The 72,089-nt window shown below is 43.5% G+C and overlaps 1 long non-coding RNA gene across 2 annotated transcripts; it reads left to right on the forward strand.

The window, feature by feature from the left end:
- The first annotated feature begins 12,290 nt into the window (after window positions 1-12,290).
- Window positions 12,291-42,278, forward strand: LOC118851827. Of its 2 annotated transcripts, XR_005010509.1 has the most exons (3): window positions 12,291-12,484; window positions 15,527-15,613; window positions 41,509-42,278. It is a non-coding gene; the product is annotated as an uncharacterized LOC118851827 (long non-coding RNA). The 2 variants fall into 2 exon arrangements; XR_005010508.1 differs by lacking the exons at window positions 12,291-12,484; window positions 15,527-15,613 and adding an exon at window positions 23,074-23,207.
- Window positions 42,279-72,089: the final 29,811 nt, after the last annotated feature.

Here is a 72,089-nt window from a genome sequence, read left to right on the forward strand (position 1 = left end):
GTGGGAGGGCAGAACATTGGTCAGGACAGGTTCCTTGGACAATGTGAGTTTTTAGTGAAATATGAAACTAGGAAGAGACTGAGAAGGGGAAGGAAAGGAGAATTCAAGAAAGGCACAAAGACTTCAGAGAAAGGCACACCACATTAGCAAGATTAGACCTTATTAAGTCATTTCACTCCATTTTGTCTTCCAAAGTCCTATAGCTCTGAGAACATGAGGATGCCCTTCCTCCCTCCCTTCTCCCTGCCCCCCCCCCCGCCCTTCACCCAATGGCCATTTTCCAGTTTTTAAGCTTTTAATCATTTCCAGAAATTCTTCTTGCATTGACCTGGAGATTGAATGTTTCTTAATCCAATTGTGACATCTGAAGCATTTTAATTTCTCTAAATAATCCTCTCTCTCTCTCTCTCTCTCTCTCTCTCTCTCTCTGTCTCTGTCTCTCTGTCTCTGTCTCTCTCTCTCTGTCTCTCTCTGTCTCTCTGTCTCTCTCTGTCTCTCTCTGTCTCTCTCTATCTCTGTCTCTGTCTCTCTCTCTGTCTCTCTGTCTCTGTCTCTCTGTCTCTCTCTCTGTCTCTCTCTGTCTCTCTGTCTCTCTCTCTCTCTCTCTCTCTCTCTCTCTCTGTCTCTGTCTGTCTCTCTCTCATCCAAAAGTTTCCTCTTCCCCTTTTGGATTCCATCCTGTACTTGGTGTTTTAAAGGAGTTTCAAGTGGCATTGGGAAGGTTCTCCCAGAATCTAAACTCATATTGGCTGAGGTCCCCATGGGCTATGTGGCACAGGGTGAGGTCCTGGGGGATTTGCAGATTGATCAGGTATGGTTTCTGCCTTCAAGAAGCTGTGAATAAAAATGCAGGTGGGGAACCCAAGATGATTCTTCAGCTGCTGTTGGTGATCTTTGAAAAATCATGGAGGACCAAAGAGATGCCACAGGACTGGGGATGAGCAACTGTTGCCTCAATTTTCATAATGAGGAAAAGGGTGCACTCTTCAAACTGAGGAGCTCGACTTTGATTCTTGGCAAAAATATGCCCCAAACCTAAAAATGTGGCCTAGGGGCTTGAGGGCTGGCCTCCAAAGCAGGATGACCTCTGTTTAAGCTCCACCTCTACTTTCTTCTGACTCTAGGCCCAGCACTCTAGCCACTGTGCCTCTATAAAAGCACAGATCTCATGCCTTTTTAAACTGAAGAACAGTAGCTGATCACAAATTCTAAACTCCCCAATTCCTGCCACCCCCAAAAATGACTAAGGTATATTTTTGAGCACATAGAAAGGTAAGCACATGGATGAATTAAGAATGGGATAGACCCAAGAAACCCCATATTCTTTTCTGATAGGGTTACTAGACTGATGGACCAGGCGGAATCCCCCAAAGTATGCGTGGATTCTAGCCTTTGCTAGAATTTGACAAAGTCTCTCTTGTGGACAAGGAGGAGAAACATGAGCTAGAGCTTAGATGTTGCATGTGAGTGAATTAAGAATTGGTCTAGAACTAAAATAGAGTCTGGCATATAGGAGATGCTTAATAAATGCTTTAATTTAATTCAATTTAATTAATTTATGAATTATGCTTCTGATGCAAATTGGCTTTGTGACCCTGTGGAAATTGCTTGACCTCTCATTGCTCATTGGTGCCAAACTCAACTAGGAACAATCCCTGTGAGCTGCATATTGACTTACAAAACTGCAAATTAAAATTATCTATGCTGTGCTGTATTTTTATTTATTTCACTAAGCATTTCCCAATTATGGTCCCTATGGCATTATTCCAGGAGTTTTGTGGGCCCCATGCAGCCCATGGGCTGTGAGTTTAACACCTTTTCTGTAGTAAGCTCTTTAAGATAACATGTTGTGTATTGGTGGAGAGAGTTTCTTGACCCAGGAATTCCTCATACCAATGAAATCACAGGCCCAGTTCCTATCTCTAATTTGTGCCAACACGAAGGGATATTTCTATTGGAGTGCCCCAGGGATCTCTCCTTAGCCTGGTGTTATTCAACATTTTTGTCACTGACTTTGCTTAGTTGTTTTTCAGTTGGGTCAGACTCTTCATGACCCCATTTGGGGTTTTCTTGGCAGAGATACCAAGGTGGTTTGCTATTTTCTTCTTCAGATCATTTTACAGATGAAGAAATTGAGGAAAACAGGGTTACGTGACTTGTGCAGGGTCCCCCAGCTAGTGTCTGAGGCCAAATTTGAACTTAGGAAGATGAGTCTTCTGACTCTAGGCCCAGCACTCTAGCCATTGTGCCTCTATAAAAGCACAGATCTCATGCCTTTTAAATTTACAAATGAAATAAAACTGGGAGGGGTATCTAACAATTTGGTCAACTGAAGCTGCATGTCCAAAGACCTTAATAGGTCTCAGGTGTTAGGGACAGATGAAATTTAAAAGAGATTCATTGGAGTCCTATATTTAGTTTTAAAAAAAGCCCATAAAAAGTAGAGATAGGGAGGTATTGCTAGACTGAATAATTAATTTGAAAAAGACCTTAAGTTCTTAGTGGACTACAAGAATAATGTGAGTCAATGTGTGTAGCATTGCAAGAAAGAAGAGCTAAGGTTACCTTAATAAAACATAGAATATAGGATGAAGGAAATAGCCATTCAGTGCTAATCTGCTGTGATGAGAACACATAAGAGTATCACATTCAGTACTGGGCATCCCATATTAGGAAGGACATTGCTACATAGAATGGATTCTGATGAGGGCAACCAGGAGGGTGACTGAATTTGGACACTATGCCATTTGAGGATCACCTGAAGAAACTACCAAGATGGAGGCTAAAACCTGGAGAAGAGAATATTTAAGGAGCATATGCTAGCTATTTTCAAGTATTTGAAGGGCTTACGTGTGACGGAGGGATTCGCTCTATTCTGTTTGACTCCAGATGGAAGAACTAGCAACACTGGATAGAAATGTCAAAGAAGCAATTTACCTTCCTAAGAGATAGAACAGAGACAACTAACCATTTTTTGTGTCCTGGACTCCTATGATAGTCTGGTGAAGCCTATGGCACTTAAATAATTAAAGGAATGCTAAACTTCAGTTAGAGTTTAATGAAAATTAACATGTAACTTTTCCCCATCTAAGTTCACAGACTCACCCCTCTGAAAGCTATGTAAGGACTACTTGACAGTTTGTGAAACCCAGCTTAAAAACCCTTGAGTTAGAGCAATCCATTGGTCAAGTGTGAGCTATTTGGGGAGGGAGAGGGGCTACCCCAGGTGGGGATTTTCAAGTGTAGTGATAGGGCTGGACTTAACTAGCCTCTAAGTTCCCTTTCAGCTCTAAATCTATGATCTTATAAGCCTATGACCTTGTTTGGATAGGGCTAGGTCTCTTCTGAGGTTTCTCCCAACTCCAAGATTCTGTGATTCTGCAATAGAATTTCTAAGAGAGATATAAATGTGCCATGGAGGAAGGAATTGCAGAGAAAGAAGAAATAATGGGATAGAATTACCCAGAAAGATTTCATCGAACAAGTGACTTTGAAGAACAAATAAGATTTGGACAGGCAGAGATAAGAAGTGAAGACATTTCATTTATCATTTACTTGTCCATCCATCCCCTATCTGTCCATCCACCCATTTATACATCTATCTATCCATCCATCCTTCTGTTTATCCACCTACTCATCCCAGGCTCTTTGATTCCAAGGCTTGTGTTCTTTCCAGTATCCTTCTTGCTCTTGAGAAGTTATACTCTATTTATTTACCTATCCATCCAACCACTTAAATCCATCCATCCATCCATCCATATATCTATGTCTCTCTCTCTCTCTCTCTCTATCTTTCTATCTATCTATCTAATCTATCTATCTATCCCTCTTTCTATCCACCCAACCAGCCACCTGGAACTTCTTTTGCTCCTATTATGAACAAAACAACTGTGTTAAACACTGCTTGGAACTTTAAAAAGATGTTTAGCGGGATAAGCAAAAGCAGAGTCAGAAATGTGCAAGGGAACAGTGAGAACACCTGCCTGGCCTGATAGAAACACCAGGAATGTGTGATGATCACATGAGGAAAATAGTATGGGAAAAGCCTGGCTAGATCAGGGATGTGATGAACAAGCCCTAAATGCTAGATTATAGAATTTACATTTTATTTTGGGGGCAATTGATTTGAGCAGGCGCATGACCTGATAAAAATGGAGGTCAGAGAGATGTGTCAGCTCCAACTCACGCTTTGGTTTCCAAATACCACAGTGTCCAGAATATAAGCTGCCCTTTCCCTTCCAAAGATGCTTGTATCAAATCTGAATGGAGCACAACAATTTTTCTCTGAATGTGACAGATGCAACTAAGAGAATCCTTCGCTGGGCTCTCCCACTGCATCAGATACAGCAGCCACAGCTGCCCTGCTGTGGGGAAGGGCAACTGGGCCAGGTGTCCTTGCTGCTGCTTAGGGCTTAATAAGTGCTTGCTGAATGACTGATTGATCTGAATGTAGAAGGCTTGGTCAGCAGGCGATGACTAGATCAATGATTAGATGAGCTAGACATTGAAGACGTGAATAATGACTGTAATAATAAAAACTAGCATTTATACAGCTCTTTAAGGTTTGCGAAATACTTTACGATATTAATTCATTTCGTCCTCACAACCACCCTGAGAGGTAGGTGCTGTTATTATTCCCATTTATAGTTGGGGAAACTGAGGCAGACAGAAGTTAAGTGACTAGCCCAGGGTCACATAGCTAATAAGTAGCTGAGTCTGGATTTGAACTCAGGTCTTCCCGACTTTACTGAACCTGAGTCACTCCACCACCTAGCTACCTCCGTGAAGATAGAAGTGAAATTGTTCTTGCCCTCAGGGAGCTCACATTCTAGATAAAGGGGAGAATCACATGTGGACAAATAATATTGCATGTAAATAGATACCCAATAAATACAAGGCAGTTGCAAAGGAGGCCCTAGGAGCTGGGTGATCAACAAAGACTTCACTTAGGAGGTGAGGTTTGAACTGAGCATTGAAAGAAACAGGAGAAGGTGAGGAGGGAGGGCAATCCCAGCATGGTGGGGGGAAACGTGTACAAAAGCATGGAAGTGGGAGATTGTCGATTATAAGCGAGGGACAGCAAAGACTGTTTGGCTGGACTCTAGAACACATCAAAGAGAGGAAAGAGTAAAAAGCCCAGAAAGTGAGGCTGGAGCCAGATTGTGGAGGCTTTAAAATGCCAAAGAAAGCTCTTTGCATTTGCTCCTCCAGGTCCTGGGTAGCCGGCCCCTGGGGTATGCTGATCAGGGAGTGGTGACAAGTCAGAACTGACCATCACAAAATCACCCTGACAACTTGTTGGATGGGATTGGGTCCTCCCCCTGATTTGACAGGGATAATGGATCTATTCTTTGTCTCAGAAATGAATACAGCAAAGAGCATTAAAAAGTCACAGGACCTTAGAGAAGGGGACTTGAGCCAATGGAGTACATCTTTTATGATTCTTTGGGAGACAGTTCGCTGAGATTAAGGATATTAGTACAATTGCCTTCTTTCCAGCAGACGAGGTCATTTGAGCTTTTACAGCTTCCTGGAGGATATAAGATACAGAAGGGAAAAACCCACACATTTCCTCACGATAGCCATTTAATCATTGAAATTGGCCTCCATCATGTTGATCTTTCAGATGATTCAAAATCCATCCAATGGCTCGTATTTCTGACTAGTGTGCTCTCTTGGCATGTCTCAGTTCCCAAATCTGTTTTGGAATGCCAAATTTGCAACATGTCACCATTCTGCTATAAGATAGCCTCATTTTGACAGAGCCATTATCACCTTTTACAAAGACCATGCCTGCTTAGGAATCTTAGTTGTTACAGAAATACAAGTGTGGCCCCCTCTCTTCATTTGGCTGGTCATCTTTTTTTTGTTTTGGAGATGTCAGGATAGAGGGGAAAACACCCACGGAGACAGTAGATTCTTCCTTGTATGACTGACTTTAAGACCAGAGCAAAGCAAGGAAGGAAGAGGGGGAGGATGAATTTGCAAAAGGTGATGAGAAAGCACCTTTCTCATCTGTTTCTGAAGAATATCTATTCCCCAGAGTGAATGAAAGAAATGGAGCCCTTAATAGCAGGGATTTATATAGCTTTCCTTCCAAGGAGCTCAAAGCATTTTTGGGGTCCTCCAGGGAGAACTCCCCCTTCCCCCACCACACAATGCCTGTGAGTCATTTTGACGGGCAACATGGTTGGGAGACTAGAAGTGCTTCCCTGGGGCAAAAGCCAGAATTTTGAAAAGCAGACAGGCTTCTTAAATCAATCCATCAACCGAAAAGTTATGGAGCATTGGTTTCACAAGGCACTGTGCTAAGGACCAGGGATGATAGAGAGAGATCAAAGACATATAAGGCAGGAAGAAAGGCCAGCTTGGGACATGGAATGAGGAGGCCAAGAGTCAATAACGAAGGTGATTTTAAGAATTTCTTGGAAGAAGGTGCTTTTAAGAATCTCTTCAAAGTAACTTATCTCAAAAACATGGAATGCTACAATTCAAACTAGTAACAGTAAGCTGTAATAATGATGATAACTAGAGTCGTACCGAGGGTATGTTCTCTTGGAACCTACAGAAGATGGGTTTATGTTCCAATCCTTTTGTTGTCTAGTCATTTTCAGTCATATCCAACTCTTTGTGACCCCAATTGGGGTTTTCTTGGCAAAGATACTAGAGTGGTTTGCCATTTCCAGCTCATTTTACTGATGAGGAAACTGAGGCAAACAGGCTTAAGTGATATGCCTATGGTCATGTAGCTAGTATGTGTCTGAGGCCAGATTTGAACTCATGAAGATGAGTCTTCCCTCCTCCAAGCCCAGCACTCTATCTGCTATGGCGCCACCTAGCTGCCCCAACAGGTACATATTAGGTGCTTAATAAACGTTTTCTGATTGATTGATCTGAATGTAGAAGGCTTGTTCAGAAGACAATGACTATATATGCTGAACATTGAGGAAGGTAAAAAAAATAATATTAAAAACAGCATTTCTATATAGTGGTTTTAAGGTTTGCGGAGTGCTTTACAAATATCTCAGCTGATCCTTATGGCAATCATGGGTTGATGGGGAGTAGGTGCTTTTGTTATTCCAACTTTGTGGATAAGGAAACTGAAGCAGGCTGAGTTTAAGTGACTTACCCAGCTAGTAATAGTACATCTATGTAGACAGCCCAGAGTGAAGCACCTGCCTGCCACCACCTGATATTCCTAAGGACCTGCTGAGTCCAGGGTCATTTCAATCCCAGCCATTGCTGTTACTGAGAAGCACAGCCTGGGAAGTAGCATCCACGGCAGCTGAAGAAGAGGAAGAGGAGCCTTCTGGGTCTAGATATGTGATCCTATGATCTCTATCTCACACATGAGGACACTGAGGCTTGGGGTGGTTAAGTGATTTAGCCAGGGTCACACAACTAGTCAGTGTCTGAGGGAAAGAGGGAACAAACACCTACTATGTGCCAGGCACTGTGCTAAATGCTTTATAAAATCTCATCTGGGGCAGAACTTGAACCCAGCTCTTTCTTACTTCAAGTACTGGGCTATATCCACCAGGCAATATTGCCTCTATGATAATAATAATAATAATAACTAATAATAACAATTCACACTTGTAGCATGCTTTAAAGGGTTACACCACACTTTGAGAGTCTGTAGTAAAGCAGACATTCTAAATAATATCCAAGAAAAATGAAAATTCATCTTGGCTATTGCCTCATCTTTGTAAAAGGGCAGCAAGGGAGGTGGCCTCTGAGCCACGATGACCTGGGTTCAAGTCTCACCTTCATCATGTGTTGGCTAGGTGACCTTGGGAAATCGATTTATTCCTCAGTGCCCTCATCAACTCTCTGAGACTATGAGCAGAGGAGGGGCCAATGTGCATTGGGAGAGGGAGATTTCTCACTTGGGACTTCTTGATACCAATGAATTCCCAGGTCCAGTCCCCTTTCCCATCTTCATAAAAAGGCATCAATAAAAGTCACCCTCATATTGAGTTGACCAATGAATGAAATAGACATTGTGTTCTTTGCTTTAGTGGGGATAGCTTCCTGTGGGCTTGAGGAGTCAGGGAACACTTCATGGAGGAGATGAGTCTTGAAGGGGGCATTCAAAGATGGAGGAGAAATTACTATTTGATCACTGATAAGCCTATCAGAAACACCATAGAAATGTCCATGGAGTCAGTGTTCCTGAGAATTGGGTACATTTTAGAAGTCATACAGGATCACTCACACAGAGATCAAGGCTTGAAGGACCCTCAGAGGCCATGGAGTCTAACCCTTTAATTTTACAGATGAGGAAACTGAGGCCCATAATGGTTAAGGAATTTGCTTAAAGGTCACAAAGACTAGAATCCAGATTGTTTTATTCTGCATCCTGTGTATTTTCTCCTACCCCTTCTTCCCTTTAAGGACCCCACACTGTTCAAAACACAACATCGCCATCCCTGAGGAAAAGACCCAACAGACAATGTCTCTCATTCACAGAGGTCGGCAGAGAGGGAACGAGCAAGCTTAAGTGTGTACTCTGCAAAAATAACCAGACAGAAGACATGCCTTTCGCAAATAGTTCCTGGAAATTTCTCGTTTTATCAAGGAATTTGGTCTCTCCAGTTCAGTGCCTAGCAAAAATAGCTGTGGCTTAATCAGGCCCAGATGCGGACATATTCCCTCACCTTCCTTGACTGCATGGATGCATTTCATACTGAATTTCACCTAAGGAATTTTAGACTTTAAAGATAATAATCAAAAACACTTTAAGCTTCCCTTTGAGATCATGGCTGATTTGGAAGATCAAAGATGTCCCATCACTGTGATGAGTTTTGATGGAAAGCTGTGATTTTTTTTAAACATACTAACGGAAAGATGAAGCTGGTGGAGAGGAGGCCGTTGCAGCCCCCTGATCCCCTGCCCTGTTTCTCTCAGGTCTTCATCTTCACATATTTTTGCAATTTTTTTCTCCACCTTCCTTCTTGGTCCCATATTTTCAGCAGCCACGGCCTTATCCTAACAAAGTTAGGATTCTATTTCAAATACAAGAAAATGGGTGTCCTTGTTGGGTAATTCTTAGCATACCTTGTACATACTTCCTTCACATATATGGAAAGTGTGCAGTGTTTCAGTTTTAAACAATGAAGAGTTCCCATAGAGTTCCCAGCCATGGTGGCTGTTTCATGGGATGGGCATCTGGCCCAGTAAAAATTTGTCGTCCATGGTGGCCCCTTTTATTTGTCTGGAGCAGCCAGATTTGGTCTCACTCTGAGGGGCTGAGAAATACCATCACCCTTGACCTTGCTAGGAGTCATGTCTCCCAGGGACTCCATGCTCTTTGGACCCAGGAATAGAGACCAAGCTTCCTGCTTGGGGTCCTGGGCTCTCGTCAAAGGATGGGCTGTTTTTACTCCACATTCATTGGAATGCTTGGGATCACTGGCAGGTCACTAGGGATTCTGAAAACCAGAAGAATCTGGAATGGCAGAAATTGGGCCATTGGAATCTCCGCCATTCTTCAGCCTGTCTTCGAGTTGTCATTTTTTGTTTTTTGTCTTTTTAAAGAAATTAGCCCCTGGAGGAATCTTGAACTTGGAGGTACCATGGTACTGGGAAAAGTGCTGGAACTCTGCAGTCTGAGGCTGAGGGTTCAGATTCTGACCCTGCCACTTGTTTCTTGAGTACCTTGAAACCCTCCAGGCCCCTCACCTTCTTCACCAGTAAAATGAGGGTAGTTAGACTAGATCAGGGTTTTTTTTTTAATCTGGAGCCCATGAAAAATTTAAAATATATTTCGATAACTGTATGTCAGTGTAATTGGTTTCCCTTTGTAAGTCTACGTATTTAATTTCATGCATTTAAGAACTCTATTCTGAGGAAGAGTTCATAGGCTTCACCAGATTGCCAGAGGGAGCCATGATACAAAAAAGAGTGAAGAACCTTTGGACCAGACAATTTCTAAGGCTCCTTCCAGCTCCAGATCCAAGTGGTAGAAACATCCATCAGGGTAGCAGTGGGGCATTGGGTTTAGAGGGGTAGACACAGAGTCACCAAGACCTGGGCTCGAATTTCTCTGCAGACAATTACTATGCGATCCTGGGCAATTTTCTTAAGCTCTCTCAGACTCATCTGCAAAATGGGGATAATAGGAGTCCCTACCACCTAGGGTTATTCATAGGATCAGCTAAGAGGATTTATAGAAAGCACTTTGCAAACCTGAAGGGGTATGTTGTTTCACCAATCCAGCTAGCAGCTTCTGTGGGGGTGTGAGATCCACCCGCAGCCAGCACCTGGAAAGCTGCCAACAGCACAGGTTCTTTTGATCTGTTTAACTAAGGAAAGCAAGGTGAAGGGGTTGGCAAGCTTACTTTAATTCAGCACACAAATATCATTCACTTAGTTCAGGGGAAAAAGCCAGCACCCTGAACTTCAGAGCAAATTACAAACAAAGTACAAACATCAACAGACAGACCCAATACAGATTCATAGTTACCAACATCTAGGTTCAGCCTGGGAGCTCAGAGCAAGGGCTGGCCCAGAGTCACATGCGCCACCATGGCCGCGGGGAAGAGCTCCAAGGAAGAGGAGGCTCAGCCTTGGTTTTATATCTTTTTCAGCATCAGAGGTGACTCACCCGCGTGACCTAGAATCATCACCAAGAGGCGACTTAAACCCACGTGGTCTAAGAGCCTCTGCTGTCCCAGTCATGTAAACTAGGCCCTCCCTGGAGTTAGCCCCACCTTAGTGGCCAATCCACACCCACACAGGTTTTACGCCTAATAGGGTTTTGGGCCTGGGGCTTAGCACTTAGTAAGACTCAATGAAATGCACTGAATCACTCAAGGCAAACAAAAGCCAGACTCCACAAGGGCACTTGCTGAACTAAGCGCTAAGGAGCCCGTGTTGCTTACCAACACACATGCACAGGTCAGCGTCATTATTATTACTGTTGCTGGTGATAATTATCTCACGGGGGTGTGCCTGCTGTTCAGTCATTCCAGCCGTGTCCAGCTCTTTGTGACCCTTTTTAGGGTTTCCTTTGCAGAGATACTGGAATGTTTGCCATTTCCTTCTCCAGCTCATTTTACAGATGAGGAAACTGAGGCAGACAGGGTGAAGTGACTTGGCCAGGTTCACACAGCTAGTAAGTGTCAGAGGCTGGACTTGAACTCCTGAAAATGAATCTTCTTGACTCCAGTTCCAGTGCTCTGTGTACTGTGGCACCCCTAGCCGCCAGTCATTGAGATACGAGAAGTATTATTTCTCTAGGTAACGAAGTCATTACCCATTTGCTCCAAGACAGCGGCTTTTCCCATTATGAAACTACTGGTTTAAATTACTTTGCATACGTAATCAGAAAGCCTGGAAAGCTTGACCTAGTTAATACTAATAGTCAATGTTTATAGAGATTCATGGATTTAGGTGGCACGATAGATAGAGTGCCTGGAGTAAGGAAGACCTGAGTTCAAATCTGGCCCTAGACACTTACTAGCTGTGTGACCCTGGGCAAGTCACTTGACCCTGCTTGCCTCAGTTTCCTCATCTGTAAAATGGAGTAATAATAGCCCCTGCCTCCCCAGGTCTGATGAATCAAGTGAGATAATACTTAGAACGCACTCAGCCCAGGCCCTGGCACATGGCAAGTGTTACATAAATGTTAGCTATTATTGTTTTTTAGAGCTGAAAGTAGAGGTCATCGAGTCTAACCCTCTCATTTTACAGATGGAGAAACTGAGGCCCAGAGAGGTTATGTGGGTTTCCTGGGAGAGCATAGCCTGGAGTAAAATTCAGGTCTTCCTGACTCTATGCTCAGCATTCTGGCCAAGCTGTCTGCTTTACCTTGGGTCCCGAAGGGGTCAATGTTCTCCCCTCACCACTTCCTTGAAGTGATTTTGCATTTATTTCACATAGATGTTGTACTTACTCCTCTCTGTATGTGTCTCTTCCCACACCCCCATTAGAATGGAAGCTTTGGAAGGGCAATGATTGTTTCATTTTTGTCTCTGTGCCTAATAACGCTTGTTGAACTGAATTGGATTGAGCCTTTTGTGTAAAAAGGGCTTAGGGTTCATGACCCCTTGGGTCTCTTCCCATTAAAAATAATTTGAAGTTTCAGTGTCTATGTATATATTTAAAACAGATGCCCAAAGTCAGCGTGAGTTGGTTCAGCTGGTGGGGCTGCTGCAAACACATAAAGATCAGAAGGCCTTAAAAGGCTAAAAAATGCTGCCTGGCTCTGGGCTCTCCAGATAAAGGGTTAGAGGCCAGGCTCTTGTCTTCTGTAAGTAGCCTGCACTTAGCTGGTTACGGTGGAAGCTATGCTGTGCTGGGAGGTAGGGGACCTGGGTCTGGACTCCCTGCAATAATTCCTCAGTCATCGAAATCAATCAATCTATGCGCTAGACTGGAGTCTCAAAGAATTAACACAAAGATGACACAGTTCCTGCCCTCAAGGGGTTTTCATTCTACCGGAGAATACAACACATACACATATTAAGGACATAAAAAGGTATTTGGTTTTGTGGGGAGGGGTTGTGGAGGAGGGCAGTACTAGCAACTGGGGAGCTCAGGAAAGGCTGCAAATAGACAGTCTAACTTCAATGAAGTCTTCAAGACTCAAGGGATTCCCAGAGTTAGAGATGAGGGGTGAGAGCATTCTAGGCATAGGTGACAGCCCATGAGAAAAGAGAGCCAAAGACAGAGACATACAGACCAAGAAAACAGGAGAGAGACAGAGATAGAGAGACAGAGACAGAGAGACTGAGAAGATAGAGACAGAGGGCAAACAGGAGAGAGAGAGAGAGAGAGAAAGAGAGAGAGGGAGGGAGAGAGAAAGTATTGTATTTGAGAAACTTCAAGATGGACAATTGGGCTGGACGCTGGAGGGTGGGATGTATGATAACGCTGGAAGGCTAGGCTTGGGCTGGGTTATGAAGGACTCTGCAGTCTAGAAAAGAGCTTAACCTCAGTCCTAGAGGCCATAAGAGCCATTGAAGTTGACTGAGGAGGGGCCTGACGTAGTCATACCCACTTAACGCCTCTGTGGCCCCCTCCTGTGACCTTCCAAGGACTAATGGGAGGTGGGGAGCAGACACCGTTCGAGCATTTATTAAGTGCCTCCTGTGTACCAGATGCTTTGCTAAGGGCCTTACAAACTTCATCCCGTGTGATCCTCACGACAACCCTGTGCGGTAGGGGCTGCCATTACTCCCATTTTACAGCTAAGGAAACTGAGGCAAATGGAACTTAAAATGACTTACCCAGAGTCACACAGCTGGTAAGTACCTGAGGCTGGATTTGAACTCGGGTCTTACTCACTCCAGGCCCAGCGCTCTGTCCACTGTGGCACTACCGAGTTTCATCTCCCTGGGGGAGGGAGTTTAGGTTTGGGGAAGAGAAGGTAGGAAATATAGCAGCTGTGTGTACGTTGGGGATACTGAGAAACTCTAAGACCTGGGTTCCTGTCCTGCCATTGACACGTATTGTCTGTGGGACCCTGAGCCAATTACGTAACCTCTCCTGAGCATCAGACAATTCTCTGAGACTGTAAATGCCAGGGAAGGCGCCAATCTGTATTGATAAAAGATGTTTCCTCATATGGAAGTTCCTTATACCATTTCCCTAATCTCATCCCCAAATCCAGTATTTGCTTATCAGATCCTTGGACCAGGAGGCTGGAGACCGGGTTCAAGTCCTGCATCAGATGCTTGTTAGCTGTATGACCTTCACAAGTCACTTACCCTCTTGGTACCTCAGTTTCCTCATCTGTACAAAGAAGCTGTTGACTCGATGACTTCTAAGCTTCCTTCCCATCACTAAATCAATGATCCTGTATCTACCCAGAGGCCAGGGAAGGTCTCACTTTTGATTTTGTATCCCTAGAACCCAGCACAGTGCCTGGCATGCAGTAGGTATTTAACTAAGAATAATCACAGTTAGCATCTACATGGCACTTTAAGGTTTGCAAAGTGCTATATTATCTCATTTCATCCACAACAACCTGGGGCTCTCATTAACCTCATTTACAGATGAGGAAAAGTTAAGTGACTTGTCCAGGGACACACAGCTAGTAAATGTTTGATGTGGGATTTGAACTCACATCTTGCTGCCAAGTCCAGCACTCTACCCACCGTAGTAGCTAGTTTAAATGTTCATTGATTGATTTCAAAGGTTGATTCTCCCTCTCCTTATTCATTAGACTGGCAACCTCACGCACTCAGGGCTGACTTCCTTTGGCTGCTCAATCTCCTCAAGAGAGTGTTTTGATATTCCTAATACTCCAGAAGAATTAATGAACAGCTGGGAGGAGCTGGGTTGTACTTGGCTTCACAGCTGTTACTGGACCCCCACCCCCAGCCTTGTCAACATCAGGGTCTAATAACTGGGTGGTTGTAGAAAGGAAGTCAGAGGGATTAAGAAGTTTAACCTCCTTTTACATTAATCCCTGAAAATCCCTACAAATAGAGAATTAGAAATTCCCCAAATGGGAGGGTATAATAGGAGCTGGTTATGTCATGCCTTCATAATTTTGAAAGGCTCAGTACTACATTAGCCATTTGTTGCAACAATTTGGCTAACAGCTGCTGTAGGGGTGAAAGCCCAACAACAAGAATGCTGCCAGCATAGGTTCTTTTGATCTGCTTTACTAAGGAAAGTAAGGTTAGGGAGTTAATAATCTTACTTTAATCACACATATACATATAAACTCACTTAGTTCAGGAGGAAAAGCCAGCAACCTGAACTTCAGAGCAAATACAAACAAGTTACAACATACACAATATAAACAGACCAGATCACAATTCATAGTTACTGAGAAATCATCAACATCTGGGTTCGCAAGCCAGGGAGCTCTTTACAATGGCTGGCCTAGGGTCATGCAGCATTCCTCCTGTGGTTCAGAGTCCCAAGGGAGAACACCAGCTTCTGGGTTTACATATCTTGTTCAGGGTCAAAGGGGAGTCATACATGCGACTCACCCATGTGATTTAAAAGCTTCACGTAAATGCAACTTAAACCTACGTGGTCTAAAAGCCTCTGATGTCACAAACATGTCACTCAAAGGCATGTAAACTAGGCTTTCCCTTGAGGCAAGGAGGTCATCAAGGACTCCTAATTTAATCAAGGAAATAAAGGCCAAACTCTTTAGGGGCACTTGACTAAATAAGTGCTAAAAGAGAAAACAGTAAAAAAGTCCCGACTTAATACTACACCATTATGATAGCAGAGGGGGTAGACACCATACATGCTGTCTCCTCATTCTGTTTGCAGTTCTTTCTTTCTTAAAAAATATTGTGATCTTTGGAGGAATCTTTGAGTATGTATGAAATTAACATATAACTTCATATTCATACTTTTAAGGAATTAAAGTAATAACATAATTTCTTAAGGAAATGAATACACATTTTTTTTTGATGAGGTGTACTGTGTGTGAGGAACTATCAGTATGAAAAATTCTTCCATTGGTGCAGATAGACAACTGGTCAATAATTTACATCTTAAGAGCAGTATTTCTTAACTTTTTTTCTCTTTTTTTAACCATGGTCCCGTTCAGCAATTTCGTGAGATTATGGAAACCTTCTCAGACTCATGTTTGTTGCCCACATTCATAAGAGAAGGAAATGCTAAATTTCCATCCAAGGTTAGTAAAAATATAAATGTATTTTTCTCTATCCAAGGTCACAGATTTCTTGAAATCTCTTCAGGGTTGACCATAGGTTAAGAATCCGTGCTTTAGAGTGTTGTCTGGGATATTGTGAAGTCAAATCAGCTAGTTGGTCAATAGAAATTTATTAAGCACCTACTATGTGCCAGGTACTGTGCTAGCCACTGAAGATAGAAGGAAAGGTAGACGACAGTCCTTGCCCTCAAGGAGCTTACAGTCTAGTGAGGGAGGCAACATGAAACAACTAAGATCTCATTCATTAGACACTTATTATATGCTAGGAATACAAAGAAGAAAAAAAGTGAGCATTTATTCTACTGGGGGCGGCTAACAATGTCCTTAGATAAACAAATACCAGGCAATTTTGAGAGAGAGCATTAACCCCTGGGGAGATCTGAGAATGCTTCATAGAGCTCCTGAGCCCTGAGTGGAGCCCTAGAGGAGGCGGATTCTGAGGGGACGAGATGGGCAGAGAGGGCATTCCAGGCCCCGGGCAAGCGATAGCTGCTCATCTCGATGCCCCGGAGGAAGGCGGTGTAGCCGCAAGTTCAGGGGAAACCAGTCCTCTCTGGTCCGAGGATACAATGTGGGAAAGGGATTCATGGAAAGCAGTGTGCAGATAGGGACTGTTATCCCTATTGTTTCTAAGTAGTACAATTCAGTGGGAATGATAAGGATTCCATCGTAAACGAAAAACTCGCATTTTCATGGTGCTGGAAAGGTTTCCAAACTCTTTTCCTCAATACGGCCCTTCGGGTAAGTAGTACAGGTTTTATTGCCGCCGCCACCACTGCCACCACCGCCACCATCGCCACCATCGCCACCACCGTCACCACCGTCACCACCGCCACCGCCACCGCCACCATCGCCACCACCACCATCGCCACCGCCACCACCACCATCACCACCACCACCATCACCATCACCACCATCATCATCACCACCACCACCATCACCGCCGCCACCGCCGCCACCGCCGCCATCGCCAACGCCGCCACCGCCACCACCGCCACCACCGCCATCACCACCATCACCGCCACCATCGCCGCCACCGCCACCACCGCCACCACCACCGCCACCACCAGCACCACCATCACCACCATCGCCACCATCACCACCACCACCACCACCACCATCATCAGATTACTGTCAGTGAAGCACTTCATAAACAGTCACAGTTCCGGTCTAATTTCCCCAGCCTTCTGTTTCCTCCTTAAGCCTCATGTACATATGAGCTGCCTCCTTATACATACACACATGCTTGTATACATACACACAAACATATGTATGTGTACATATACACACATGTATGCACATGCAAATAGGCATGTATATACACATTTACATACATTTATACTGGCGTATATGTACATGTGTGTATTGTACATGTGTATATATACACATATATTTATGCACATAGGTATAGATATACACATATTTACAGTAGCATCTCCTCTGAATAAGTGAAAACTCCTTGAAGACAGAAAACATTTTCATTTTTGTCTGTAAATCTCCAATGCCTAGCAGCAGAGCAGGCGTTTAATCAAGCTTTGTTAATCGACTTATTGGAACCAGTGTGTAACTAGTGAAAACTAACTCAGACAGCCTGATGCTGCGCCATATTCCCAACATATTAACCCAAGTAATGGTGGCTTCTCCTGTCAGATGACTATCCATCGAGTCTGCACATTTCTCATTTGTGCTTACGTTGTCTCCCCCTTTAGAACCTAAGCTTCTTGAGGACAGGGACTGTATTTTTGCCTCTTTTTGTGTGGGGTACATATTAAGCCCTTTAAAAAATACCTGTTGACTGACTAGATTGTTCCGTTCCTTAAATCTCAACTCAAACCTCTTTGAGATTCAGTTTGCTCATCTGTATGATGAAGGCATTGGCTGAGATGCTTTCTAAGGTCTCTTTCAGCTTGAGATGCTCTGAGTGCAGAGGTCTTGAGAGGCAGCTTGGCAGGGTGGGTAGGGGCCTGAATCTGAGAGTCACTAAGGACTGGACCCCGGATACTTTCTGGGGCAAGTCACTTCTCTGTGGGCCTCTGCTTCCTCATCTGTAAAGTGAAGGGCTTAGACTAAATGGCCTTCAAGGTCCCTTCCATTGTCCTATGATCTATAAAATAAAATTCTGGGTTTGATCTGAAAAGGACAGTTAAGTAGTTTCTGGTCTGACTGTCCAGTGATTGTTTTAGTGCATGTATAATCCAGCTCCTAAGATATATGAGATCCCTTTTATTTTTCTTTTAAAGGAACATATCTTTTATCCTGGAGCAGGAAAGGATAAACACATCTGTACGGCATTGATTTTTTTTTCTCCTTTTCTTTCTGGGTTGGGTGGGGAGTAGTGGAAATGTGGGTGGGAGGGGGAACTAGTGAAATATTTGAAACACTTTACATTGAGGGGAGAGGGGAAATGGAAGGTGAAATGCCAAATTTAGTTTGGCCCTCCATCCTCTCTAGAGCTGTTTTCCCTTCTGTCAGACACGCACGGCAGTGTTATTCCCATCCAGGGCGAGGCAGGGGGTGGATAATATAACATTCCTACTTAGCACTTACATAGTACTGCTTGTCTTGCAAGTACAGTGTCAACATTGACAAAGGAATCCTCACAACACCCCTGGGTAGGGGGTTGGTCTGGAGTGTTGATTTTGGGGATGGCTCTTTGACCAGGCTCTTTGACCCACAATGGAACATTGAATTGGAAGCTTTGTCCAGTGGGCTAATGGTCTGTACTGGGAACCCAAAGGCCTTCAACTAGATAAGAGCAGGCATGAGGACTGGAACTGGAACTGACTTCATTGGTATGGGGGACTTGCCGGTAAGGAAATTCCTTCTTTCAATGCAGGTTGGTATCTTCTCTGCAACCTATGGAGTTGGAAGGTTGCTTAGAACACTGAGAGAATCATTATAAAATATGTAATCATATATAATATTATATTAATATAATTAATATAATATTAATGATTATATCCATTAATAATAATAGCTGCTAACATGTAGGCAACCTGGTGGCTCCTCATTCCCAGAAGGGCTCTCCATAGTAACACTGAACCTAGTGTAGACACTTAATTGACTTAGCCCATTGCAGCTTAGAGCTCCAGAACTCAAGCGCTCCTCCATCATCAATCCCACCCCCCCCCATAGAAGGATTGCAGGTATATATACTACCATGCCTTGTTAGAGGTGGTGTTTGAACACAAGTCTCCCTGATTTTAAGGCCCAGCTCTCTAACCATAATGCCATGCTTCCTTAGAAATAATGATACAATTAAAAAAAGCCAATAAGAATCATTTAGAGGGAGAATTTATCCATCAACAGGAATATGTATATGTGCCTACTATGTGCCATGCGCTTTGCTAGTTGCTGGGGCTGCAGAGACAAAAAGAAACACTACAGACCAATGTTAGACTGTGAATGTCTTCTCTGAAGACCAGCCTAGCTAGGCTGGCAGAAGCTCAGCACAAGGATGGCCACAAAGCGATTAATTTTTCACCCCTGGGAACTTTCTAAGATCATTTGCCAAAGTGTAGAGAGGCTGTACTCAGTGTCCAGTGAAAGGAAAACCGATACTGTGAAACTAGTGAGTGCCGAATATTCTTTCTTTTTCTTTTTATCTCTCTTCCTTTCCCCTCCCTCTCTCCATTCTTTCTTTCTTTTTCCTTCTTTCTTTCTTTTCTTTGTTTCTTTCTCTTTCTTTCTTCCTTCCTTCTTTTCCCTCCCTCCCTTTTTCTTTCTTTTTCTTCCTTCCTTCCTTCCCTCCCTCCCTTCTCTTTCTTCCTTCCTTCTTTCCTTCCTTCCTTCCTTTCTTTCTTTTTCTTTCTTTCTTCTCTCTCTCTTTTTCTCTCTCTCTCTCTCCCTCCCTCTCTGTCTCTCTCTCTGTCTCTTTCATTCTTTCCTTCCCTATCTCGCTAAGGGACTGAAAGTACAGTAGTCACACATGGACTTGACCTCACTACCAATCAGTTTAAGAACTTACACCTACTCTGTTTCTGATCGGTGCCTGTTTACCCCTCCTTAGGCAGCCTAGTGGTCCCCTGCTCCAGGGGCTCACCACATTGGCACCAGACAACACTTGTCCAATTGGTTTTAATCTACTGCAGCTCAGAATTCCCTGAACTTAAGTAATCCTCCAGCCTCAGCCTCCTCCTCAGCAGGGATACAGAGTGCACCACCATGCTGGTCTCAAGGATTAAACACCAAAATATTACAGTATTAGGGGAAAATCTGTTTGTCCATCTGGGAGTAGATTTCATTTCCTTGGCCTGCCCTAGTCCACTTTCCCCTCACCACAAATCACTCTAACATTTAATGTCCATCTAGGGGAAGATTTCATCTACTCAACTGCTGAATGGGTTTTATTGAATCTATTTAGTCAACTGTGTCCTGTCAGCTTTTATTTTGATGAGAACTGAGACCCACTCAAGCTCCCAGATGGTCTACCAGCCTTGGGCACCTAAAGTGTCAAATAATTCTTAAATGGATCATTGTTTCAATGAGTAATTGTAGATTGTCCGTTGTATGAAGACATGATATTGACCCACTGCCTGTGAAACATGTAGTCTGAGGGCATTTTTCTGGCAGTAGGTATGGCCTTGCATTGAACCATCCATACTCTCTGACCCTTTCAACAAATGACATATATTTACACGGTGCTTGGCCTTGTACAAGGGCAGATGGTCATAGCTAATGCCTTGCCCTCTAAAGCTTCCTTCCATCTACTCTGTATGCTTTATGTATATATTGGTATGCATAATATTTGATATAATATATACTAAGATATATAACATAACACAATGTAATGTAATAGAACAGAATAAATATATTGTCTCTTACATTAGAATTTACAATCCTTGAAAGCAGGGATTATTTCTGCATCTTCTTTGAATTCACAGAGCCATAGCACATAACACATACTTAATAGATGGCTTCTAAGGTCTCAGCATCTAAATCTCTCATCCTATGGTTCTATTTCCCAATCATAAAACTTAATAAAGATAAACTCAAAGTTTTCCATTTGGGTTTTTAGAAAATCAATATAAGTATGAGAGTAGGAAGGTGTGGCTCAGATCAGTTTGTATGAACAAAAAATCTAGGGGTTTTAAAGGGACCACCAACTCAATACAATGTAGCAGTTCAACATGGAAACCAAAAAATTAATAGGATACTGGATTGCAGATGAAGAAATTGAGGCACAGAGTGATTAAGTGAGTTGCCTGGGGGTCACATAGCTAGTAAGTGTGTGATGTGGGATTTGAACTTGGGTCTTCTTGACTCAAAGTCTATCGTTCTATCTAGCAAAGCTATGCAAGGACATCCTTGGCATTCCCTCTGGATAAACAGTAGCCAGGGATGGGTGAAACATTAAAGGGTTGAAGGAAGGTGGAGACCCCACCCTGTTGCAAATTCTACCTTTCTCAGCGAAGGAAGGACAGTCATCCTTTTGAAATATTTGCTTGGAAATCCAGGGACATTCGTGTAGCAACCCCTCTTGCTGTCTGTCTCTCTGAAGGGAACTCAGCCCTAACAGGCATGGGGTATCAAGAGAGGAAGCATGAATGAACCAGTATGTGACCTGGCAGCAAGAGAGAGCCTTCTCAGAAAAGGTCACTAGACTTACACAGAAGACATCTGACACGCCTCTTTGTAGCTAGAAACAGGAAATAAAGTTCTCAAGGTCAGATTCATGGGGATGGGGGGCAGAAGAGGTAAGCTGGCAATCAGAGGAAGGGAGAGGATATTTCCATGTCTGGCCTGCCTTTGCCCATGTGCCCCTCAACCTGACAAGCAATGAAGTACTCTTAGGAGAAGTGTTTAGAGGACCCTGAAAGAAAAAATAATCACTCAAAGGAGTTTCTGTTTCTCTCAAGTGTATCACAAAAATTCATATTATTATTGGACTTTCAAGTCCAAGATAAACATTCATTAATGAATGAATGAATGAAACCTAAACTCCTTAACATGCCATTCAAGGCTCTCTGAAATTTGACTTAAAGCTTAATGTCTGTCCCCAAATTTTCCCCAATTAAAATGTCCCACTCCCCTGCGTACATTCTCTCTACCAGGCCTTTGCTCATATCATTTCTGTCATCTGCGATGACAGATCTCCCTTGTATTCTCTGAATATTTGAATCCCTCTTGTCCTTCAAGGTCTAGCTTCAACCCCACCTCTTTCCTCTGCGATACTAGACCACTCCAGTCCACACTGGCCCCGCCCTTGCCATAAATCACCATAACGCTTAATGTCTACATCGTCCCTTTAGCACTTATCATGGGATCAGACAATTTAGAGCTGAAATACGCCTTAGTGACCATCTGGTTCTCATTTTACATGTGTGGAAACTGAGGTCCAAAGAATGTGTTTAGTCACTCTCTACTCTTCCCTTGTAACACCATATTTGGAGGACTGTGTTCCATTCTGGGTGCTACGGTTTAGAAAGTGCAGTGACAATTGGAGTGTGACCCAAGGAAGGATGGTAAAAGATCTTGAGTCCATCACAAATGGAGATGAGTTGAAAGAACTGTCATTGTTTAAACCAAAAAAGACGAAAGGAAGTGTGTGGGTGGGAGGGAATAACAACTTTGGGGGTTTATTTTTTGGAGGCAATTGGGATGAAGTGATGTGCCCAGGGTCACACAGCTAGTAAGTGTCTGAGGTTGGATTTGAACTCAGGTCCTCCTGACTCCAGGACCAGTGTTCTGTGCACTATGGCAGCACCTAGCTGCCCTGAGAATAACAACTTTTTTGCATGCTGTTTGCCTTTGTAAAATGTGGGCTCCTTGAGGACAGGGACCAAGTTTTTGCCTTTCTTAGTATCCCAGAGCTTAACACGATATTCAGCATACAGTAAGTCCTCAATAAATGTCTGTTGACTGGCTGATTGTCATATAGAAAAAGGGTTAGATTTGTTCCGCTAGGTCCCAGAGGGCAAAACCAGGAGCAATAGGGGAAACTGTAAAGAGGGAAATTTAGACATACTGTCTGGAAATATTTCCTAATAATGACTTTTCCAAAAGTTGAATAGGCTGCCTCCTCCTAACTGGAGACTGGCAGGCAGAGTCCAGCTGTCCACTCATTGGATTTTTTTCTGGGATGTTTTGAACCAGATGGCCATTGAAGACCCTTCCAACTCTAAAAATTCCATCATTTTGTGAAGTAGCTGTCCCAATGTCTTTCTATGCCCTGGAAGGGCATGAATTCTCTTCCTGGTACCTTTACTGATCTTCTTATTTTTGATGTTTTTTTCTCATTCTTACTCCTCAGGGCATTGTCTCCCAATGGCTCCCATTTTTAGGGTCTTTTCTGGAGACAAGGCTCTATGCTCTTTATTTAGTTGGAATCTCCCTACAACTTTGCAAGTCCAGTAGCAAAAGCATGACTGGTATCACTTCTCTTTTGCAGATGAGGAAACTGAGGCAAAGCTGGTTAAGTGCCTTACCTAGGATCACACAATTAGTAAGTATCTGAGGCAGGATTTGAACGCACAAAGATGAGTCTTCCTGATTTTAAACCCAACTCTCAATTCCCTTTACCACCTCGCATCTGATTCTCACAACAACCTTACTGGTGAGTACTATTGGTAGGTAGGTGGTATTATTATCCCCATTTTACTGATAAACTAAGATTGAGAGAGGTTAATTAAGGATCCGAAGTAGGATTTGAACTCAGGCACTTCTCACTCCAAGTCCAGAGTTAGTAGGGATCTCAGAAGCTATCTTGCTTATCTCATTTATTTTATAGATGAGGAAACTGAGACCCAAGGAGGTCACATGACAGCATAGTACATGGTACATGGTAGGTGCTTAATAAATGTTTATTGATTGACTGGCTTACCCCAGGTTACATTGGCTGGATTTGACCCCGGAACTTGATTACAGCCATCTTTTCTTCTAACTCCAGGAATGATGAGTATGATAGTAATGGTGGTGGTGGTGACGATGATAATGGTGATCGTGATGACGATAGGGAAGGTGACGATGACAATGGTGGTGATGATGGTGATGACAGGGAAGACAAATACTACTAATTTATTGACTTTGGGCTGACCCAATGCTGGTGACTTGAAGTGGAAAGGTTGTTTGGTGAAGACTATGTAAGTATCTGGTGAATGGAGGGGAATGAGGAAGAGAGAGCAGGACGAATATTGGTCCAGCTCGAGTAAAATGGAATACCATTCAGCTCACTCTTAATTCAAAACAGCTGTCGACTGGCCTCGGCTTCTGATATAGCAGGCAGAATTCTTGGACACTGAGTTATTCTTAGAAGTATGTGCACAGACACTGGCAAGGTTTGCGGTAGACTGGCTCTTGCCAATCCCCTGTCAGGCCCCCAGGCCAGAGGATCCAAGAGCTATTGTTCTAACTTATGAAAAATAACTCAGAATTTTTATTTTCGAATTATTAGCATGGCAGGGGAAGGGGGTGGCTGGTGGGGAAAGGACATAGAAACTGCGTCTGTTTGCCTCCTTTTCCAGTTAACGTAAGTTCAGCGATGGTAGATGATTGGCAAGCATCGAGTTTAATTGGTTTAGTTTGTGCATAGCTGTTTGCTTGTTATCTCCCAGTTAGGCTGTGAGTGCCTTGACAGCAGGAACTGTCTTTTTGCCTTTTTTTTAATCCCCAACACTTAGTGCACTTTCTGGCACTTAATAAATGCTTATTGACTGACTGACTCATTTTACAGAGAAGGAAACTAAGAGGGGTCACGAGAGAATGTATTTTCTTGAGGACAGGGACTGATTTGTTTTTGACTGTCTCCCCAGCACCCAGTACTACCTGGTACATAGTAAATCCTTAATAAAAGCTTATTAGGATAGATGCTTCATGAGGGCAGGCACTATTCAATTTTTGTCTTTATCTATCCAGTGCCTAGCACATAGCGGGTGCTTAATAAATGCTTGTTGGAAGAAGGAAGGAAGGAAGAAATTCTGGAAGAAGGAAGGAGGAGAGAAGGTAGGAAGGAAGGAAGGAAAAGAGGAAGGAAGGAAGGGAGGAAAGAGGAAGGAAGAAAAAAGAAAAGAAGGAAGGAGGAAAGAAGGAGGGACAAAGGAAGGAAGGAAGGAAGAAGGAAAGAAGGATGAAAAAGGAAGGATGGAAGTAGGAAGGAAGGAAAACTTCAATAGAATGTAAGCTTCTTGAGGGCAGGCACTATTTCATCTTTGTCTTTGTCCACTCAGTGCCTATCACAATGCCTGGCACATAGTAGGTGCTTAATAAATGCTTATTGGATGAATGAAGGAAAGAAGAAAGAAAGGAAGGAAGGAAAGAATGGTCACCTAAAGAGAACATAAGCTTCTTGAGGGCAGGTACTATTTCATTTTTATCTTTGTCTTCGTTGTTGTTGTTCAGTCATTTCAGTTGTGTCTGACTCTTCGTGACCCCATCTGGGGTTTTCTGGGCAAAGATATTTTGAGTGGTTTGCCATTTTCTTCTCCAGCTCATTTCACAGATGAAGAAACCGAGACAGACTTTGTCTACCCAGGACCTATCACAGTGTTTGGTACATAGCAGGCACTTAATAAATTCTTGATGCTCAAAGTCAGGCAGAATCTTGATTCGAACCCATATCCTGTCTCCAAATCCAATGTTCTTATACAAAAACATGATACCTCTGAGTGGTTGACAGAGAAGTATCTCTTCTAGTTGCTAAATGAGGGAATAAAAGAATCTCAGAGTTGGAAGGAACCATAGTAGCAAGTGGCCGTCAAGTCTGACTTATCTGGAATCTTCACTGCAACATATCTGATGAGAAGGTATCAAGCCAGTGCTTGAATTCATTCACTGACTGGCAAAACGAGGCAGCCCATTATACTTGGGGGCAACTCTTATCATTAGGGAATATTTATCACACCTTGACCCTAAATCTGTCTTCGAAGCTCATTAATCCTGATTCTGCCTTCTGGGACCAATCAGAATAAGTCACATCTCCCATTTATGTCACAGACACAGAGAACATGTTCCTCCCTTTAGTCTTCTGGATTTACTGGGGGACTGTCCCTGGGGGCAGCTCCTTATGACCAGACCAAAAAATGATAGATGTGAGACAACTTATTAATGATGAAGAAAGATGTTGCATCTTAGGTCTCATTCACAGAATCAAGGATATTAGTGCTGGAAGGGGCCTTAGAGATCCCCCTGACCATTCCCTTCATTTTACAAATGGAGAAAATAAAGCTGAGGGAGGTGAAAGATCACAAAGCTAATACATGATGGAGCCAGGTTTTCTGATTCTTAGTTGAGGCCTCTTTCCTCTTCTCTATCCTGAATACCACCCAGAGCCTCTATTGCCAAGTTGTGTTTATAAAATTTTATATTCAGCTGAAAAGGTCTCTCTCTTCTTCCTTTTCAAAGATCAACTCAATCACTGTTGCCAGTAAACACATAAGTGGAAGTCACATTTTGAGTAAGATGTGATAGAAAGCTCAAGCACCACAAAAACTTCAGTGTCTGCCCATGGACAAAAATCCAAATTCCTTAACTCATCATTTGAGGCCCTCTACGATTTGGCTCTGACCTGTCTTTCTAGACTTATCTCCTTGTGTATTCTGTACTCCAACTCCTTGTCCCTCAAATATGCTTCACCTTGGCATCCTTGACTCAAGCTATTGCCTGAGCCTGGATTGTCTTCCCATCTACCTTTGATTGTTAATATCCTACCCTTTCTGCAACAGTCTGGTTCATACGCTACCTCCTCATTCATTTCAGTTCAATTTAATTCAATCCAATCCAATTCAGTTCTACTAAATCCAAGAAGCATTTACTAAGCACCTACTGCATACAAAGCACTGGGGATACAAAGACATCCCCTTCCCTCCCCTCTGCCTCTTAAGATAGAAATGGTCTTAGGATCATAACTCTGGAGCTAGAAGGGACTCACTCGTTTGATAGCTGAGCAAATTAGACCCAGGGGCAGTTACAACATTGTAGATTAAAGAGTGAAAGGGACCTAAGTGACCATTTAGTCACAGGAGCATAGATTTAAAGATATAACAGATCTTAGAGGTCACCTCATCCAACCGCCTCATTTAGAAAGAAGAAATTGAAGTCCACAGAGGTTCATAAGGTCAATCAATCCATAAGCATTTATTAAACTCCTACTATGTGCCAGGTACTGGGCTGGCACCTCAGAGTTAGAGATGATAGGGGTTTTGAAGGTCATCTAGGCCAACCCCTTCATTATTTTATCCTCTCTCACCCTGGACTGCCAACAAGCCCTTGCCTGTGGTGTCTGGGGCAGCATGTGCTGGTGTACTGACGTCATGAGACGTGCTGAGGCCCAGGCTTCATGCTGACGGGCTGATACCACGGCGTTCAAGCAACCACACATTCTTAGACAGTTTATGTCATGGAAACAAAAGGGGGAGTGGACCAGTCAACTTTTCCTGAACATACCGCAAAGAAAGCAGCAAAGGGAATGTACAGTGAGGAGGGAACTGGAAGGTTGGAAAGGCTTATTTATCTATCTATCCATCCATTCATCTGTCTGTTCATTCTTTCAGTTGTTTATTTTTCTATCTATCCATTTGTTTGTTCATTCAATTATTTATTTATTCATCCATTTGTCTATTCATTTGTTTGTTTGTTTGTTTAGTCTGGAGTCCCTTCAAGTTCCAAGTTCCTTAGTGATTCCAGAAGTGCGGAATTTTGCAAATCCCTGCCACCCTCAAGTATCCACTAAATGATACTGTGCAAAGATTTCCCCCATGGGCGGGTACACAGGATAATGATAACTGATATCTCTCTCTCTCTCTCTCTCTCTCTCTCTCTCTCTCTCTCTCTCTCTCTCTCTCTCTCTCCCCCTCTCTTTTCTCTCTCTCCTTTCTTCCCCTTGTTCTGCTCTCCTTCCTTTTTTCTCCCTCTCCCTTCCATTCTTCCTTCCTTTGATTCTTTTATCTTCACTTCCTTCACCTCCCCCTTTCTTCTTTTGGTCAGTGGTGATTGATGGTATGGGGCAACTGTGGAGTGGAGAGGGGCTGAAGGGTTGGGACCAATGCTAAGCCACACAGCCACTGGTTCAGGAGAAGCTGGTACAGCTCTTTGTCCCTCTTACTTCTTTCCATTTTCTTTGGCTATAGACATGCATACACCAGCATCCCACTCCCACATTCTTTAATATTGGACTATTTCCAACCAGAAATGCTGGGGAAAATTCCCATTGTGCCAAGGCACTAGGTGGTCGGCATTGGGTAGAATAAGCTGGGCTGGCAGAGAGTTGAAGAAATCAGCTCAGAAAGTGAAGATTCAATTCAAGGACCCTTTTGGTCAGATAAGATTCAATTGGACTGAGTAGCCAATATATTCCAGTCATTATACCAGATGCTCGATAGAAAATGGTAAAAATGACCCAGTCCCTGCCCTCAAGAAATGCACATCCTACCGTAGGAAAGCCAAGCAGAGATAAAGAAGTCAAGAGAAAATGTACTCAAATGAGGCAAGATTTCATAGATTTCCATGTTTCCTCCAATGATAAAGACAGCAATCTATCTAAGTCTGCCTATCCTGTGTGACTCTTAAACATACTTTGATAAGTTTACCATAAGGGGTATGCTAAATGTGCTAAATGTTTCTCTCTCTCTCTCTCTCTCTCTGTGTGTGTGTGTGTGTGTCTGTGTCTCTCTGTCTCCTTCTCTCTCTCTCTCTCTCTCTCTCTGTGTCTCTGTGTCTCTCTGTCTCCTTCTCTCTCTCTCTCTCTCTCTCTCTCTCTCTCTGTGTGTGTCTCTGTGTCTCTCTGTCTCCTTCTCTGTCTCTCTCTCTCTCTCTCTCTTTTTTCTCTGTCTATCTCTTTCTTTTTCTCTGTCTCTGTCTCTTTTTCTCTGTCTCCATCTCTCTCTGTCTCTCCCCACCCCCCATCTCTCTCTGTGTCTGTCCCTGTCTAACTGTCTCTCTCTCACCAAAATATGGAGACAAGGCTGTATTTATGATTTAATTTGTATAGACAACTTCCATATGAGAGACCTCCCTCTACCAGTGCAGATTCATGCATTCTCTGAAACTTGTTGTCTTAGAGAGTTGCCTAAAGCGCTAAGAGCTGAAGTGACTTGTCCAGAGTCAAACAACCCACATGTATCTGAGGTAGGACTTGAACCCAGGTCTTTCTGATTCCAAGGCTGGCTCCCTATCCAATTTGCCCCTCTGCCCCTGCATCATCACTACTTGAGGTTCTTGGCTAAGTCAGGACTTCCCTAGGCTTTAGTTTCCCACGTGTAGGATGAAGGACTTCAACAACATAGAATCTGAGATCCTTTCCACCTCTGACATGCTGTGAGCTAGAAAAGCATTTTAGGAAGGAGAGCCAGCACTTGAACTTAGTGTTGAAGGCACTAGAAAGGCTCTAAGAGTTAGAACTGAGGAGGGAGAGCATTCCAGGTGCGGGAGAACAAAGGTGGGCGCAAAACAGGAGGTGGAATGTCACTTGTGGGGAACATAAGGAAGCTAGTTTGGCCTGACCTTAGACAGTGGTGTCCTAGTAAATGTTTGACAACTGGCTGACCAGGAAAAAATAGGGTGTGTGTGTGTGTGTGTGTGTGTATAAAACACTTTAAAATTTAATACACATTGTCAACATTTTCTCCATTACTTTTTAAAGTCTAGAAACAATCAAGAAAACAGTAAATGGCACCCTGATTTGTAGCATTTGCCAATTTCCAAGGTGTAAATGTTCACACTGAAATTTCACAATTGGCTCTCAAGAAGCCAGTTTGAGCAGGCTCCAGCACACCCCCATCTATAGCTGGAGTCACTCTCTATGAGCCTGGAAAGCTTGGCTGGGCCCCAGTTGGGACGGGCTTTCAGAGTCCAGCAGAGGACTGTGTATTTTATCTTAGAGGCATTAGGGAGCCACTTGACTTTCTTGATCGAGGGAGTGACCATTGGTCCTATGCTTTGTGAATATTAAGTTGATAATTGTGTGGAAAATTGATTGGAGATGAAGCAGAAAGACAAATTAGTAGAGACTGGACTAGGTGGTCTCTGAGGTTCCCGGTCTATACCCTGTGACTATTCAACAACTCCCTACTTCCACAAGTTGTTTCTTTAATCAATGATAGACACCATGAGGGTTCTTGGCTTAGGGAAAGAGAAATGTCCCAACTCCTTTGGTCAGCTGAATCACTGGGGACTGAGGCTACCATCAATGGTAGCCCCACTGGCAGGAGGTGTGTGTATGGGGAGTGGGGTGGTATTCTTCTCTCTTCAGTCATACATGACATTCTTTTGTTGCCTCATCCATCCCTAGGATTCTCCCCAACCCCTATCCCTCAGGAGACCATCTCATGACATCATCTTTCGGCCACCCCTCTAGCAAATGCCGGGCCCTCCATTATGCCCTTTTGATTAATGTCTTTGAAACCCCATCTGTTTTGTGAAGGAAGAACTATTGCAACAACGTTTATAGCATTTCATGAACCATTTTATAGGAAGGGAAAAACCCTACAGACATCTGTACCTCTGATATTCGTTTTCCTAACACAACTTTCCTTAAAAACGGCAGGAGAGGGTGGCTATTCCTCTATAATTCTCCTACAGCTGTGAGAATGGTGGATCACCAAGATCCTGGGGTTTAGAACTGGGAAGAACCTCAGAAGTTATCTAGGTGAACCTCAGGATCCAGAAGAGGAAACAGAGGCAAGAGAAGTTAAGTGACCTACTCAAGCTCACATAGTAATTAAATGTTTAAGGTGGGATTTGAACCCAAGTTCTCCCTGGCCCCAAGTCCTGTGACCTACCCACTATACTATACTACCAAGTTCTCTGATTCTCATAATAACTGACACATATAATGCTTTAAAGCTTACAGAACACTTTACATACCTTATCCAACAACTCTGTGAGATAAAGTTGTCTGTGTGTGTGTGTGTATGCATGCGCACACATGTATGTTTTAAAGCGTATCTATGATTTCACTGGCATTCAGTTAAACCAAAAGAAAAATGGCGACCACTGAAACCATACACAAGGATCCCTGTGGGCTGCATATTGATTCAGTTTTAAAATGTAATATTATCTAGTTTTATTATATCTTTACTTATTTTGTTAATATTTCCCACTTAGAGTTTAGTCTGTTTCCAGCAGCACTTGAGAATGTGGGTGTTATGGGTGACAGGGGTTGCAGGCTTCATGGTTGATACCTCTGGTGTGCGGCACTCCCTGAATAAAGAATCTTAACCAGAATCTTATTTGCTGCTTAAAGTCCAGGAAAGTTGAAATCTTCTCCATGGGGAACATAGAATCATGAGACTTTACAGCTGAAGGAGATTTCGGAGATGAGGGTGACTTCTTTCTGTGTATTCAGCTGGACCCCTTTGCAAGGGGAATGCTGGGGTGGGGCAGGGAGGATCAGCCAACACCTGCTTTGTAGATGAACCTTGCTGTGTGGAGCTGTTCTGGCATGGAGTTGTGATGTTCTGGGGAATTTGATTTCCTCAAGGCCAGCATCTCTCTGGATGTGATTCACACTAAGTTGGGTTAGAACAGGGTTCTATTGTGCCTGACTCCTCCTCACCTGTGATTTCCCTGCCAGAGTGCGTGCTGACTCCCTTGAAGACTTCTAGATGCTTGGTGAAAATGGGTGTAGAATGGTTCTTGGGTCTCAGCTGTAGAATGGTTCTTGGGTGAGGTCATCAGCCCCAAACCACAGCTGTGAATGTCTTGCTGATGGACCAGGTCCTATCCTTGCCTTTCCAAGGGAAAGGCACAGAGCGGCAGCCTTAGTTACTTATCAATCAACTCATACTTCAGTGCTCTGAGGAATACCCTACTGGCCTGGAAAAATTAAAGGAGATGTTCTTAGACAAAACAATCAGGGAAAATATCCACAGTCCCAAGGAACAGGGCAGAACTTTTTGCCAGCAGTGGGGTAATTGCTTCTCCCTCCCCATGGAAAGATGTATCTCTCCAAGCCACTGGGAAAATGCTCAATTTCCCTCTTGCAGTTCTATAACTCAACAAGAATTTCTTTTTATTTTTAAATAATTTTTTATTGTCATATCACTTATATTTTCATTCTTTTTGTTTCAGTCATGTCCAATTCTTCATGACCCCATCTGGGGTTTTCTTGGCAGAGATACTGGAGTGGTTTGCCATTCTCTTCTCCAGCTCATTTTATAAATGAGGAAACTGAGGCAAATAGGGTTAGGTACTTGCCCAGGGTCACCCAACTAGTAAGTGTCTGAGGCCAGATTTGAACTCATGAAGATGAGTCTTCCTGACTCCAGGCCTGGCACTCTATGCACTATGGTGCCACCTAGTCGCCCTTATCCTTTCCCGCTACCTCCTAACAAGCCTTCTCTTATAATAAATAATTTTTACAAAGAAAAAAAAAATAAAAGCCAACATGTTGACAAAGTTTAACATTGTGTACAGAGTTCCACACCCATATCTCCCACCTTTGCAAAGAAGTAGAGGGAGGAGCCTTTTCACATCTCGTCTCTGGGCAATGTCACAGCATTTAGTTTCATTTGTTTGACGGTGGTTGTTTCCAGTTACCCTGTACTAGTCATTGCGTATATTGTGAGTCATTGTGCATCAGTTCATAGAAATCTTCCTGTACTTCTCTGAATCATCATGCTCATCCTTTCTTATAGCCCAGTAACATTCCATTGTGTTCAGTCCTACAGCTTTTATAGCCTTTCTTCATCCGCTGTTCAAGAAGCATTTATTGAGTACCTATTGTGTATCAAGTCCTGCTCTAGGTACCATAAAGACAAAAATGAAACAGTCCCTACATTTTAGGAGAGTGGGGGTGGGGAGGGGATAATATGTACATAGAGAAGTCGATACACAGTAGAAGATGGGGACCAGACTTGTAATTTCATCAGTGTAGGGAGCTCCTAGATGAAGGAATTCCCTCTACCAAAGCAGGCCGGAACCTTCTTTGTACTTTACGGTCTTAGAGAGCTGCTTAAGGAGCTTAGAGTCGATGTGACTTGCCCAGGGACACCCAGACGGCATGTGTCAGAGGTGAGACTTGAACCCAGGTCTTCTTGGTCCTGTGGCCAGTTCTCTGCCCAATACTATATCTAAACAATAGCTATAAAGTAAATGCTGAGTGATTTAGGGGCAGGAAAGCCCTGATGACTGGGGTGGGGGATGGGGAAAGACCCCCTATGGGAGGTGACTTTGAAGAATGAACAGAATATCAATGGGCTTCTGCCATTGTATTGGGGTCATGCCTTCCAAGTACCAGAAATAGTACCATGCAAAAGCATGGTAACTGGAAAATGTTCAGGGAATGGCAAGTAAACCAGTTTCAGACAAAAATGTTTTTTGATCACTTCTAGTGATATGGATGACTGCTTCTCTTTGCGGGTGTAGACCCAGCCTTAGCTTGAGGGAGCAGGACACAGAAATGGGGCTGGCTAAGGTCAAAGGCAAATTTGGCCATGACTAAATGGATGTTTTGAAGCTTAGTTATCTTGGAAAACTATCTTTTAAAATAATTTTTATTGACATTTTTGGTTTTTGTTTCATGGGTGTTGCCCAGTTACCATGGCCTGGTGGGTTTTCCCACTCTATCCCAATTACCATGTCCCAGTGGGTCTTCCTGTGTAATTTTGAAAACTACTTAATGATTGAATGCTCTTAAGTGTAACTCTCCCAGAGTTATGCAGACTCAGCAGCCCTGAAATTAAACTCCAAGCACAGTTGGAGCTCAAATGTCTGCACAGACATGAAAGTCCAAGTCGCAAATTCTTAGAAGTCCAGAGTAGCCAGCTTCCTGGGTAGCTGATCTGGCTTCCTTACAAATGGGACAGATATTGCAGGCCAATGAAGGACCATGCTTCATGTGGCTCTATCGGCCTTTCAAAAGGCCCTTCCAATAAAGGGGAGAGAGAAGAAGGCATCAGAAGCACTCCTCTGAGGACAAGCCCCCTGATCTCTGGGAGAATTACCTTGACCTAGAGGCGACCCGATGAAATGGAATGATGAATCATTTCTTGTCATCTCAGCATCCCTCTGTTCCTCGTCATTATTCTCCAGGCTCCATCTCTGGAGCCCACCCTCTTCCCCCGACCACCAGAGCAGCCCAGGGTTGTCTGAACTCAGCAAAGGTGGGCTGGCCCCCAAAGCACACACAAAAAAAAACCACATGAAGGGATTCCTGGGCTGTGACAGGGGATGGATAAGGATCTGGGGCCCAGCAGGGAAGAACTATGTGAATCACGAAAGCTGTTAACCAGGGTTCCTGAAAAAAAAAGGTGGGGGAAGTGAATGGGCAATGATCCCTAATTCTGTGGTTAATGTAAGGAAGCTGGGACTTTCTGGCAGAGATCAGGGGAGCTCCATTCCCTCTGACCTAGAGATTGGAAGGCTAGGTTTCTACCCCAAGGAGGCCGATCACCAAAAGACAAGGCCCAGAGACATCAGAATATTTATGGCAGCCCTTTTAGTAAGAACAAAGAGCTGGAAACAAAGCAGATGTCCATTGACTGAGGAATGGTTAAGCAGACTGCGGTACCTAAATGCAATGGAATATTGTCGTCCTTTAAGAAACAAAGGGTATGATACATATGGAGGACCTTGGGAAAACATATGAACAGACTCACTCTCCTTCCTCAGTCTTCCTGGCTTCCTCCAAGACTGCTCAAATCCCACCTTCTGCAGGAGGCGTTTTCTAGTTCCTCAGCCTGCTGGTGCCTCCCCCAGCACCCCACCCCCCACCCCCAGATGACCTCTCATTTACACTGAATATAACTTAGATATAAATGTTGACTCTCACGTTAGAATTAATTAAACTCCTTGAGGACAGGGACCTTTTTTGCCTTTATATTTTCAGCATTTTGTAGTACCTGGTACCTAGTAGGAGCTTAATAAATGCTTGTTGACTGACTGGCTAAGCAGAACCAGGGATATAATATTTACAACAGTTCTGTAAATGGAGTGAACAGCAACCAAAAACTCAAAACCAAATGCCATGAAATTATAACAGCCAAACTTGGTCACAAAGAAGAGATAATAAGAAAACACCTCTCCCTGCTTCTTTGCAGAGAAGGGGGACTATGGGTGTGAAAACTGCATACCACCAGAGGTTTTTAATATGTTGATTGGTTTTGATTGGCTAGGTTTTTCCCCCTCCTCTATAATTCTTTTTGCTATAAGGGATTGCTCTCTGGGTGAAGAGAGAGGAGGGATAGATTGAGAAATGCAGGTATTCTAATGACAAAAACATTTAACAAAAATGGATTTTAATAAAAAGGGAGTGACTCAGTGTCTTGTGCCATGGTAGGTCATGAAATCCTAGATTTAGAGGTGGAAGGAAGCTCAGAAGCCAGCCTCAGACTCTTACTAGCTATGTGATCCTGGGCAAGTCACTTAACTTTTGTTTGCCTCAGTTTCCTCAAATGTAAAATAGAGATAATAATGGCATGTACCACCTAGGGTTGTTATGAAAATCCAATGAGATATTTGTAAAGTGCTTAGCACAATACCTAGTACACAGGAGGCACTTAATAAATGCTTGTTCTCTTCACAGGTGTGGGCAAAATGAAAACCAACCCAAGTGCTTCTCATTTGGACTTCTCCTCCTCCTCCTCCTCCTCTTCCTCCTCCTTCTCTTCCTCCTTCTTCTCCTCCTCCTCCTCCTCTCACCAAAACATTTTCAGAAATTCCTCTCTCCTCTGCATACTTCAATTCTTACCAGATGTATCTGTAATCTCACCAAGGGGAAGGTCCCATTCCCTCCAACAGTGTAGATTGTGACCCTTCCTACTCTTCACTCCTGTGTGATTATTGGCTGAGTTCTGCTTCTACCATCACACTGGGAGTTTCCCTATGTGCTCTGGATGCACATGGACTCGTTATTAGTTAGTTCTTACTCTCACTCCATGATGGGACCATCTCTATTTTTGGTCCTACATCTTTCAGATGAAATCCTATACCACGTTTTCCCTAGGAAATTATTCTTTTAAAACATGTTGCAGCCTATTTGCAATCTACAGGTGTCCTTCTGGAAATTTTTAAAAAGAAAAAATAAGAGAAATGTGTCTGTTCCTTGATTTTCTTATTACCTGTATAAGTTGTGGTTTTAATGGAAGACCTCTTAGATATGGGGTCAGAGAGTTTTGGTTGAAACTTCAACTTGGCTGTTTATGAGCTATGTGACCTTGGACAAGTCATCTCACTTTTCTGAGAATGTTCCCTCACCTGCAAAATGAGGATAATGCTACCTGTTGTACCAACCTCAAAGGGTTGGTGTGAGGACAAAATGAGATAATATGTGGAAAATGCTTTGTAAACTAAAAAGCCATATATAAATGTTAACTACTATTATTAACACCTTGCAATTTATTCCTTCCTCATCCATAGTTCCTTTGATCATCATTTTCCTCTCCTCAGAAGACTTTTCTCTTTCCCTCTTGCTGGATTTCGTTTTATCTCCATCAGCCCTCTTGCCTCTGAGAGTCTTCATTAACTCTTCCTTCCCTGGACTCTTTCTTAGACTTCTGGTCTCTCAGATTCTTCCCCAGGCAGTGCAGTTAGTAAGATCTGGACAAGAATCTTGCCTCCATCACTTACTAGCTGTCTGACCCTGGGCAAGTCCATGGGCCTCAGTTTCCTCATCTGTAAAATGCTGGACTTGCTAATTCTCAGGTCCCTTTCAGCTCTAAATCTATGATTCCCTTAGCCAGTTCCATTGCTTCCAATTTTTCTAGTTTAATTCTTCCTTGAAACTTTCCCTTCAGATCAGTTACATTTCCTTCCTCCTCAGTTAGCCAGATGTTTCCTAGTATCAGGAGGGCAGCGAGGAACCACTCCTTTCAAATCCCACTTCTGACACATATTGGCTGTGTTACCTTGGATAAGTAACTTGATCTTTCTAAGTTAATTCTCTAAGACAATAAATGGCAAAGAAAGTGAAAACATGCATTGGTAGGAATAAGGATAGTTAGCGTTTATATAATGCTTTAAAGTTTGCAAAGTTCTTTACGTGTTTGATCTCCATAAGAACCTTGTGAGGCAGATGGTAGCATCTAGATGATAGCCCCATTTTATAGATGAAGAAACTCTGAAAAGGCAACATGACTTACCCAGGGTCCTACCGCTTAGTAAATGTTCACAGCAGGATTTGAACTCAGGTTTTTCTGACTCTCAATTCAGCACTGTATCCACTCGACCATCTAGCTGACTCTCATGGTAGGAATTCCTCATCTGAAAGTTCCCCGTTTCTATGAAAGCACAGGGTCCAATCCCTGTTGCCATCTCTGCAACATCATAGTGTATGTATACCAGTTTGCCATATTTTCTAATCAATTTCACAAGCATTTAGTAGGAGCTTACTACAAGTCAGGCACTGTGCTAAAGGTTAGGGATTAAAAACTAACACACTCCCCTGCAACAGCCCTCATCTTCAAGAAGCTTACATTCTATTAGGTAGAAAGCTGCCCTGGAAGGAAAGACAAAGTGATCTCAGTAGGGAGGGAATGCTGACTGCTGGGCAGGTCAGGAAAGGCTTCACGGAGGAAATGGTATCTGAGCTGGGCTTAGAGGGAAGCCAGGAAGTCTACAAGATGGAGGTGAGGAGAGACTAAGGATGCTTTGAGATGTACATGATTCTAGACATGCAGCCAGCCTGCACAAAGGAAGGTTGATGGGGAGTAGAATGTCATGTGTGGAGAATAGAGAGGAGGCCAGTTGGCTTGGAACATAGAATATGTGCCTGGTACAAAGTCGTGCATACTAAATGCTTCTTGAATGAATGAATGATCTAATGACTGATTGAGCTGGGCCACACACTCAGATCTTTGGGTTTGTAGTCAAAAGATTACAAACCCTGGAAGTCATTATTCCATTCTCTCTCTCTTTCTCTCTCTCTCTCCCTCTCTCCCTCCCCCCCCCCTTTCTCTCTCTCTGTGTCTCTCCTTCCCTCCTCTCTATGTCTCTGTCTCTCTGCCTCTCTGCCTCCTTCTCCCTCCCTCTTTTCCCCTTTCTCCGTCTTTTCCTCTGTGGCACCAACAGTAGCATGAGGCATCAAATTTAGCTGCTGGTGAACACACTCCATCCTCTGTCCTATTTGTCATGCCCTAAATTGGACTCTGTCAGATTACCTGGATAAGGAATACAAAAATGGAGCAGGAAAGCAAAAGTCATTTGTCTCAAATCTGACCCAATGTCCTTGGCAGAGCTAGGAATTCGAGTCACCTGACTCTTTCCTATGCCCCTAATAGAAAAACTATGTGGGTGAAAGAAAGACCATGTGGGTTGGAGCAGATCATTTGGACCTATCCTTTTTCGGGCGTTATCTCCATTGGACACATTTCACTCATGCTCAGCTGTCTAAAGAGGTTATGCAGTTGCTTCTGAAGACATTTCAAAACCATCTTTGGTTTGGATTCTAGCTATCTGGTTATAGATATCCTTGAGATAATATCTCTTCTAGTTCGGTCATTGGAATTTGAGATCAGCCAGAGAGAACCTATGTGCCCTTGCCATGTGGGTTTCTGTGGATACTTTCACAACGTATATGCTTTCCACGTGTATTTCCAAGTCATGCATGTTCTCTACATGTGTGCCCTTCCCTACTTGCATTGGGGGAAAAGAATGCCCCATTTGTGAGTCTTTTTTGTCACTCAATTTGCTATGTTGTTTGATTAGTTGTCTTTCTTGTTGAACTAACGTTTTTTGGACTAATGAGGTTGAACACATTGGTGGGGGCTTATGAGCTATGCTTTTAAGAGGATATTGAACAAAGGACCTTGAACCTGGCATCTTCCTGGGGACCCACTTATGAGGGCAGCCTCAGGTGCTGTGTCATAGCCTGAACAATATATACCCCCCATCCACTTGGTTATCAATGCGTGCATTACTGAACCAGTCTCTTTCGAATGGTTATGGATCTCACTGAGGAAGCCCTGGAACAATTAGGAGCTCATTTCAATAAATATGATCCATAACTAGGAGTTTCTGGAGACCCTCATTATGTGTAGACAGTCCTTCTTCCATGTGGATTTCCTGCGGACCCTTCTTCATGACTGGTGAGCACAACCTTGCGCAGGAAATAAGAATGCTGAACTTGGAATTAGGAAGACCTGGGTTTAAGTCCTGCCTCTGACATTTACTAATTGCTTAAGTCATTTAACCACTTTGGGCCTCGGTTTCTTCATCTGTAAAATTAAGGGGTTGGGTTCAATGACTTCTAAAGTTTCCTCTGGTTCTAAATCTATTATAGGATCTCTTGGCAACCATAGATCTCTCCTCTTTAAGACCCTAATCACGATTTGGCCCAACTACTGGAATCTTCTCTGAATTGTTCTCCCTTCTTCCATCTCCCCTCTCCAGTCCCCTCCACACAGTTGCTAGTAATACTGATGAAGCACAACTCTGACTACATTACTCTCCTGCCCAAAATTTTCGAGTGGCTTCCTCATGCTTTAGGGATAAAGGAAGGAAAAACCCCCACTTATTAAGCACTCACTATGTGTCAGGCACCATATTAAGTGCTTTACAAATATTATCTCATTTGATCCTCACAACAACTCTGCGGGGTAGGTGCTATTATTATCCTCATTTTACAGAGGAGGAAACTGAGGCAAACACTGACTTACCTAGGGTCACATTGATATTAAGTGTCTGAGGCTGGATTTGAACTCAAGTTTTCCTGACTCCAGGCCCAGCACTCTATCCATTGTGCCACCTAGCTGTGTAAAAATGCCTCTGCTTGGCATTTAAAATCCTTTTCAATAGGGCTCCCATCTTCCTTTCCAGGCTTAACATGGATTTCTCCCATTCATGTACTCTGAGATCCAGCCAGAATGGCCTATGTCCTGTTCCCTGGACTCGGCATTCCATCTCCTACCTATCTTGGATGTGGCTGTTTCCCATGACTGGAATATCCTTCCTCCTGGGCTCCATCTTGCAGATTTCCTGTGTTCCCTTTCTAGACCAGTTCAAATATCACTCTTCCTGACCCCTCTCCCTTCAGGCTTCCAATGCTCCCTTTGAAATTATTTTGCATTTCCTTACATGTGTATATCTTGTTTTCCTTGATAGAATGTAAGCCCCTTGAGGACAGGAACTATTTCATCTGTGTTTTTGTGGTATCCCCAGCACCTAACAATGAGCCTGGAGTGTTAGTAAGTGTGGCTCTTAATAAATACTTGTTGATTGCTGGGTACTGGTACTCAGAATATCATTGAACAGAATTGTCTCTATAACAAGAAACATGTCAGTTTATATCTCCAGTTTCTCTCAAATCCCATGAAGCAAAATCATCTCTTTGATTTCTATAAGTAGGATCCAAACCAAAGATGGTTTTGAAATCAAATGATATCTTATATGGAGATATATGTAGATACATACATACAGATACATGCATATATATAAGCGTGTGTATGTGTATATATATTATAGAGAGAAAGAGGAAAGAGAGAGAGGAGAATGAGAGAGGAGAGAGAGAGAGACAGAGACAGAGACAGAGAGAGAAGAATGAGAGAGGGAAGAGAGAGAGAAGAAGAGGCAGACAGAGAGAGAGAATGAGAGACAGACAGAAAAGAGAGAGACAAATGGACAGACAGAAAGACAGACAGACAGAAAGACAGACAGACGGAAGAGAGAGAGACAGAGATAGAGAGAAGAGAGACAGAGAGAGACACACAGAGAGAAGAGAGACAGAGAGAGACACAGAGAGAGACAGGAGAATGAGAGACAGACAGACAGAGAGGGGAGGGGGGAGGGAGGAACGGGGAGAGAGAGAGAGAGAGAGAGAGAGAGAGAGAGAGAGAGAGAGAGAGAGAGAGAGAGAGAGAGAATAAGAAATCAAGCTGGAAAAAGATCTTAGAAGCCACCTTCATTTAAAATCAGATTAGGAAACTAAGACCTAGCAAGATTATATGATTTGCCCAAGGTCATGGAGGTAGTTTGAGGCACTTTGCTAAGGCTTTTCTAACCCTGACTTTTGCTGGACCATATCAAACACTTTCTTGTGAACGGTCAAGGAAACAGGACAGATCTCAGATCCTTGAGGCTTCTCAGTTCATTGTGTGACCGAAGATGAGGTCTGCTATAAAGGACATTCTCAAAATCTTGCCCTTTTCCTTCTTGACTCTTCATCATGAACACCTTTGATGCATACATGTTTCTGTCAGAAAAGATTTTATAGAGATGACACAGCTGGCATATGATATCTTTCTAGTCCACCTCATTGGGGCAGCCAGCTCATTAGCCTCTCCATTTTCTTGGAATTTCCCCTTTTGGGGTTCCCTTGATAATCAGTCTTCTCAGTGCCTTTAATGTGGTGCCCCTTCTGAAAGGACCTATTTGTAGAAAAATATTTCTAGCAGCTCTTTTTGTGGTGATTAGGAATTGGAAATTGAAGGGCTGTCCATCAACTGGGGAATGGCTCAAAAAGCTGTGGTGCATGATTGTAATGGAGTATTATTGTGCTATAAGAAATGAAAAGCAGGATGATTTCAGAAAAACCTAGAAAGACTTACATGAACTGATTCAAAGTGAGCAGAACCAGGAGAGTATTGAATACAGTAACAGCTATATCGTTCAATGAAGAATTGTGAATGACTTAGCCATTCTCAGCAATACAATGATCCAAGACAATCCCAAAGAACTAATGATGAAGTGTACCATCTGCTTTCAGAGAAAGAATGGATGTTGTTTGAATACAGACTGAAGTACACTATTTTTCACTTTCCTTCTTTTTCTTTTATTTGACTCTTCTTGTACAAAACAACCAATATGAAATGCTTTACGTGATTGCACATGTATAACCTATATCTGATTGCTTATCATCTCAGGGAGGGGGGAAGGAGGGGTAGAATTAGGAGCTCAAAACTTTTTTTTAATTTCAAAAAAATTGTTTTAACATGTAACTGGGGGTAAAATAAAATATATTTTGAGAAATCTTTGTGCTCCTTCTATTGTAGGCAAACCAGCCCTTTTGTCACCAGCCAAAATTAGGTCATTGTTTGAAGACTGGATCCTGTCCATCAGCTATATTATTGAAAAGCCATGAGCTCATCGCCGAGCCAGCCTGCCCATGACAATGGAAGGCCAGGCTCTGAATGTTCATTGTGTCCTGACTGATAGAACCTTGAATGGCACATTCACTAACTCAGCAGAGCTGAGGCGGGTTGGCGTTCTTTGCTCATAACCAAAGAGGCTGTTTTTCTTTCCTTCCTGCTGAGAATGCTGTATGTGGCTGCCACTCCAGTAGCCCAGATGAGTCACAGCTGTAAAATCTGCCAAGCTCCGGCACACAGGAAAGTGTTATAGAAATATAAATTATTGTTATCGTCTCCCAGCCAGCGTCACTCCCGCTAATTATGCCACTTTTACCGGCTCATTTGTGCCTTCATCAACACTCAACCCGAAGGGATGGGTTTGATCATCCTCAGTCATAGACAACCTGCGACCACATTCTTGGGGCTTAGCAGGAAAAGCTGAGCCTGGGAGCCACAAAGGGAGCTAAGTGGAGGCTTGGGAAGTATAAAGTCTGGAGGCTGTTTAACCTGGGCTATAAAAACCATGCTGGGTGGATGACCCAGAACCTTTGGTTTCTTTCTTCATTTACATTTGTAGCTGTCGTCACCCTGTTGACTCATCGAGCTTAAAGTCAACAAAAACACATCAGTGTTTTGATAATTGAAATAAAATTTTGGAAAATAAATGTAAAGAATGTGGCAAAAAGGGAAAATTACTAGGCTTTGTTGTACATGAACTGCGTTCTCGCTGTGCTCCCTCCATTCTGTGCTTGGCTGTTTTCTTTTTTAATAGTATTCGTCTGTCGGCTAAATTTCTTCTTGCTCGTTTTGTACAGTGTTCATCGCCGGTGAGATCTTTTTGGATGCTGGCTCTGTCATACAATGGATTAGCTACTCTTGACAACGTTGTCAACAAGAAATAGACATGCATGCCATCTCTGGCTTCATCAAAGGCGTTGATAAAAACATTGGCTGGAGACCTTCTCTCCCAGCACCGCAGACCCTGGAAGGGACCTCAGATGCCATCTGGTTCAAAACTCTCTCATTTTATAGATAAGGAAATCTATCTGCCCTGTGGCTTATAGGATCATAGCTTTAGAACAAGAAGAGTCAGCTCCTTCATTTTACAAATGAGGAAATTAAAGCCTAGTAAAGTGACTTGCCCAAAGTCATATAGTTAGTCAATAGCAGAGCTCAGATTTAATCCCAGGTCCTCCAACTCTAGTATTCATTCCATCACATCATGTCTTGAGGGGTAATGGTTCAGGGCCTCAAGATCCAGATAATTGCCTGGGTTCTCCATTTCACTGAAGGGAGTGGACCCCAACCAGAACTCTGGTCCTATTTCCTGCCCTATTTATTTTTATTTTTTGTAAACAACACATTGCAAGTCAGATTCCAAGAAAGAGAGAAGTGTTCTATTTTCCTTGCTGCTCACTCTATTTCTACCTTGACTTGTTGGGAAAAAAAAGGAAAGTGCCTGAGGATGGTGGTCCCCCATCACTTATTAGCTGTATGGCCACAGCCAAGTCATGTAGACTCTCTGAGCCTCAGTTTCCTCATTCATAAAGTGAGTCACTTATCTTTTAACTGCCCATCTCACAGAAAAGTTATCCATAAGTCTATATCCCCAAAGTGTTCATGAATTGGGACCTGTGACTGTTCTACTCTTGCACAGTGCCTGACACATAGTAGGCCTTACTTTCCTCATCTATAAAATGGATAGGCTAGACAAGAGCATCCTCCAGGATGCTGCAGCTTCAAAAAAAAGTCCTTTGCTTCCTTGCTTTCTGCCTCCCACCTGACATAGGACCATGGATTTAGAGCTGGAAGGGACCTTAGAGGCCATTGGATCAGACCCCCTTCATTTTATGGGAGAGGAAGTGGAGGCACAGGAGTTTTAGTGACTTGTCCAGGGGCATGTAACTTGTAAATCTCAGAGGTAGGATTAGAATCCAGGTCTTCACACGTGGCTCTGTTTTCTCAAAATAGTCACAGCTTCCAAGAGTGGTTCCTAAAGTCTCCTTCTCCCTCCCTCCCTCCCTCCCTCACTGCCCTCTCCATTTCCTGGCTTTGCAGGACACAGGAGCTCTCTAGGGTCACATGGGCGAGAGCTGGCCTAGCACAGTGGAAGTTGGATGCTCTTGGAAGGCTCTGGAGGAAGCCTGACCTTGGGAGATTTCCAGTCCAATTTCTGCAGACTCCAAAGGATCAGATAACCCCGGGTTAAGCAATTAGAGGCTTACCCAGATGGAAACTCTGAACTGTACAAGGTTTCTTGTTCATTCATCTGTATTTCCCTTTCCTTGGCATTATGTTCTCAATTGGGTGGATTAACTGAATTCATTAAAAAAAAACCCTATAGCTGTAATAGTGGTGAGAATAATATCCTTCAAACTAATCTCCAAACTGCCAAAGCAGACTCCAAATATTTCTGAGAATTCCACAAATTAACCATATTGGAGCTGGATTATCCTCATGGACTAAACTACTGACCACAACTGCTTGGACATGACTTTGATCTGTAAAGCTTTGAGAATGGCATTTTCACTAGATGGTGCCATGCCAGAGACTCATAAACTCCAAATGGTATGGAATGAGAAACATTCAAAACATAGAGACCCGGCCGAAGAAGTCAAATACACGTGGCGGCCGACATCTCACCCAAAGGCATCCCCATCCTCCTGCCACGTACTGAACTTGTCCCGAAGGCACCTTCAGTGAGTCTGCAGAAGAGGGTCCCCAAGGCAGATGTTTTATCAATCTATGAAATAGTCCATAGAACATCAAATACAAAAGATAACACACTCATAATAACTGGCATTTATATAGGGCTTTAAGGTTTACAAAGGGTTTTTACAATTATTTTTTTTAAATTTTATGTATTTTTCCATGGCTCTTTATTAAATTCAGTGTTCATTGCATTATCGTCTGAAAAGGATGCGTTTAATATTCTCTGCTTTCCTGCGTTTCATCGTGTGGTTTTTGTGCCCTATTACATGGTCATTTGGGAGTTTTTACAATTGTTAACTCATTTGAGCCTCACAATAATCCGGGGTGGGGGAGGGGCAGGGGTTATTATTACTCCCATTTCACAGATGAGGAAAGTGAAGAAAGAGGAATTGGCTTGCCCCAAGTCACGGCACAAAGGATAACGAGAAGAGTGGGTCGGGTCAGACTCTGGTTGTATCTGGGAAGCCCATCCGAGGGGTTCCGGCTTCCCCAAGGGTCTGCCCTTCTCTGTGTGTTTGGGGACTCTGTAAGTCCAGCCAGTAGTGCAGGTGGTATATATCTATCCCCCCCCCCCAAAGGTGGCCACACTGACACAGGGGCTGGAAAGGGGAATGGTTGGAGCTAGAGATCCTGGGTTCAAATCCCACTTGGATATTTATCACCCATGTAACCTTAGGTAAGTCATTTCATCTTTTTGTGTCTCAGTTTCCTCATCTGTAAAATGAGGGACTGAGCTCAGATGGCTTTCAGATCCCTTTCAGCTTTGGTTCTATGATCTTTCAAACCGTCTGTGACCTCCCTCTTTTAGGGTGTGTTCAGGGAGCATGGTGAAGGGAAATTAGGCAGCTCCCTTCTTCCTGCTATGCCATTTTTCCATTTGTGTCTGCCATACTACGATGCCGCCTCCAGTGGACCTTTCTCCTCACTTCTACCTTCTCCTCAATTTCCATGGAGAACCATCTTGATTGGCAAGGGAGTGAGTGCAAACTAACCTAACCCCTTGTATGTCAATGGCCCCAGACTTGGCTTCCTTCCATCTATCCTGGCCGTCTTGCCATATGCCCTGTTGCCCCACATACTCCTCTTTCTGCCCCTCCCTCTCTTGCTCTGGGAACAATAATCAAATTAATACCACCATCACTACCAGAAAAGGTATGGCCATGTAGCTCATCGCGCCATTCCTATGACTGTCCAGACAAAAACTCCCCTCCCAGTCTGTCCCAGCCCTATTTGTATCATTTCCCTCTATTAGAATGTAAGTTCCTTGAAGGCAGAGGCTCTCTCACTTCTGTCTTTGTGTGTCCAGTTGACAAGCACAGCACCTGGAATATAATAGGCACTGTATAAATGCTTTTAAATTAATTCATTCATTTATCCATCCATCCACCCACCCACCCACTCATCCATCCATCCACCTATCCATCCATCCATCCACCTATCCATTCAACCATCCATCTATCCACCCACCAACCCATCCATCCATCCATCCATCCATCCATCCATCAATCCATCTATCCGTCCATTCGTGGTCTAGCCTAGAATAGGGGAAAAGGCTAGATAGAAAGCTGTCAGTTATTTGCCTGTTCTAATAGAATTCACTGCTTTGTTTCAGATTTTGGTGTAGGAGTCTAGGAATGTCAGGATACATTTCTCCCTCTCCCATCTATCCTAAAACCACTGTCCAGTTGGTGAATCATCTTAGTGCTCAGCTCAGAGAGGCAACAGAGATAGAGAGTGTCCTCAGAGTCAGGGAGACCTGAATCAAAGTCCCATACTCTGACACATACAGGTTGTGTGACACTGGGTAAGTCACTTAGCTGCTCAGAGTCCCAGACAATTCTCTAAGAACATGTACCAGTTTGCATTGGCAGAGAGAGTTTCCTCACCCGGTCCAGACCCCAAAACAAAAACTGAGCCCTAATCAAGTCTGGTCAGCAATCATTAACCACCTGCTGTATGCAAGGCATCACAGCCAGTGGGCCCAATCCAGCCTGCCACCTGTCTTTGTATGGCTCTTTATTTTAAAATGTAAGAATCATTCTTCCTTTGCTCCCAGGCTGGACAGAAACAGTGGGTTGGAGTTTGCTGACTTTTGGATGAGATGATCTTGAAGGAAATTTTCCAGGGCTGAATCTTCTCTGTCTATTCTGAACAAGGCCTAGCACTTAGTGGGATCATAGCTTTGGAGTTGGAAGGGACCTTAAAAGTCATGTGGTCCAACCTCCTCATTTCACAGATGAGGAAACTAAGGCCCAGAGGGGTAATAGGATCTTAGATTTAAAGGTCCTTTGCTCCAACCTGGCATTACTGACCAAACCTGGCAAGCAGAGACCTTATTCTATCTGTAAAAATCATGCAATCAATCAATCAATCAATAAACATTTAAGTGCCTACTATGTGCCAGACACGAAAGCCTTGGCTGGTGCCAGTGGTATTTATGTTGGGTCTACACTGCTCTACTTGGAGCGGCAGTTTGAAGCAATCATCTGGATAAATCCTCACCCCTGCTCTGGGTGTTTCAGATAAAAGTTTGGTTCAAGGAGATTGTTCCAGTTCCTGGAAATATACTTTTCTCTGTGTCTATAGAAACATGTGAAGATGTAAGACAAGACTCTGTGGAGTTACATTAATATGGGTCACTCTGAGAGGGGGGTGGTGGTAACAAACATGAAATTCTCAATCATTGAAATTGACTGATGAAACTGCACGTTGTAACTGATAATGATAATGATAAATAACATTAATAGATAATAATGGATAATTAATGATGATAATAAATAATGTTAATAGATAATAATGAGTAATTAATGATAATAATAATGATAATAATAATGTTAATAGATAATAATGGTTAATAATGACACTGATAGTAATAATAATAGCTAACTAGCACTTACATAGCACTTACCCTTGTGCCAAACACCATACCTTAGTGTGTATATACCTTTATAATTAGTATCTCATTTGTACAGATGGGGAAACTGAGGCAGACTGAGGCTAAATGAGTTGTCTACACAGCTAGTAAATGTAGGAGATCAGATTTGAACTCAGGTCTTCCTGACTCTGGGCCCAGTACTTTGTCCACTACTACACCCAACTAAACAAATTAAGGTATTTGTACTGATGTACAATATTATTTTCGATAAAATATCTTATTTTATTTTTTAAAATGGGGTGGGTGGATTATAGGATTATAAAACTAACCCTGCCAGTTATGATAGTCTACAGTGTAAGGCCTCTCCCATCTCCAACATTCCTTGTTCCAAGCTCCCTCCCAGCCCTGACATCATTCCCTGTTCTAAGGACCCTTCTAGCCAGGGCGGTGCTGGGAAATGTTTAACAATCAGCTTTCTGAAAAGTAGGACATGCTGTTACGTTTAGTCTACGTATTATTACTACATCCAGGCTTTAGGGAGTGATTTTTAAATTTTCCTCACGAGCATTTGCACCATGGAAATCTGCAAATGCTACTCACCAGGGCTGGTGTGCTGCTCTGCTGATTGTCTAGAAAGTGGTAGAAAAAATGTAGTAATAATATCCAGCCCATCTGGACAGTTCCCCTGCCAGTTCATGTTCTAAGGACCCTTTCGGATTCCAACAACAACAACAAAAAAGCCATTGCAACCGCGGAATGGCCGCGTTGTTCTAAGTCTAAGGAGCTGGGTTCAAGTCTCAGTCATCTTTTCCTGTTTGTGTGACCTTGGGAAAGTCTTCTTACCCCTCTAGGACTGTTTCCTCAAATATTAAATGAGGTGATTGGCCCATTTCTGGCTCTGTATCTAAGAACTCATGAAAAGACTCCTAAATCGTTTTCTCCAGCCTCCATTTCCTAGCGTGCTTGGTGGACTTGACCTGAAACGCGCTTTGAACCTCTTCCCCTAGGGGCCGGCCACCTTGTCAGTACTCGGGTCCAGCCTGCCGGCGCCACCAGGTCCTTCCATAAAACAGACGAGGAAGAATTAACCCGCCAAACAAACAGGGCAGGGAAAGTCAGCCACGGCCTTATCTCCCTCCAGGCTCCCTCTCCCTCTGCCCCTGCCCCCTCCCCACACTGGCTCTCGCTCTCTCTCATCGCTCAGGGGCTTGTTACCAATGGCCCCTTTTGTTTCTCCACCATCCTGGCCTTTTTAATGGCCTAGAGAGCCAAGGCAGCCAGCAGGAGGGGAGAGGCCGGCCCCAGGACTGCAGGCTTTCTCATTAAAAAGTCCTCGTGGTAAGAAGCCTGGAGGCTGAGGCACGGGGCCCTGTGTTCGGTTCATTAGACCGAGGGGAGACGGCCAAGTTCATGGGCTGGGCCGGCTCTTCCCCAGCAGCCTAGACCTCTCCTCTGCTCCAGGAGCGAGTGGCCAAGCCCTTCATCGACTCTTAAGGGGAGTCCAGACAACAACATCATCTCTTAGGTTTTTTAAGCTTATGAACCCAACAACAACAACCTCGTGAAGTACACTATTTTATTTTAATTTGTTTACAAATATAATTTGTTAATTATTAATTAATATTAATTAATTGATTTGTCACGGTGTCTGATGTCATCTGGCTGGGGAACTCCGGTTGGGGAAATCCCCTCCACTCAAGTAGACCATCAACTCCTCTATAACTTAGGGTCATGGGACCATAGATCCTATCTAGAAGTGACCTCAGAAACCATTGGGACCAACCCCCTCATTTTACAGATGAGGAAACTGAGGTCCAGGCAAGGGAAGGGACTTCTTTAGGCTTATGCTCTTAGATAATTGTGAAGCAGAAGTAGAAGCAACTCTAGGAAATTAGGTAAGTCACCCATGGTCACGCAGCTGGTGTTTTCAGAGGCAGGGACTGAACTCAGGCATTCTTAGATCTGAGGCCAGCCCTCTATGCCATGGGACCTTCCCAAGGCAGATACCCATTTGACAGGTAAGAAGACTGAGGGGTTAAGGAGGTAAAGCAACTACTTGTTCATGTCACACAACTGGGCTCGTTCATGATCCCACATCTTTTTCTTCTTATATGAACAGATAGAAACTCTTCTGTTTGCTATTTAAAGTTCTTCACAAGCCACTCTCCTCATCTTTTCAGTCTTCATACACTTGACTCTCTTCCACACTCTACCTCCAGCCTCCTTGGTACCAAGAATCAATTCTTCACTCGCCCCACCTACCGACCCAATCCATTGCCAAGTCTCGACTTACCTTCCCAAGCTCTTTTGTAGATGTTTCCTTCTAGCCAGTCTCACAGACTCTGCCCTAATTCATGGCCCTCATCACCTCTCACCTACACTATTGTGGTAACTTTCTGGTTGGTCTCCTGCCTCATGTCCAACCTCCATTCATCTGCCCAGGTGATTTTTCTAAACCACAGCTTTGACTACGTCACCCTCTGCTCAACGTGCTCCAATGACTCCTTTCCATCTTGCTCTTCTCTCTCTCCCAGCGTTTGAATCTCTCTTTCTCTCTCTCCCTTTCTCTGTCTGTCTCTGTCTCTGTCCCTCTCTCTTTCTCTGACAGCTCCAACTATTAGAAGAGATTTCACAACATCTACCCATTGCCCTTAGTACTGCCCTCTGCACCTCTTTCCCTTTTAGAACCCTTCATGTACAGGAAGGCAACATCATGTTCTCCCTGCATCTTCTCTGGGCGAAACATCCTCAGCTTCTTCAATCAGTAAAGCTCCTTGTGGGCAGGACCTATCTCACCTGTATTTGTATCTTCAGCACCTGGCACGGTGCTTCCTGCAGCTAGATGAATGCTCACTGAATCAATTAAATCATCGACTCGGTTCTTGTACTGCTTAGGAGCAGAACCCTGAGGGGATTGTGACAAGGTATGAAGGAGGATCATCTGTACCAGTGAAGGGAATGCCCCATAGTAAAGGGCAAGTGTGGAATGAGATGATCTCCAAAGTCTCTTCCAGCTCTTAACTCCGAATAAATGGGACTGAAATTTCAGGTCAATTCAATTAAATTATTGAATAATTAAATAATTATCTTTATATATTATATATTTATATATAATTAAACAAACACTTATCACATCCTGTTCTTGTTCAGTTGTATCTGACTCTTAGTGACCCCATTTGGGGCTTTCTTGTCAAAGATACTGGAGTGGTTTCCCCTTTTCCTCCTCCAGCTCCCTTTATAGATGAGGAAACTGAGGCAAACAGGATTAAGTGACTTGCCCAGGGTCATAAATCTAGATTTGAACTCAGGAAGAGGAGTCTTTCTAATTCCAAGCCCAGTGCTCTATCCACAGTGCCACCCTCCTAGCTGCCCTTATGAAATGCTAGAAAAAGATAAAAACAAAACAACCTGCCCTCAAAGAGCTTCCATTTGACTTTCTGTCTAGCTATCTTGTGGATGGCTGGTAGGAAGTATACCCCGGCCCTCTGGTGAAAGACCCTTGGTGGGATAGGGACTCTTTTGCCTTGTAAGATTTTTCTCTCCACAAGTTCTTAACTTTGGGTCATAAAGTTGTTTCATCTAACATTTCGATAACTATTTTAACATAATTGGTTTCCATTGTAATCCTATGCATTTTATTTTCTGCATTGAAAAGGGTGATCATGAGAAGGGTCCCTGGCCTTTAGTAGTTCGCTGAAAGAGCCCAGGATACAAAAAGGGTGAAGAACTCCCATTCTACACTGAAATCAAAGTTAAAAATGGTTGATTTCTGGAACCTTGGAGCTGAGTTCAGGGAATGTCCAGTTTCCACTCCCTGAAGGCTAGGGACCCTGAACCCCCCAAAGTAACCGTGGCCACCATGCCTTGGTGCCTTGGCTTTTGCCCAGCCCCAGCCCCGAACCACACACTAGACCACCAGTGTGCTTTCCCTGGAGTGTTTATTTGCACGGGAAAAGAGGACTTCCAGAAATGCCAGTGTTAAAAGCCTCAGCAGTGAAAAGTATGTCTAAGAGACTTGTACCCAGCTGAGGCTGGAGAGCTGCCAAGCTTCTGAAACCATCCTAACTAGCTCAGAGTTCTCCAGGGGAAGATCGTCCAGCTGCCATAACTCCCAGGGCTCTGGAACTCAACAAAGAAGTCTGAAGTTATCCTCAAGGGAAATGCTTCTTTCATTCATCCTCTCTCCGCGCCCCCCCACCCCCCCCCCCCCGCCTGCCCCATGCCCTGGCAGATGAATAATAGATACTAAGGTTGGAGAGGATCTTTGAAACAATCTCATCCAGCCCTTTTATTGTACAGATGGAGAAACTGAGGCCTGGAAAAATGTGATATGCTCAAGCTACATGGAGTAAGAAGTAGGAGAGTCAGATTTTCAATCCAGGACTCCCAAGACATAAGCAGTTTGGGACAACGCTGGACTGCTGAATTTAAAATGATAGGACCTGGGTTCAAATCCTGACTTTGCCATTGAATACCTGTGTGACTTTTGACAAAATACTTAACCTTTGTAGAATTCAGTGACCTCATCTGTAAAATGAAGGGGTTGGACCAAATCACATCTAAGATTCCTATTTCTAAATGTATGATTCTATGAATCCAAATCCAATTTTTTTCCTACTATTTTGCAGTTTTATCCAAAGGGCAATGTACCAGATATTGGGTCTGGAATCAGGAAGACCCAAGTTCCAATCTGGTCTCAGACATTTACTTTCTGTATAACCCTGGGAAGGTCACATGACAGCTGCCTGCCTCGGCTTTCCCAACTGTAAATTGGGGATCATAATAGCACCTCTCTCCCAGGATTGTATGAGAATCAGATGAGACAGTATTTATAATGTGCTTAGCATAGTGTCTGACACGTAGTAGGCCCTTAATAGCTGCCTGTTTCCTTCTTTCCTGTATTATGCTCTCTTCAAATCAGAAGTCAACTGCAAATCATGTCATCCTTTCCCTGATGTCATAGTCCTCTTCAAACATGAAGGCCAAACACAATAAATGCTCTCTTCAAATGGGAAAGTGTATGCATAGAGGTGGGAAGGTCTTTTTCTTAATCTTTGAGATGGGAAGCCAGATTGGACTCAGTCTCTAAGGGCCCTTCTAGCTGTAACATCATAGGATTCTTGGTCCAGAGTTACAGAGAAATGTTCTTTCTCTGACCCCTCTCCTTTCCCTGCTTCCCTTCCCTTTCTCTTCTGGCTGCAATTCTACGGATGATAAGACTGAGAGGCATTTGCCTTGTCTCCTCCTGCTACCAGCAGAGCCAAATGAATGTTATCGCCATCAATCAGACTCAGCTCACAGCCGAGAGCTCGGAGGACAGGAAGAAACCATTGTTAAACAACGGTCTGACAGCTTCTTAGATTCCCATCCCAGTGGGAGCTGGTGTTGAAAAAGGGGGAGGGGGGACCGGTATAATTTTGCTTTGGAAAGTGGGCAGTGTCTCCCCACTTTTGGGATAATATACAGTCTGCTCCTGTAATGGTCTGCCCTGGGATGATACGGTGGGAAGAGTGCTGCCCCTGGAGGGAAGGGACCCAACTTCAGGGAATCAGGGCTTTATGTTTGGAGGGCAGGGTAAATTGAAGCTGCAGTTTCCACATCTGCCAAAAGAGGGGCTCAGATGTAATGCCCTCTGAGATCCCTTGCAGCTCTAAGTCTAATTCCGTCATAGCACCCAATCTCTCTGAAGCTCGGTCTTCTCACCTGTAAAATGGAGCTGATAATAGCTTCACCACCTATTTAATGAGAAATGTTTACAGGACCATAGGATTTAGAGGTGGGAAGGGTCTTAGCAACCGTCCAATCCAAGTCCCTCATGTTGTTATTTTTCACTTCTTTTTTAGTTTTGTCCAACTCTCTGTGACCCTATTTGGGGTTTTCTTGGCAAAGATATTGGAGTGGCTTACCATTTCCTTCTCCAGCTCATTTGACAGATGAGGAAATTGAGGCAAACTGAGTTCAGTGACTCACCCAAGGTCACATAGCTAGTAAGTATCTGAGGTCAAATTTGAACTCAGGTCTTCTTCACTCTAAGTCTGGTGCTCTAGGCACTGCACCACCTGGCTGCCCCCACTCCCCGCCCCGATACACCAACAGATGCTTTCAGAGTGATTGGTATTGATGTTTATGAGTACTCACTTTAGGAGTGATGAGTATTGTATGCTTGGCATACCAAAAGACCAAGAAGCTTTCTTACTGGCTGCAAGGGAACCTGGGGTTATATCGTGGCTAAGTGTCCCCCTGTTCCTCCCTGAATTGTAAACTCCATATGAGTAGAGGCCACACAGGCAAACACATTGTTGTCGAAAGCATTTTGGTTTGGAGTAGGAAGACTGGGGTCTGAGCGGGTATTTAAAGATCTTTATTGACTTCCTGAGCCACAGATGGGGTGCAGGCCTGTTGTCCTGCCCCCCGTCCCCCCTGCCCAGCTTCACTTACAGGGATATATTTAGCAATACAATGTCATTGCACATTGACACTGGACAGGACCAGAAGGATTGTTTCATTGATTGCTCCATTCCCAGTTTTACAAGTGAGAAAACTGAGTCCATAAAGGTAGAGTGACTTGTCCACTGACACACGCCTGGCGTGGGTCAGACCTAGGCCTTCCTGAGTTTTCCACCATATTGCTGTACTTCTCCTGGGAATGAATGCGATTATGAGTAAGACACTTGCACCAGCAAAAGCCTTGGCAGCCTTTACAAAAACCAACCCAAGCAGGCCCTGGCTTGAGATACTTGAACAATGAGGAGTCCTGAGTGATTTATGATGAGTTCTGCAAATACAGTAAGTGACCATAATACTGTATTCCCAAAAGGAGAAGTTGAGGGTTGGGCTGAGTGTGGGGGAGTGAGGAGGAGGAGTGGGTCACAGTAGGAAGACAAGGGTTGGAAGACAGACAAGAAGGCATTTGAAAGATACTTCCTTGTGGTCTGACTGAGCAACTAGAAATGGGAATCACAAGCTTCTTCCATATTTGTAAATTTGCCTTAGACCCATCAGAATATGGAAAATCAGCATCTCTCATCCTATCTGCAACAGGGCACAAGACAGAACATCTGAAAACACGATTCTTTCTGAGAGACCATTGTCCACCAACTTAAGATTAGGAGGCCATTGGAGTACCCTGGTACGAGTCAGGAGGCCAGAGTTCTAGTACTAGATTGACCGCTGGCCAGCTGTGTGACTTCCCTTCTATGGTGCCTCCAGGTGCCACCTCAGGGCAGGGAAGCCTTGCCTTGCCTTCCCTTCTTTGCTATCATCTTCTTAACCACCATCATCTATGGAAAGAATGGATATAAACTTTACTCTAAATCTTTACTAGGTGACTGTTGAGGGGAAAGGAGAGAGAGGGGAGGCGTAACCTATATTTGACCAATATGATAATGCTATTCACTAGAATCATAAGTAGGAGCCTCATTGAAGTGTGTGTGTGTGTGTGTGTGTGTAGGGGGTGAGGGTGACACTGTGCCCAGTGGACAGTCTGTTCCAGCCAGGTTTAGTAGCAGTGGTACCCCTAGAGAGTCTGGCCCAACTTCTGGGTGGGCTCTGAGGAGAAACTAAAGATATGTCAGTACCACGATGGACCCCAGGGAGAGGGACTCTGGCAATGGATTTGTGAGGTTGCACCCCAGCGTAGGGAGGAGGAAAGGGAATGCCCGTGAAGATGGCTATGGAGAAAGCTGTAGGACTCAGGGAAGGAAGCACTCTACCAGGTGTAGCACCCTGGAGCAAAGCCGAATTTGCCCAACCCTGGTTATGGCTCGGATTCTTCTATAACTCTTTAAACATTAAAGACAATTCACAGGTGTTATGTTCTTTTGGCCTTATGGCAGGGAGACACAGTGGTTAGGGAGAAAGTTAGAAAGACCTGTGTTTAAGTCTTTTCTCTGACCCTTACTGGCTCTGTGACCCTGAGGAAGTCTTTACTGTCTCGGGCCCCTGAGCATTCTCTAAGACTAGAAGTTACCGCATTGACTTGCTTTTGATAGAGGGGATTTACATACTAGGATCCAAAAATATCATAGATGTGAATAAAAAAAGAAAAATGAAGACCCAGACATTTTCAACATAATCTTTAGGAGGACCAGAGAGTGACTTTCCTGAGGTTACCCAGAGAGTTAGTGGCAGAGAAGAGATTAGAACCCAGATCTTGCTGAAATGCTGGGCTCCTTTCTGGATTTCAGGCCCCTATGCTGTTTAGGCGTGGGAAGCAACCACCCACTTCTGAGACCAAAGAGATTGTCTTGTGAGCCTCTGGGAGACCCCTGAGAAAAATAACCAAGGAGGAAAAAACCCCACCTAGCCAGCAACTGCCCAGTGACACCTTTGATTGGGACTTTGTTCAGCCCAGTCTTTGTCTCACTCATTAGCTGCCCCACCCTCTCCTCTGGCCTTTTCTAGGGGGGCTTCCTGTCCAAGGCCATTGTCCCAAGCTCTCCGCTCTCCGTGGATTAGACAAGAAAATAAACTGTTGGCACCTTTTGAGAAATATCCTCTTAGGAAAGCATTAATGTGATTTTGGTTTCCTGCTGTTTGGAGGAGCCGTATCAAAGGCATAATAATCAAATTAGTTGTATGATGGTTTTCTGGGGCTGTGCTTTTAATGGATTGCTTTTTGCCCAAAGACTGAGGGCTCTGAGTGGCTATGAGGCATAGAGTCTGCCTCCAAGTCAGGAAGACCTGGGCTGAAGTCCTGCTTCAGACACATACTGTGTGGCCTGGGGCAAGTTATTGAGTCCCCCTGGGTCTCAGTTTCTTCATCTGTAAAATTAGGGGATTGGCTCAGGTGATGGCTCCAGGTGATGGAAGTGGCTTACTCATAATCATATTCATTCCCAGGAGAAGAGCAACATGGTGGAAAACTCAAGAAAGCCCAGGTTTGACCCACACCAGGTGTGTGTCAGTGGACAGGTTACTCCACCTTTATGAGCTCAGTTTTCTCACCTGTAAAATTGGGAATGGAGCAATCAATGAAATGATCCTTCTGGTCCTGTCTACTGTCAATATGCGATGACACTGTATTGCTAAATATCCCTGAAAGTGAAGCCAAGGGGGGTCAACAGGCCTGCACCCCATCTGTGGCTCAGAAAGTTAAAAAAGATCTTTAAGGACCTGCTCAGATCCCAGTCTTCCTACACCAAAGCAAAATGCTTTCGACAACAATGTGTTTGCCTGTGTGGCCTCTACTCTTATGGAGTTTACAATCCAGTGAGGAACAGGGGGACAATTAACCACAACATAAGCTCTATCCAAGCTCTATGGAGAGTCTCAGGACTTAGGGACATAGCCCAGACTAGATACTAAGCTGCATGAGTGGAGAAAATCACCCACACCTACACAGAGAAAATGGCAGATCTGGACAAACTCAAAATATAGCAAGGAAGCTGAGGTCACACCAATCCCGACTCTTCCCAGGAGCCTCTCAAAAGCGACTCTCCATCATCCCTTGTAATCATAATCATAATTGTAATTAGAATTCTTTTTTTAGCCGCTAGCTCCCTTCTCTTGTCCCAAGCTTGCCCCTATTTCATCCACAGCACTGACTGCTCATTAATGGCATTTTGCAAAGCACGGCTACTGAGATCCTGTTCCAGCATCCTCATGTTATTTTTCTTTAAATGGATTGCCTGTTGGACATGTTTTACCATCTACAATATTGGAAAAAGTTAGGGAAACCCTGGAGGGCTTCTGGCCTCATGTTTAGGCCATTGTCTTGTGGACTGGGCAGATGGCTGTCCCTGGAGCTGAAGGACCTGGAATTCTGGGTGTGTGTGTGTGTGTGTGTGTGTGTGTGTGTGTGTGTGTGTGTGTTTTGGGTGGGTGTGGTGGGGGGAGACTCTTCCAAGAATTCCCAATTGCTGGCTGAGCAATACATACCAGTCCATACATATTTTTCCAGTGGCTTGCCATCTACCATGGAGGGTACTCAAATCATTCAGTGGAGGAAGTGAATGTTACAATTTTATTTTCTGTTGAACTATACTCAACTGTTTAACTGTAGGGGCTGGGCAGGGGATAGAGAATAGCATGGTGGATCCCGGCAGCCATGGGATCTTTGGGGAGAATCAACCAATCAGTCAACACTATGTGAGAGACAAAGGGCTGGGGGTACAAAAACAGGGCAAAAAAAAGTACATGTACTCAAGGAGTTTACAGTCTAATGGGAAGATTCTGATTGTACAGTTCCAGTGAATCCATGCAGCTTTGCATAAGCTAACTGACTCTTCCTATTGTCCTGAGCCCTAGAATCCTAGGAACCGAGGGAGCACCAAGGCCAACCAGTCCAACCTTTTCATTTTACAGGTGAGCTAACAGACACAGACAGCTCACTTTCTTCAAGGTTGAGCAAAGGTGGTACATTTTACTTGAAGCCTTAGTGTGCCTCTCCTTTCTTCAATCGTCCTGCATTGATTTAGCTGTGTGTCTTGGCATACCAGCTATAGGATCAGCCTGAGAGCCAGAAGGAGTTGGCTCTTGTCTCTGACACTCAATGACTGTGTGACCCTGCCCATGTCACTTGACTCCTTAGCCCCTCTCCCCCTTCCCCTGACCAGGCACCTAAGGCTATAAATTGTAGAATACTAGAGATCCGAGTTGGTAGAGAAAGTCCCCTTAGTGGGAATTCTCTATCCTACTGAATTCACAAATGGCTGGACCAATTCATATTTAGCCATTTATATGAAGCATAGACCTACTATAGAATGTATACCTCTTGAAGGCAGGGACCATTTATTCTTTCTTGTCTTTATATCTTCTGCTCCTAGTACAATGCCTTCCATACAGTGGGATCATAGGACCATAGATTTAGAGCTAGGAGAGACCTTAGAAGCCATTTTCCTCTAATTTTACAAATGGGGAAACTGAGGCCCAGAGAGATTAAATCATTTAGGATCACCAGTCTGGGACTGAAAGGGATCTTGGAGGCCATCATCCAACTCCTCTCATTTTACAGATGGGAAACAAGCCCAGGGAGAAGTGCTTTGTCCAATGTCATGCAGTAAACTCTAGTTCTCAGACTCCAAATCCACCTTTTTGCTCATTTTACCTCAAAATAAACTCATCTTAGATGGGATTGGCTCATGGGACTTGCCCAAGGTCACATGTAAGTTATGGAGGCAAGAGACAGTCCAATGTGCTTTGAAATTCCTATGGAAAGGCCAAAAACTTTATGCCCAAGAGGAATGTTCTCGTCCTCTCTAAAGCTTCAGTTCCCTCATCCTTAAGGCAGACACCATGATGGTATCTAGGGTCTTTGTGCTGATCAAATATGGTAATCTATGTGAAAAGGCACCATGTCAGTGCTTCCATGAGATCCTAGAGTTGGGAGGGATCACAGAGGGCTTCTGATCCAAAGTCCTCATTTTACGAATGAGGAAACTGAGTCTGAGAAAGCCTCCCCCAATTAGAAGAGTTGGGATTGGAACCCAGGTCAAATCTAGAGCTCTGGTCTCTATCTGCTAATGCATTGTATTACTATTTTTAATTATCATCTTCTCTCTCTAATTCTAGGGACTCTGATTCCTTAAAATAATACATGAGAGTAAGGGAAAAGCCCCAAAGTAGATGCTTACTGGGGGGTTTCCTTCATCCTTAACCAAGAAGCAGGGATATACATACATACTGCATGTATATACATACATATATGTGTGTATGTATGTACATATATATGTATATATGTGTGTGTACATATGTGTATATATAGATACATATTATATAGCTTATATATGTATATATACACATTATATATGTGTATATACACACACATCATATAGCTTCCTTTGTATATGTATGTTTGTATATTGTCTTCCTCCATTAGATTGTAAACTCCTTGAGGGCAGGGACTCTCTTTTGTATCCCCAGCATTTACCATAGTGTCTGGCACATAGTAGGTGATTAATAAATATTTGTGAAATTGAAAATTATTGAACTGGTGTCATGCAAAAAGTATCAGACTCAGAGTCAAAAAAGAATGCAGAAGAAGAGACTTTCTAGCTATATGACCCTGGGCAAGTCACTTAACATCTGTCAGTTTCAGTTTCCTCTTCTGGGGATAATAAGTTCATAAGAACACCTGTCTCACAGCATTGAGTGGGTCAAACAAAATAACATGTCAAGATGAACAGACAAGAAAGAGAATACATATAAAGTGATTGGCACACCTTAAAACACAATCTAAATATTCATCTTGCTGGTCCTCAGTTTCCTTACCTGTGAAACAAAGAAAGGGTCAGATTAAAGAACTTTCATGTTTGGTTTTGACTCCCTGAAGAAGTTTGAATTTTGCCAGTCAGAAGTAGCCCTGCATACACTTGGCGATTTAGGTGTTGACCTGCCTGGGATTTTGGCTGAAGTCTCTTGGCAAAGTTCTTGGAATTCTTTTTATGGATTCCTCACTGCTCCCCCCATCCCATCTAAAGACTCCCCCCTGCTCCCTCTCCCCCACTCAACCAATGCACCAAAAATAAAAGATTGCCTGGCCTCGAATGCCAACAGAGCAATTAGTCATAAAGCTCACAATAACAAATCGGGGCCCTGGCACAGTGGGAGGAAGTCTGATAAAGAAAACACTACCTAAGATGAGTTTTAATTGGAAGCCAAAGCAACAGCTTGAGGGTGCCAATTCCCTGCACACTTCTCCATAATTCCAGGCCTCCTCCCCATCCGGAGTGGAGAGAGGACCCCTCCCCTCCAGAATCCCAGGCATCTTGCTTCCTTCATGATCCCATTCAAATGTCACCTCCTCTAAACTTATCAGACCATCACAGTATCTCAGAGCTGGGAGGGATCTCAGAGGTCAACCAGTCTAATCTTTACTGGAAAAAGAATTCCCCTGAGACTATTCCTTTCCCTCCCCCTCTCCCACACCTCCCCAAGATCATCTAGCCAACACTGGAAGACCTCTGCAGCCTGAGGCAGCTCATTTCACTTGGGGCTGGCTCTAATTGTTAGAATGCTTTTCTTTACTATAAATCTGTCTTTCGGCACTTACTAGCTGTGTGATATTGGGTGAGACACAGTAAAAAAATGCATTTAATCTCTCTGGGTCTCAGTTTCCTTATCTGTCTACAATAAGTGTTTCCACTTTCACTCTTCTCACTCTCTTTTTTTACCTCTTAACGTCTGGCTTTTGACCTCATCATCTCATCTACATTACCCTCTTCAAAGTTACTAATGACCTTTGGTGCCAGATCCAATGGCCTTTTCTCAGTCTTCATTCTCCTTGACCTCTCTGCTGCCTTTGACACTACTGATGCCTCTATTCTCTGGGATACCCTCTTATCTCTATGGTTTTGGGACACTTCTTTCTCCTGGTTCTCATCCTACCAATTTGACAGCTCCTTCTCTGTCTCCTTTGCTAGATCCTCCTCTAGATCTCACCCTTTAACCATAGGAATTTCTGAGGCTTCTGCCTTCTCATCAGCACCCATGGATTTAATTACCATCTCTATGCTAATGATTCTCTACCTATCTACCTATCCTGCCTCAGTCTCTCTTGTGACCTCCAAACTTGCATCTCCAACTGCATTTCAGATATCTCAAACTGGATGTACAGCAGACATCTTAAACTCAATATTTCTAAAAGAGAACTTATTATGCTTGGTTATTTCAGTCATGTCTGGCTCTTGATGACCCCATTTGGGGTTTTCTTGGCAAAGATACTGGAGTGGTTTGCCATTTCCTTCTCCAGCTCATTTGACAGATGAGGAAACTGAGGCAAATAGCTTTAAGTGACTCGCTCAGGGTCACCCAGCTAGTATCTGAGGCTGAATTTGAACTCAGATCTTCTTGACTCTAGGCTTGATGCTCTATCTACCACACCACTAGCTGTCCTCCTGTAGAGGACATCATCCTCCCAGTTATTCAGGCTCACAACCTAGGAGTCATGCTGAACTTCTCACTATCTCTCATTCTCCATAACCAAGCTATTGCCAAAGTCTGTGATTTCACCTTTGTAACATCTCTGAAATAGATCCCCTTTTCTCCTCTGACACCCTGGTGCCCCCACCCTGGTACAGACCCTTATACCCTCACACCTGGACTGTGGCAGTGACTTCTGGAAGGTCTGCCTGCCTCAAGTCCCTCCCTGATCCAATCCATTCTCCATTCAGTCACTAAAGTGATTTACGCTTAAGTGAAAGTCTAATCGTGCCACCCACTACCCAATCAATTCCAGTGCCTTCCTATTACATTCAGAATCAAATACAAAATGCTCCACTTGGTATTCAAAGCCTTTCATCACCTAGCCTCCTCCTACCTCTCCAGTCTTCTTAGACCTTATTCCCTGGCATGTACTCTTCAATCCAGTGATGTTGGCCTCCTGGCTGTCCTGTAATCAGGACATTCCATCTCTCAGCTGGAGGCCTTTTCTCTGGCCATCTCCCATGCCTGGGATGCTCTCTCTCCTTCCTTCCAACTACTGACCTCCCTGGCTTCCTTTAAGTCCAATCTAAAATCCCACCTTCTACAAAAAAGCCTTCCCTACCCTAGCCCCTTTTAATTACAGTACCCTTCCTCTGTTAATTATTTGCTATTTATCCTGTATATTTTATAAATATGTTATTATATTATATATTAATATAATTAATTATAACTATATATAATTATAATAATATATAATTATAGTTATAAATATAATTATATATAATTATAATTAATATATATATATTTCTTTGCATGTTGTCTCCCCCATTAGATTGTCAGCTCTTTGAGGGCAGGGGCTATCTTTTTCCTTCTTTGATATCCTTAGCACTTAGCACAGTACCTGGCACAGAGTAGGTGCTTAATAAATGATACATTGATTATAAAATAAGGAGGTTGCCCTAGATCAGGAATTCTTAACCTGGAGTCCACAAAATTTTTAAAAAATATTTTGATAGTAGTATTTTAATGTAATTGGTTTCCTTTGTAATCCAGTGAAGTTTATTTTGCTGAAAAACATAGGTGTTCATAGGCTTCACTAGCCTTCAAAAGGGGTCCATGACGCAAGAACCCTTGGACTAGGTGAAGGATACTGCTGTTACCAAGATGGAATTTTTGTTTCAGGGAGAAATTTGGGTCCATTTAAAGTCAGTCAATCAATAGGCATTTATTAAATACCTATTATGTGCTCCAAATAGTGTTAAGCACTGGAAATACAGAGAAAGGTAAAAATAATCCCTGCTCACAAAGGAGCTCACATTCTAATGGCAGAGATGACACATAAATAACCAGGTACATGCTTACATGTTATTGAGTCATTTTTCAGTCATATCTGATTCTTTGTGACTCCGTTTGGGGTTTCCTTGGCAAAGATAATGGAGTGGTTTGCTACAGTACCAAGCAAATGGAAGGTAATGTTAGAGGAGAAGGCACCAGCTGCCAGGGGAAATCCCTCCTGCAGAAGGTGGGCTTTGAGCTGAATCATGGAGGAAACCAGGGAAGCTGGAAGGCAGAGGTGAGGGAGAGCATTGTGGGCATGGGGGTGGGACTGGGGAACGGGGACAGCCAATAAAAAAGAATGGAGACTGGAGATGGAGGACTAACCAATTTCTCAAATGCCATCCTTCCTAGTCCTCTTCTTCTCATTTAGTCCTCAACCATTATAATGTTTAAATTAGACTTACATGTGATTGCTTTCCTAGACACCGCAGTAAGGAGACACTAGATGAGATTGACTCATACCTGTCAGATCCTTAGTATTCCCATCTTTAAAATGGATATAATCAAACCTGTTCTCCCTTCTTCCTGGGTCTATCACAAGGATCAAGCACAACGATCTTTGTGAAAATGCTTTTATAACCTCTTAATGGCACATCAAAGTCAGCCATTACATGGGATACCGCTTGCGGCATCTTTGTAGAGACGCAATCTTCCCATGACTTGCCAAGCAAACTCAATAGGACCCCCTTTATGGGTGAGAGCCAGAACTTCCTCATCCTCCACAGCCCATTTGTAAGGAGTCTGGAGGTGAGGGAACATCCCTCTGGAAGGGATCAAGGCTTCTCAGGGTAAAGGAGCCAATTCCATTGTCATGGGACAGAGATGTTTCTCCTCCCTCTCAGCCCATAGCCTATGACTGACAAGTAACAGCAGGCCACCAGACATAGAGCCTGTTTCCCATTTGCCTGTCACTGCCTCTCCTGTTCACCTCGGTCACAGGAAGAACACCAGATGCCTGAGAAGAGGCAGGGGGAGTCCCGCACCCCTCCCCCCTGCCCCTGCTGATGAATCCATGGGATTTGGAATAGTTGATGAAGGCAACAGATGCAAGCAGAGAAAAAAGAAAGGAAGGAGAGGGCATGGTGGGGTCAGAAATAGGAACTCGAATTATAACCTCCCCCAAAGAATGGCTACTTGGACCAACCCCCTTTTAGAGAAGTTGGAGCTGCAGAGGACCATGATAATCTCTGAGGGAGGGAGAATAACTTTGTAAGATCAACCAGCCCACAGGAAGTCAAGGGGCACCCCACTTCATAGGACAGCGAGGCTCCTGGAAAATCACGTTAGTTGAATTTTTATGAATCACATCGTAGCATTCTTTAGAATAATAGTTCATGTTTATAAGAGCTCTTTACCATTCACAAAGCACATTCCTCATGGAAATCCTTCAGGCATTCTTATTCCCATCTTACAGATAATAATGTCATGTTTACATAGCACGCAGTGATTTTCACATAACAATTCTGTAAAGTAGGAAGGGCAAGAAGTTTTTTTCTGAGTGTCCAGATCTATAATTGCACAGGTGCAGACTCTCTCCCCAATGCTGATTCATCTGTAACTTATAGTCTCTGAGAAAAGGTTCTTAACCTGGGATCTGTGAATTTTATAAAGAAAAATATTTGGATGGTCATATTTCAATATAATTGGTTTGTAATTCTATGTATTTTGGTTTACGCATTAAAAATATGATTCTGAGAAGGGGTCCCTAAGCTTCAACAGACTGCCCAAGATTAAGAACCTCTGTCATAGAGAGTTGCCTTGGGGCACAGAGAGTGCTAAATGACTTACCCATGGACATTTACAAATCATCCTGAGGAGAAAGTTACTTCTTGGCTCTGCACTCCTACCTGGAACCTGTGTTTTGCTCCTGATATCATCACAGTATCTAGAAGACTTCTTCTGTGGTGAATATTTGGGTAAAGTGAAAAACATTCTCCCAAAGTTATAATGTTTAGGCAGTACCTTTGACATCCAGACCTTTCCATTTTCACCACTTAGACTACTTACTTCATTATTTTCCCAGCTGTCTTTTCATCTGAAAGAATCTTCCTTTATTGGTGTCTACTCTCATGACTGGTAACTGCCAAATAGCATAACCATTATTTTCTTTTAAAAAGTTATTCTTTTGTTAAATATCTCCCAATTACATGTACAACTTTTTTTAACATTCACTTTAAAAATTTTGAGTTCCAAATCGTCTTCTTGTCTCCCACCACTTGATGACCCATTGAGAAGGTAATATGTTGATTATGCATGTGGAAGTCATGCAAAATATCTGTGGTGAAACAAAAAAGCAAAAAACTTTTAAAAAATATTCCTTAATCTGCATTCATTCATCAGTTCTCTCTCTGGATGTGGACAGCATTTTTCATCATGGGTCCTTTGGAATCTTATTGGATCATTGTCTTGATCAGAGTAGCTAAGTCTTTCACAGCTGATCATTCTTACAATATTACTGTTACTATGTTCGATGTTTTCCTGGTTCTGCTCACTTCACATTGCCTCAGTTCATATAAGTCTTTCCAGGTTTTTCTGAAAACATCCTGCTTGTCATTATAGCACAGGTGTGACCACTATTTCAAAAAAGCTCTAGCCATGCTTCCTTTTACTTTCATTTCTCTGGCCATCCCCATAGTTTCTCCTACTTTGTTTTCTTTCCCTTGTCTTCTCCCTCCTTTCCCATCTCCCCTCCCCCAATTTTGAAACCATGAACTGTGATCAACCTGGATGGGGAGAGTCAACCCACTCACCATCCCTGTACCTTTCTGGACCTGGTCATTACTCCCCTTGGTGTGTCGTTTCCTCCATTAGAATGTAAGACCCTTGAAGGGAGCAGCTGTCTTTGCTTTTTGTACAGGTACAGCATACTCAATGCTATTATAGTGCTTGGATTATTATAAGTGATTGAAAGATGGTTTTCCATCCCTCTATCCATTCATTCACTGTTGATTGACTGACATTAGGGGTCATCTAGTTCAACCTTCTACTACAATACTCAAAAGGAGCAATGAATTGAAGGGGTAGATACTCAGATGTAGACTTGATCGAAAGGGCAAAATTCCTAGTATTTCAAGCTCTCACAAAGAGGTCTCTTTTATTCTCTTTGTGTTCCTCATTTTTATATACTCTTTTGGGCTCGGCTCCCCCTCACTGGGATCTTTGAGTGAGGGCTAAATGACTTCTTCTCAAGGATCTTAGAGAAGAGATTTCTTTGTGAGGGTGCATTCATAGGGTCACAGGATCACAGTTTGAGAGCTGGAACAGACCTTGACCTAAGGGGCTACCTAATCCAATCCCCTCATCTTACAGATATCAATTACAAGCCCCATGAGGTGTGGTGACTTGTCCAAAGTCACCCAAGTAATTGGGATAAGAGTTGGGTCGCAAACCTAATATCTTGCTCCAAATGGCCCACTGAGGTCCCTTTTGACTCTAAGATTCCTTCTATGTGCCATGATCCTGGATGAAACTTCAAGATATTCTGACACAGCAGAGAGAATGTTAGACTAAGGAGTCAAAAGACATGAGTTCAAGTCCTGACTCTGACACTGAGCAACTGGGATGACCCCTTCTGAACCTCTCTGAGTCTCCGTTTTATTACCTGTAGGATGGGGAGACTGAGGCAATGTGGAAACCTGGGACAATTGAAAGAATCCTGAACTTTGAGTCTAAGAACCTTAGTTCTAATCCTGTTTCTGTTACTTGTCACCCATATGGTTTTAGGCAGGTCACTTAACTTGCCTTAGTTTCTCCATCTGTAAAATGAAGGGGTTGGAGTCCCATCTCTAGAGCTATAAGCCTACAATATTATGTCCAGGAACCCTTTCAGCTCTGAAAAGCTCTGAATCCAACTCAGAAGCTCCTTCTGCCATTCACAATCTACCATTTTCCCCTAAAAGGCGAGCCACTCTCCAGCTCTGGCCTTTCTAGGGTGGCTAAGGTTTTTACAATGTTTCTCTTCCATCAACAGTTTCGTGCTATCAGCTCCAGATGTCGATGGAGAATCCATCAAGTTAAGCCCAAAGAAGTCCCACCTGTCAAGCCAGGAGCTGGTTATCACCATCATTCTTCCTCGTGGAGCACAAACCAGGGAATATCCATTTTCCTTGCTGACACCTCGAGGTTGCAAGGCAGCCAGAGAGCTCGGCCCGTTTACATGAAGCCCATCCTAATTGCATAGCGTTGCTCCATAAAAAGAAGATTAGGCCTCATTATCCAGAAACCCATTTGGCATTTTTCTCCTCTGACTGAAACTGTTTAAAATGCAGGACACTATCTCTCTCCCTGTCTATACATCAACTTCTCTGCTGTCAAGATGCCCCGGCCACATCCTGCCTTTTCTCAGGGCTGAAAATGTTCAAATTGGGTCAACTAAGGGAAAAAAAGGGATCATTTCACCAGCTCCTCCCCTCCCCCTTAGGAAAGACTCCTCAGCTTTTCTGGCTTTGCAATTCTTATTCTGAGTTATAGTAAAACCTCTGCTAACTAGATGGTGTGGTTCTGGGTAATTTAATTTTCTGTCTTCTGTCTACCTCAAGACCAAGAGGGAAAATACTTTTAGCCCAGCTTGAAAATCTTTCTAGAATATACTTTCCTGCCTTAATAATAATAGCTAATGTGACATGCATGCATGTATGTATATATACATACCCTTAACATGTTAGTATACCTACACATGTATTTGTAGTCATACCATACATATCTGTAAATATATACATATATTCACCTCTATTAATACATCAATATATACAGTGTATATATATATATATATACAACATATAGAGATATGGATAAATATATGTAAATATTCACATGCATACATTCTCATGTGTTAACACAGTATGTTTATGAAACACATTTTCCTAATATGTGTGTTTATATACACGTGTGTGTGTGGAGAGAGAGAAAGAGAGAGAGAGAGAGTCAGTCAATAAGCATTTATTAATTAGTTTCTGTGTGCAGCTAAGTGGTGCTATGCCTGGAGTCAGGGAGACCTGAGTTCAAATCCAGCCTCAGACACTTACTAACTGTGTGACCCTGGGCAAGTCACTTAATCCTGCTTGCCTCAGCTTCCTCATCTATAAAATGATCTGGAGACAAAATAGCAAACCGCTCCAGTGTCTTTGCCAAGAAAACCCCAAATAGGGTCACAAAGAGTTGGACACAAACAACTGAACAACCACAAAAACATCTCTGGGACAACAAACAAAGGCAAAAGATAATCCCTGCCCTTCAGGAGCACTGATTGTTGTCTAATGAGGTAGACAGCCCACAAACAACCGAAAACAATCAAAATACAGAGGGATAAACTGGAGAAAATCGGCAGAGGGAAGGCACCAGCCTTTAGGGCTATTGGGAAAGGCTTCCCATGGAAGATGGGACCTTAGCTGACCTCGAATGAAGCCAGGAGGTGGAGAAATGGGGGAGAGAAACAGGAGAGGGAACAGCCTGGAGGTAGGTGTCCCTGAGTAGTAAAGTACATGGAGGAGGAATAAGGTATAAGAAGACTGGACAGACAGGAAGGGACCAGGTGGTGGAGGGCCTTACAAGCCAAACAGAGGATTTCCTATTTGATTCTGGAGGTGATGGGAGAGAGGACATGTTAGACTTGTGATTCAGGAAGATCCCTGGAGTGGGGACCAAGGGCAGGCTATTACAATGGTCCGGGTGTAAGGAGATGGGGGCTTACGCAGGGTGGTGGAAGAGTCAGAAGAGAAAAGAGGGAGAAATGCTACATTTGGCAGAAGGTTAAATGGAGCAGCTTGGCTGCACAGTGGATAGGGTGCTGGACCTGGAGCCAGAAAGACCCTAGTCTAAATCTAGCCTCAGACACTTCCTAGCTGTGTGACCTTGGACAAGTCACCTAACCTCAATTTGCCTCAATTTCCTTCTCTGTAAAATACTGATAAAAGTAGCAGCTAGCTCCCAGGGTTATTGTAAGGATCAAATAAGACAAATTTTTGTAAATCACTCAGAACAGCACCTAGCACATAGTAGGTGCCATAAAAATGTTAGTTATTATTCTTCTGTGGTTGGATGAGAAAAGATGAGAAGTCAGTGACATCTGGGATTTGAGCCTAGGGGGCTGGAAGGGATGGCGGTACCCCTGACAGTAACAGGGAAATTTGGAAGGGGAGATATTTGGAGGGAAAGACGTTGGACGAAGGGAATAATGAAGGTGATGCCTGTCACAGAGTAAAGAGCCATCTGAGTCTGAATCTTGAAAGAAGGTGAAGGTTCTAAGAGATCAAGGTAATGGCGGAATACATTCCAGACATGGGGTGCACTTTGTGCAGCTGTGAAGATGAAATGCCAAGTGTGGAAAACGCGGGTTGCTGAGGAAGGTGTAGGGGGACGTAACACAGAAGAAGTGGGTGCTATCCATGAAGGGTTGTGTTCAGTAGTAGAAAGAGAGCGAATAGTAGTAATGGACAGTTACATACTCATGATCTCATTTGGGATTTTCTTGGCAGAGATACTGGAGTGATTGTCCATTTCCTTCTCCAGCTCATTTTGCAGATGAGGAAACTGAGGCAAAAGGGGTTGTCGCCTTGCCCAGGGTCACCCAGCTAGTAAGTGTCTGAGATCAGACTTGAACTCAGGAAGATGTCTTCCTGACTCCACGCCTGATGCTCTTTGCACCACCTAGAGGCAATAGGGCCTCACTAAAGGATTTCAAGCTGGAGAGTCACTTAATCATTCCTGTGCTTTAGGAAGATAATTCCAGCAGCTGGTCCGATGATGGATCAGAGAAAGGGCAGACTGCACTAGAGAGGAAGCAGTTTGTATAGTTACCAAAGGGGTCTGAAAGAGACATAATAATGAGACCCTAAACTGGATTGTAGCTGTAGGAGTAGAGAGAAGAAGGCATAGACAAGTCATTTTGGAGAGGTATTGACTGTTTTTGTTTATCCCAAGGCCAAGGTGAAAAATTCTAGGCATAGCAGCTTGAGAGCTGGCCAGAAACAATGGAAGTCCTGGGACCTGGTCCTGCCTGTCACATTGTATATACTTGCCCTGAGCAACTGTCAGTTTGCATTAATAGAAGGAGTTTACTGACTTGGGAATTCCTGATACCAATGACATCACTACTCTGGTCCTATTGGTGCTTAATGAAGCTTAGGCAGTGACCTATTGTGGTCCAATCTATGAGCTTCAGAGTGAACTGAGTTTAAGGTTTTGAGAAAGAAAGAAAGAAAGAAAGAAAGAAAGAAAGAAAGAAAGAAAGAAAGAAAGAAAGAAAGAAAGAAAGAAAGAAAGAATGAATGAAAGGAAGGAAGGAAGGAAGGAAGGAAGACAAAAAGACAGAAAGACAGAAAGAAAGACAAAAAGACAGAAAGAGAAAGAAAGACAGACAGAAGGAAGGTGGGAAGGCAGGAAGAAAGAATGAAAGAAAGAAAAAGAAAGAAGGAGAAAGAAATCTAGCTAGTAAACCCCAAGTTAAGTGGGCAGCTTCTAGCCATCAAAATTTACTGTCCTTTGGAGAGGAGAGGGAGAGGGAGAGGGAGAGGATGAGCTGAGTTACCCAGCTAGCTGGGTCCCCTTCAGGCAGCTCGGTCTGCTCACAGGTTGTGTTTGTCCTTCGTTCTCAGAGGACCGTGGCATGGAAATGATGACGTGACTTGCAGTTGACTTGGATTTGAGTGAGGGAGGCCTGTCCAAGGTCACCAGCCTCACAAACTGATTGGCCATTGGAGGGGTAGAACTGATAAGAAATACATTATTCAGTAGTATTCAGCAGTAAATAATCCTGGACACCTAAGTAACCTAATAATTTGAATTTTACCTCCGCCTTTAGAAAGTGAGTTCCTGAGGGCAGGCTGCCCTGGTTTTGCTTGTTATTGTATCCCCAGGCTTAACACAATGCCTGGCACACAACAAGTGTTTAATAAATGCTTACTGATTGTTTGACTCACAAAGCAGACTGGTGTGATTTGGAGATGACTTTATATCTGACCCTCTCCTGCGTAATAGAGACTGTGGTCTCTCTTGTGGTGAGCCAAGAATATCCCAGGGATTAGGTAAACCCATTACATATCCCTTTTCCAAAATTGGCTCTGGTGAATCTACAGAAGCCCTTGAAATGAAACCATGTGAGCCTGGGGCTTTTGAGAGGTCAAGGACTGCGTACATCACTCTTTCTGGTATATTCTCTTGGCTGCATCTGGGCTGCTGAGATGGTGGGAAGCAGCCGGGGGAAAGATAGGGGCTCCATCTGCTTGACATGCACGTTATCTCAAACTCAGCTTGCCATCTATCGGCGCTTCAAAGATCTATGACGTCCATTTGTGTGGGTGCTCCCTCCACTGAAGAGATAGTCAGTCTTCGTTTCTACAGCTGAAAAATTCACTAACCAGCTGCCAGCCTGAGAGAGCTAGATTGGTCCTTGGATAACACACAGACAGTCTATTCCTCTCGGGCTTGGAAGCCCCTGTTGTAGGTTCATCTGCTTGTGAAGCCTTCCAACATGCAGAGTCAGGAGTACACCACAATGGCGCATCAGACTGGGACTCGAGTGGACAGAAATGAGGAAGCGTTTACCACACTGATCTAGAAAGACCAATGAGCATGTGGCATATTTTGAATAAAATCAACCACTGTATTAATGACCATCAGTGATTGTTAAATGAGCAGGCTGTGTGTGTGTGCGTGTGCGTGTGCGTGTGCATGTGTGTGTGTATGTGTGTTGACAGACAATTGCTAAGTCAATAATTTGTATACTGAACTGATGGCAGCTGTCTCCATTGGAAGCATTGTCAGAATTGATGCATGGAGTGAAGGCGAAGATTGTGTTTTTATCTGCTCTTAAGTTTCCAAGGCTGTTTTTTTAAAATTATGTTTTCTGCATGTGCTATCAGCTTCTAAAGAGAGTAATTACACAAATAAAGCCTTCAGATTGAGAATGCTCAATTGAATAATTGGTTTTTGATGCATATTAGTGTTCAGGACTGCTCTCTCCAAGGTTACCAATGGCTTCTCTTCCTCCCACTTCCCTGAAGCCTTTGATGCTGTCAATCATCCCCTCCTCTCTGATACTCTTTTCTCTCTAAGTTTCTGTGACTTCATTATCTCCTCATTCTCCTCCTACCTGCCTGACCACTCCTCAGTCCAGTCTCCTTTGCCGGATGTTCATCCAGGTCTTGTCTGCTAACCATTAGTGTCCTCCAAGGCTTTGCGCCCTCATCATTGTCTTCTGTGCCATTTTATTTGTGACCTCATCAGTCCCCAGTGGATGCAATTATCATCTATGCAGATGATTCCCAGATTTCTTTGACCAGTCCTAACCTCTCACTTCTTCTCCAGTCTCACATCTCCAGCCATCTATTGGACATCTCAAACTGGATGTCTCATAGACATCCTAAACCCAGTATGTCAAAAACTAAGCTCATTCTCCTCCCATCTCCAAAGCTGCCTATTACTGTCCAAGGTCCCACCATCTTTTCAGTTCCCCAAGGATCAACCCAAGAATCATCCTTGACTCCCTTCTCTTTCCTGCCCCGCCCCCATATCCAATCAATTGCCTGCCATCTCTCCCTTTGCAACATCTCTTGAATATGACCCATTCAATCAACCAAAATTATTTCAATCAACCATCTATTAAGCACCTACTATGTGCCAGGCATTGCCCTTCTCTCCTCTGGCACTGCCATCACCCTGGTGCAGACCCTCATCACCACACATCTTTAGTATTAAAATAGCCTGCTGGTGGGTCTCC

Source organism: Trichosurus vulpecula, chromosome 5 (assembly GCF_011100635.1).
Source record: "Trichosurus vulpecula isolate mTriVul1 chromosome 5, mTriVul1.pri, whole genome shotgun sequence".
Lineage (NCBI taxonomy): Eukaryota > Metazoa > Chordata > Mammalia > Diprotodontia > Phalangeridae > Trichosurus > Trichosurus vulpecula.